Genomic DNA, 72,089 nt, shown 5'->3' with positions numbered 1-72,089 from the left:
AAGGTGAGTGCATTTTGAATGTGAGAAGGATGTGAACTGTGACCAGAGAGTGGACTGTATTACATTGTGTTTCCACAGTTAGACACAAAAATGTCTTCTTTCTCATCTGGTCTCTGCTTTGTGCCCATGTTTTTCCCTCATCAAAATGTGTCATCTATTTCCCTTCCACTTGAGTTGGTCTTAAGCTTTATGTTAACCAATGAAATACGGCATCTAGGTTAAGAGACATCTGAACCTTCTACTCTCACTATTTTGAATGTTCTTTTTCTGAAATTCAGCCAGGAGGTTTAAAACTGGAAAGAGTCAGCTGTAGAACTTAGGAAGGAAAAATTGGCCATCAGTTTGATAATTATTTTCTGAAGAAATTAATATAATTAACACATTAATCTTAGTTAACATTTAGGAATTCTATATATGACACCACAAGATATAAATTAAAGAAATATATGAGAAAATAAATAATCCTAAGAAGTTAGGCCAGTCAGAGAAATAAACAGGGCTTCCTAAATGCTAATAACTTTATTTTCTTGCTAGATTAAAGTTAATATAGTTTAAATTTTTTGTGAATTTATATTTTGCATAAAGCTTTTACTTAACAAAAGGAAGATGATGGAACTCTGTGACCTTGTATGTGTTGTACACTTTTTGTAGACTCAGTTTCTTGGTCTTAAAACAAAGAATGAGTTAGATAACTAGATAATATATCTATACTAAAAATTGCATTTCCAAATATGAGAAAGGAGACATGTTGCCCTTATTATTCTTTGATGTGATTGCTCAAACCAGCATTTTCTTAACTTCAAACGTCTTCATATTCGAAATCTTACAGATATTTCATTGCCTATCTCCTGTAGGTGTAAAAAAATTGAAATAATAATTTTTGCTTGTATTTTTATAATTAATGCCAAACACCATTTTTAATAAATTGAATAAATTTACTAGATTTTTCAGAGATAATTCTATTCATAAAGAATCCAAATAACTCTGACAATGCTCACTTAAGTTATCAAAAAACATTTTCCTTGATCATTGTTACCCAAAGAACCATTGTAAACATACAAGAAAATATATTATCAATAAAACAATTGAGGCAGATACTACTAATAATTCATTTTTATGTTCATGTCAATACCAATGTTTTCCTTTTCTAAACCAGTAGAAAAATCACATATTAGACAATACTTTGCATGAATCAGTTCCATCAAAGTATAAGTAGGCAATTAATAAAATTTATATTAAAATAAAAAATAATGAAGTGACATCAAGAACTGGGTAATACTAAACTTTTGAATCTCAGCAAGTATCAATACTTTACTGGTAATTTAACATAATTTCCTCCTTTTCTAATCCCAGTTATCTAATTTAATAATGTACTTATTTTAGCTAAAATTTGTTTAAATGAAACAAAAAAACCCTGTGTACTGAGCACTTTATTTTACATGGATTTCTATATTTTGGTTTTTGGCTTTTTAAAAGATATTGGTTCTCGGGGCCAGCCTAGTGGCAAATTGGTGAAGTTTGTGTGCTCTGCTTAGGCAGCCCGGGCTTCCCAGGCGTGGATCTAGCCACTGCTCATCAAGCCATGCTGTGGTGGCATCCCATATACAAGATAGAGGAAGATGAGCATGGATGTTAGCTCAGGGCTAGTCTTCCTCAGCAAAAAGAGGAGAATTGGCAACAGATGTTAGCTCAGGGCTGATCTTCCTCACACACACACAAAAAAAGATATTGGTTCTTATTTGTTTTCAGCACAATAACAGTGAGGTTCCACCTGTGAATAAGTCATTTTCTCCTTTTTATTTCAGGGAATTGAGAAGTGAAACAGCAGCGATTCTATTCTATGTCATTAATAGGTATCACAGCACATTGTTCTCTGTGAAAAATAAATTTATGTTGATAAAGATTATGTAGTCTCTTCTTCTCATTTTTAATATTCCATAGAATACTGAGAATATTAGACAAGATTGTTTGCTTCAAATTAATGTTGAACCTTTGTTCAATTTTTATAAAAATTTTGACCAAGGTAACTCAGGTTACAAAATGCATTTTCATTACCAGCAACCATTGACAATCTTCTTTTACTGAAGCAAAGGTGCAAAACCCATGGTTTTATGTTCACTTTTACTTAATTTTCCAGGACATTAAAGCAGGTACAAAATCTTGGAGGCAGTAATGAATTCCTTTTACTTAAATGCTTACTGAAATCACATTTCATCTGGATTGAAATACCCTGATTGAAATATCCCTTTGTTGCTGCCAAATGAAAGAAAAAAAAAAAATCTAAGGAGAATTTGGTCCCTGTCTAGCACTTATTATTTTAGTTGCAGAATAACAGAAATAGTTTCCAGTATATCTAGAGAAGATTTTACTCAAGGCTACACATTCATCTCCTCTTCTTTTACTTCTTCAGTTTTGACCAGAGAGTAGCATTATAGTAACAGGCATCCTATCCACCACTGAGTCCTCCATTATTTCTCTATATCTTCCATTATATAGTCCTCTTAAATGTTTAAGAAAGATTAAATATTGCATTATTGTGAGATTCTTATCAATTGTTATAATACCATTCTATGCCCCTGCCTGTTCCTTCACAGTATTTCCCCAGTGCCTCAGAAAGTATATACATCACGTTGAGGTCTTCATTTATTTTTTTTATTCTTGTTTAACACACATTTAAATATTAAAAATATTAACTCACTGTCTACGATGTAGCTTGTAGATATATGTTTCAGTTTATCTAGTTTTTTCTTTTTCAAAAATTAGTGATTTTTTCCAGAATTTAGTTTTAAACTATCACAAACTTCCTAAAAATTTTACTTTAATTTTTGCTTTAAAAAGATCTTCACATTTTCAATTCAGCTATTATATTTTCATCACCTTGTTTTCCATCTATATTTCTCATTCCGTTTTCATCTTTTTAATATATTTTAGTATATAGTCTTAGGGGAATATGGAATCTATAATTTTCCAAATTTTACATCCAATTATCATGAAATAAACTGTCCTTTCTTAGATTATTTGAATGATCACCTGAGTGAGAACTACCATATTCATATTTTTATAAATTTATGTTTGATTTTAAAACCTAACAGTAAAAGATCTTAACTCAATCAGATAAAGTTTCACTAATTATTATTAATAGAAAAAATTTTTTTGACCAATTCACTGTCATCCAAAGGGAGTTTAAACTAAACTCCTAATTTCTTATAATTAAATTGATATTTAAGTCATGAAAGCCAAGTATTGGGGTTTGGATATGTAAAATCCTTATCTTTTCCTAAACTTTTGGACAGTATGTTAAAATAAATCTTGTAATGGTTCTCTAACAACATAATTAAGATGGGTTAGCTGAATCAGCAAGAGACTATACTATATTAGGATGTAAAATGACATTATTCAATGCATTTTTTTAAATGAAGCTCCACAGCGTGCTATGGCTATACATAAACAACAAGCAGAAAACATATTGACTGATAAGAAATGTGTCAAGCATTTGATGTGTTTCCAGTGTTTGATGCGGTGTATTAATAGTTAGGAATAAGGTAAACATCCTCAGGCCTCATTAAACTAAAACTTATTAAAATTATTTTACAGCCCCCACATGAGTGTTAATCTATGAATAATAACCTGCAACACTGGCTCCCTAACTTTGATTTTTAGTTCTCTCTTTATTTACCTTCATTAATTTAATCTCCTTTATGTCCCTTCTTTAATTGAAAGCTCAAATAGGAATTTAAGAAAACATTTCTTACATCTTAAACATTCATTTGTAGAGGGACAATTTTAAATTATTCAATCTACAATATTTCCAGAACCATAAATTCTAGAACTTTTTTGTCCATTAGCACAGAATATTATGAATGTTTCAGAGTTTAGAATAAGAAATAGATGATAATAAAAGAAGTGTAAAAATTTAGCATTATTGAAACGTTTTCAATTTGTTCAAAATGGATGAAATTATCTAGGTGCAAATATTCTCTTTTGTCACCATATGGGATTAAATTATTAAGTATAACTATTATACTTACAGCTATTGTAAGTATTAAGTATAAGGAATACAGTAGGAAAAGGATAATGATATATGATATAATAAATATAACTTTAATCACATTTACTTAGGATTTAAGGGCAAACATCTTCTAAAGCCTTAAATGATGATAATGATAGATAGATGATAGATGATAGGGAGACAGATAGATAGATGATAGATAGATAGATAGATAGATAGATAGATATAGATAGATAGATACATACATAGATAGATAGATACATAGATAAATAATAGACAAAATGAATAGAATCAACTTTCCCTGGCAAATCCCAAGCTAAAAAATAAGACTTTCACTGTTCCACAGAGAACACTTGGTATGATTTTTAACTTCAGTTTCTCACTGAAGTTGGCCATGTTTGGAAAATTGTGTGTGTTCTATGTCCATTAAAAGTTATTTTATTTCAAGTGTGTGTCTACTCCTCATAGCACTAAGCTTTTTTCCATTTCTATTTTTTTTTTTGACCAACAGTTCTCAACCAGTATTTTTGTGAAAGCAACTAAAAAGATCCTTGAAGCTTCCTTACTTGTTGAGTGACAATCAGCTAGTCCAGTCTGATAGCCTCAGTTTCTTGTCACTATCCTCCATATATCTCTGTGAAACAAAAGTAACAGAATGGAAGTGGAGAGGATACAATCATCGGCTTGGGTCCTCTTTTAGAAATTATATTTTTCTAGTTTCCATAAGTTTACCTTCCACATAACTGAAAGTATATAGAGAAGAGGAGACTATTACTAATTTAGATATACTCACACATGCTTAAAAGCAATGACTAAAATATAGCATGGGATTATAAAGTTCATGTTATGAATGGCGTGAGTCTCAGCAGATGGCACATGTTGCATCAGCCAAGGAAGATCTCAGCAACTGGCAGGGCTCTCAGAGGCCAGTTTGGCTCCACAGGATTAGGAGAACGTACACAATCCTGAGACTTCCCCTCCAAGAGAGAATGAGAGAAGTGGAACTCACACCCAACACCAGGCATCTCAGTGTAACGCCCTCAGGAAAAGGGGAAGGCAAATTTCAATATCTGGCACAGCTTAGAGGAATTGGGAGAAGGAACACAATCTTGAGCTTTTTCCTTCAGGAAAAAGGGAGGGAAGTGGAGATTACACCCAATGTCCCCACGTTTCTGCACACTGTCTAGGGAAAATGGGCAGCAAGTTCTCAGCACCCAGCACCAAATGGAGACGCTGGAGCTGAAGAATACAATAGAGTGAAATTTTCAATGGAGAGTTTTCATAACAGATTTAATCAAACAAAAGGAAGAATCAGTGAACTTGGAGACAAGTCATTTGAAATTATCCAATTACATGAACAAAAAGCAATAGAATGAAAAAGAATGAAGAAAGCCTAAAGGACTTATGGGACACCATGTGAAAATCAATACATGCATTATGAGAGTCACAAATGAAAGGAGAAAATAAGGGGCAGAAAGCTTTGTTAAAGAAATAATGCTATTCTATTATAATCTTTTGTATTTCCGAGGTGTGTGTTGTAACCTCTCCTCTTTCATTTCTGATTTTACTTATTTGTGCCTTCTCTCTTTTTTTCTTGGTGAGTCTAGCTAAAGATTTGTCAATTTTGTTGATCTTTTCAAAGAACCAGCTCTTGGTTTTATTAATTTTTTCTATTGTTTTTTTGGTCTCTATTTCATTTATTTCTGCTCTGATTTTTATTATTGCCCTTCTTCTACTGATTTTGGCTTGGTACATAGGGACAGAGATTGGATTGGTGGTTACCAGAGGGGAAGGGGGGAGGGAGGAGGGTGAAAGGGATAATTCGGTGCATGTGTGTGGTGATGGGTTGTAATTAGTATTTTGGTGGTGAACATGATGTAATCTATGCAGAAATAGAAGTACAATGATGTACACCTGAAATTTTTACAATGTCATAAATTAATGTTACTGCAATAAACAAAAAATTAAAAAAAAAAAAGAAAGATAAAAAAGAAATAATGCTAAAAAACTTCCCAAATCTGGGAAGGAAAAAGGGCATCAGATCCATAAAGATGAAAATCCTCCAAATAGGATAAAACCAAAGAAGTCTAAACCAAGACACATTATAATCAAATTGTCAAAAGTGAAAAAAAAGAGTTTAAAGCAGCAAGAGAAACATGACATTGTTTCAAAACCTCACGGACATTCTTTAGCATTACCATATTTATCATTCCATTAGTCTTGAAATAATGTTTTCCACTGGTTTCTGAGACATCGATTTCCCACTTTTATTTCCTTTTTACTGGAATATAACAATAGATTCTTCTCAATTTCCTTTTCTCCTTACCCATAACTTCAGTATTGAAGCAGCTTGAATTTGGTGCTACATTTCCTCAAACCACACACTGTCCTGGTCAGTCTTCTCTACTAATAAAGGGAAATAGCCACTTATATTTTGCTGACTTTATATTGTATTGCATGTGAGTTGTGTTATACTTTCACACCAGGTCAACTTAGTTGCAACAACAGTCATACAGGTCTGTGCTTTACACTTTGTCATAGAAAAATAAAAGAAAAATAAAAAAAAAATAAAAATAAAATATTGTAGCCTCAGTACCTTTTTTGGGGAGGAGGGTGTGTTCCAACTGATTACCACAAGATTGTTTTTCACTCCTTTCTTCCAAAAATGTTCAAACTATGTAAATAATACAAGCCAAATTATGTCTATATGCTCACAAATAGTTTGGGTCTGTTTTCGTCTACTTCCTACTATTTCCTGTTTTCAGTAAAACTGTCATCTAGTGTGTTTTTTAAGGTGATATGGGGTTTAGATTATGATTTGCCTCAACAAAAAGCTTAACATAATTCTGGCTGGTACTGAGGAAACTGAAATATAGAAGAGAAGATTTATTTTGATTTAATGTTACCAGCTTGTCAATTAATGTAAGCCCCTGAGATTTTCCTGACTTTTCATTTTATACCTTTTCTACAGACATTTCTGGAACAATGAAATGCCTTGGCAGGGCACAGGAGTAATTGCTCCACTGTGTGTTCTCTCACTTCCTGTGTTATTAGTTGTTTCTGAGTTTGCTTTTCTCTCTGATCCATTCACAGGCTGGGAGAGGTTAAGGGCAACGCGATTCTGAATGTGTAAGAAGAGAGGACTTTTCAAAAGTGTTTTTATTCATTTGTTTCTGTTTCGTTTGAGAGTAATAAAGAGAGACTTTCTTTACTAGGAAAAATATAATATAATTGCAAAACTAATTTTATTTGTGAAAATTTTTATACTAGCTACACATGTTCTATGTTGATTATATACGTGAGTTGAAAAACAGAAGTTTATAAAATAGAAGAGTTTGAGCATTTTATTTTTATTAAGCCAACTAAGCTTTGTTTTCAGAGTATATATAGACATAAATCTTATTAAGCCTAAAACTTACTGTTTTTGACATCCAGACAACTGTTCTTTCTCCTGTAACTCCCTCACCCCTGAACAGGGCCATCAGCCAACTAGCTGTCTAACCACACCACTTCACATCAATTAATGGACTTAATTTATTATTCTAAACCTCTCATTCAAATAGATAAAAAAAAAAGAGCACTTATTTATTCTACCTCTTTTCATTCAGGACTTGAATAGTTATTTAGTATGCCTTTCTACGAAACAGGCAGTGTCTAGATCCTCTAGAATAGATCTGGACTCTTCCCAATTCACTTTATACTAGTCCTCTATTTGCTACCATGTAACCAACATCTCTCTTTTTGATCGCTGTAATAAGGTCTTTCCTGGTCTCCCTCCCCCCAACATTTATCCCAGTTCATTCATTGACCATATCAGAGCAATTGATTGTGTCGATTAATCAAGTATCATCCTAAATCACAGGAATGTTCCTTAATGAAATCTTCCAGCTGAAAAATATTAGGGGTTAGTTAAAGAAAAATGCATACAGGAGACTAAAACTACCAGACTAGAGTGATAGGAAGAAAACCAGAGAGCAAAACTGATAAAAGTAAAATAATACTGAGTGTCAAGAACAATGAAATAATCCAATAAAATGCTATTGAAAGATTGAATAACGTAAGTATTGAAATAAATTGGATTACAAAATAAACATACTGCCTAAAACAGAGCCAGAGACATAAAAAGCACTCAAACTGAATGAATGAATGAAAGAATGAATGAATAACAAATAATCACTAGTGTCTTTAACAAAAACAGTCTCAATAAAGAGGAGAAAAGGGAAGCCAAGTAACAATGTTTGACGAGAAACTGATAGTGGGACGATTAGAAAGGGACATGCGTCTAAGGGGAGGGAATAAACCCACAGGAATCCTCATGCCTTGAAGGTAGTGCGTTTTAAATGGAAGTGGTTGGACGTCTGTGACAGGGGTTAATTAGTGGAATGAACTTAAAACAGTGGAGGGAGAACACAGGATGGATCTAGAGCTCAATCAAAAGCAGCCTTTAAGAGGAAAGATCCTTTTTTCACAAGAGAAGAAGCAAAAATATAAGAATGTAAGTGAACTTGACATATTTAAAATTTGCTAGGAAGACTTCTGCAAGCAACCTGGAAAATACATGCCTTCAGGAATTTGTTTTAATTAGATTTTATTTTTTTATATTTTGCTTTCCGCTACTTATTATTTCCTTGTATTTTCAGCATCTTTTGTATGTCATGTGTTAAATTATTTTTTACTTACACTTCTCATTATATTTGTTCTGAAAGTTTGTTTCCATAGAGTCACAATTCTAAATAGATTTTGAAATATAAAAAAGACCCCAAAAGACTAAGTATTCATGACAAATGATGTTTATTAGTTCGTTTACATAATTCTCACAAAATCCAGGAGGTACTGAATTTCTAAGTTTTCTGAGCTGTCCTGGTATTTCTGCTGTAACTCTACACCCTGACTTCTTCTGCCATAAACTCATTTATCAGTGTCTGCCGTGAAAAAAGTAGAGTTACAAACAACATGAGATAACAATAGCAATGAAGGCAGGCAGATCATAAATTAGGAATATTAGTGAGATGTGATATTAGTGACGTCTTTTCTCTTAACCTTCTTCTGATTTTTTAGCACAGACAGCGTTCTGACACATGCACATGCAGTTATTATACCAAAACAGTGTGCACGTTTACATACACACGGTTCCCCTGGAAATCCAGACTTCGCTCTGGTAAATCCCAAAGAAATTTAGAAAACACAAGCTATTGGCCATACATTTAATTGTATTCAAATTAAATTACCTAAGAACTTACTATATGAAATTCATTATACCAGGTGCTTGAGTGTAGAATATGTGTTCTATGGGCCTGACACTGTACAAAGTTTGAGGTTTGGAAGAACTTTCAAATTACAAAATTCCAGTAATCAAAATGAACTAATTTGAAAATGAGAATAGACTCACAATTTGATGGAATAGTATAGGTGAGTCCAGGAAAATATCCAAGTATATTTACACAAAAAATATTTACACAAATTATGAAATATTTAAGTAACATTTAAAAATTATTTCAATATTAAATTTTAACTTATGGCAAACACAGCATTAAAATCAATGATGAAGAATAATGAATCATTTAAATGTGCTCTGACAATTGACTACCTAATTGAAATATACACAAATAGAGAGATATAATTATATTTGTATGGTGTGTACATACACATACATGCTTCAGCTTTCTCCCTCACATCCCAAAATAAATTTCAAATGAATAAAGACAATTTTAGTGTGCTTTAATGTTAGACTTTTTTTCACATATTAAAATCATAAACTTAAGATAAAAAACTAAAGGAAAAAATTGATGAGACATGCCTGAAAGAGAGATTACAAGCTTAATATATAAGGATAGATACTAAGAAATAAAAGGTAAATATGATAAAATGGGAAAAAGACAGAGCCTCAGTAAACATCAGAAGAATATAACTTAAAAGAATAGAATAAAAATAATCAGGCATCAAATTGTCAAAAATTTGAAATATTATCTTACATTGGTGCAGAGTGATGAAATAGCTTGCTATTATGTTTTTTGCTATAGTTGTCTAGTGAAATGTTTCTGGAGCTCAATTTAACAATATGTGCTTAAAATCATAGAAAAGGCCCAAATCCTTAGGCATAGGAATAACAATTCTGTACTTCTTCCCAATAAAAATAGCAGAAATGTCCCCAAATTTATGTATAATGATGTTCTTCTCAGTATTCCCTTTATTATCAAAAATCACAATCAATCCAATCATCTAATAATACAAGCATATTTAAACAAACGATGAAATATTTAAGTAACTTTCTTATTTATACAATTAGTCACAGTCCAATATAAATTAACAAAGCAAGAAACAAACCATCTAAATTCAGTCCCCAGGAATCTTCTCTATTTCCTCCAGCTCTTTAAGCAAAAGACATTGAGACCCCGAGAAAGGAGTAAGGAATTGGATTATGTACTAGAAACTTACAGTCTGGGAGAAGGAGAGGAGCCATCCTCCCAGCTAAATTTGTTGTCTTCTTTTTGATGAGACAAGACAAGCCATGATACCTTCGTGATATTCTGCAAAGAACTAAATACACAATGGTGATTCCCTAATACTAAAAGCCATTAGAGATTAGAAATATGGAACTTGTGTCAAGTGAGAAGCAAAGAATCATATAGCAAATAATGCAGTCTACATACGCTCACTAAAAATGAAACACGAGGAAAACATTTCAGTAGGCACTCCAATCTCTGTGCATTTCTTGAACCAGAGGAAGAATAAAGAGCTAGGAAATAGATTATTTTATATTCAAGAGGACACTACACCACAATATGAATTACTTTTCTTAAATCATTTAATCATGTACTCAATGCTGTGCCTGTTCTTCATGCTTAAGATATATCATTGAACAAAAATGACAAAAATCTCTGCTTAGGGAAGATTTGGGACAGATAAAAATAAATATACATGTAAATTATATGGTATCTAAGATTGTGACAAGTGCTATAAAAATTAGAGCAGAGTAAGAGGGACTGAGAGTACAGAGGAAAGTTTCTAGGGGACACGGATACACAGGTTGCAATTTTAAATAGTGTTGTCAGGGCAGGTGTCTTTAAGAAGGTGATAAGTGAATAAACATCTTGAACTTGAAGAAGCTGAAGAAGTTAGCCGTGGCTGTATCTGAGAGAAGAACATTGCATGCTGAGGGAGAAGCAAATGCAAAGGTCCTACAGTGAGGGCATGACTGGTGTGTTGGGAGAAGAAAGGTGTGCTGAGGAGGAGCAACCTGGGAAAGATGAGTGAAAAATAAAGCAAAAGAGAGTCCCTTTCCCTGATTTTAGAGCTATAGGTGAGCCCTCCCTTTCACCGGTACCTACGATAATGTTTGTATCCCGGAAGTATAGAAGAAATACAATCTTACCATCAACCTGATCTTTTCTGTCTCTAAAAAAGTAGCATTCAAAAAAACCCACAAAATTAGAAGTTTAAGCAAGAGACCACTTCCATGGTTTGGTGGTAGCAGTGGTCTCTGTATTTTACCCAGTGATTCGGAGGCGGTCCATGCCTGTCTTCCAGGAAAGAAAATATTTATAACTCAGAAGCCACAGAACTTCACAAACAAGACCTTATGGCTTAACACTTCATTCTCTTAAAAGAATGAAGCTGTTATTAAGAATTGTTATAAACTCAGAATTTTCTAACTCCCAGATTACTGTGTTTGGCATTTAGTTCTTACAGAGTCTCAACGAAATACAAATGCAGTTGCACAGTCACTTTAGGATTTCCATATGAGACAACAGGACTTAACGTTAGATGAGAGTACACATTGCATCTGCTTTTTGTACGATCTCAAAAGTTATGGTAATGATAATGATCAAGTGGCAAAATGTACAAATAATTTTAGTCCAGTCCCCTTCTCTGCTGAATTAGTTTTATCTCTGGTTGAAACATTCGATTACTTAGAAACCAGCCTTTTAACATGAGCAGCCACTGAAAGATTCTCAAATGGTTGACTTAATTGTTCAGTAATGGCTAGATGCCTCATAAGCAAAAAAACAAACAAACAAACAAACAAAAACCTAACCTAACATTTTAATGCAAGGCCTTTGTAAAATTTACAAATTTACAAAATTTTGTATGAATTTACAAAATTTATTTATGATCAATATAGACTATTTTTATACTACAATTTAATGAACACAATAGAAGCTTTATGCTTACTCTAGTATTTTAAACTCCTCTTCTTACGGAGACATTTAGAAACTATAAAAACACTATTGCGTTTCAGATATTCCAGTTCTATTTCTTTACTCCCTGAACATCTTGTACATACCTCCACTGCACACCTTGATGCTTCGGTTTATTTTTGGTTTATATGTTTTATCTAAGCCTCCCAAGGGTTGGCTCATAGTGTATTCACCGTTGATCGCTAGCCCAGTGTCTGGCATGTAGTGTGCATTGAATAAATATGAATGGATAAATGAATGGATGAGCCAATTAATTAATATAGAAGGCTATCTTTGATAAATGTGAAATTCACTCAGTTTCAGAAAATGACATGAAGAACTAAAAGAGGCAAGAAACCAGCAAAACTTCCATGCTGCTGTATTGGAGAGCTCTTACTGCATTATGCAACCAAGCATTTTAGAACTGCAACAAGAAAAACAATCTAGCTTTCTGTAAAGTTATTTTGTTCTAGCTCTAATGTCACCTTTATTTTAGTTAAGAAATTTTGGACCCGAAGACATTTTTCTGTGTTTTAGAAAGACTCAATGCATTGATTAAGGCTCTTCACTTTGCTTTCAGGTGCCTGAACACTTTGAAAGTCTAGGAGAGAGAATTCAATACATATATAAAACACATAATCATAAAACAGTAGCATCTTTAGATTATGAGGTTTGAATTTCATAGTTTTTTTCCTTAATAATGTTCCCCATAAATGTTTTCAAAAACTGTAAAAAGATATTTGGTTTAGTAGGTTTTCATTTATCCTCTATTATTTCTAAAGTCTATGCCTAATCTAAAATAGCATCTCAATTCCTTACAAGATTGAATGTGTGTAAATATTAATAGGACAAAGGTTCAACTCAATTCAAATTGACAACTACTATAACAAAAACCTGCATCATGAATGATTGATTTAATATGTAAATGTCACTTCCTAATCAAAATTTCAGAATTTTTAGATTCCAATTAATGTTATCAATAAGAAATACTGTTTTTAAATAACCAGTTGCAAATAACTTTAATAATAATAAACAGATTATATTGATCTAATAATCAATTGTGACTCTCAAGATCTTCTGCAGAAATAGCAATCATACAACCTCCCTTGAAAAATATGGAGTTATCAAGAGCTCACAAGGTCAAGTTCATTCATATAGTAAAAAGTTGTAATACTTTCATGTCATTTTTTCCTGTTCTCTGTTCAGAGTGGTAATAAAATATTTACTAAAAACAGTTATCTGAAATGTTTAAAGAAATATGATAATCTGACAAAGAGTTGGTTGCTTTTCTCCCTCAATTAATCAGACTTACACTGATAACCAAAGAGTCCACACAGAATCAAAAGCAGCAGGCTGAAGCTCCCCAGGATCATAGGGATTATTCCATACAGAGAAAAGGGAAAAGGAGAAGGTAAGAAGCAGAAATGAGAGATAATCAGAGAAAATGTGAGCTCCTGTTATGTGAAAGATTAATATCATTATTTTCCATTTATTATGGTTCTTAAAATGTTCTAAATTTTCTGAAAAATAAGGTCCAATATGTGAATTACTATGAACTACTAGACTGGAGAGAGAAAAAACTATTTAAGAGGATGTGAAGAAAATAACATAGCAGACCTCATTGCTATCCTTGAAAGGCCTGCTTACAATGTTGGCCTTGGCTGGTGTCTGGAAATTTAGATTTCAGGAGGGTTCCTACCACCATTAACTGATAAGACTGGCTCACTATGCCTAAACTGTTTGTGCAAACAATATAATTGATGTTGAACACCTGCTTTCCTTCTGGAAGTCTGGAATTTTGTTACATACCAGGCAGGGGCTGCTTATGGGATCAACCCCCAATAAAGACCCTGAACACTGATTCTCTAATGAGTTTCCCTGGTGGGCAGCATTTGACCTGTTGTCACAACTTGTTGCTGGGGGAATTCACATAACCTGTGTGACTCTCCTGGGAGAGGACCCTTGGAAGCTTGAGCCTGGTCTCCCCCACACTTCACCCTATGTGCCTTTCCCTTTGCTGATTATGCTTGTTATCCTTTCACTGTCATAAATCTGAGTTCTAAGCACAACCGTAGACAGAGTCCTGTGAGTTCTCCTACTAATTCATCAAACCTGAGAGTGATCTTGGGGACCTCTAGCACAGATAATAATTTTACATGCAAGGTATTATTAAATATATTTAAATACTAGGCATAAAATTCAGTTCCGATTACATTATCCCTATTAATATGATCAAATGTGAAAATGCTTGATTATTTTAAGTCTATGTTATTATTAAGATGGAAATCTTTATTTAAACTTGATGTATAGTGGCATATTTCTCTCATAAAGAACTACTGTAAATCTCAGGGAATGTTTAAACCAGATGATGTTTGCTTTAGGCCCAAACCATTTATAATTTTATGAAATTGCATGAAAATACTATGCTATATCCCCATACTCTAGAAGCTAAACTTTCAGACATCATTGTTTAGAATCATATTATTGATATGTTTATTTCTTTCAAAAATAAATTTATATACTCCAGTGTAAGAAAAAAATATTTTCTTATATTACAGAAGGATAGCACTTTTGAAACAATGTAAAAAACTGCATCAAAAAGAATGGTTATATTCAGAATCGATGTCCAAAATATTAATTTTCTGAAAAATATAACTCTGTAGCTATCAACCAGGAGCAATTTTGCCCCCGGGGGGCAAAATTGAACACCTGCTTTTGTGTAATTGTGGGGGACATTTGTAAATATCTTGAGACATTTTTGGTGACATAACTGTGGGGTCAGTGATACTGGCATCTAGTGGGTAGAAGCCAGGGATGTTCTTTAACATCCTACAATCCTACACCCCCTACAGCAAAGGGCTATCCTGCCCAGTGTGTCAGCACTGCTGAAGTTGAGAAACCCTGCTCTAACTAAATGATGTTAAGCTTAATTATGATCAAAAGGAGGCAATCATGTACTAGTGTTCTACTTCTTTTTGTTTTTTTTACCTATTTCCTGAATTTTAGACTTTGATCATCTTGGTTAAGTCTCTTAGTTTCATATGGGGAAACAAGAGTAAATTTGGATGAACAGCTTCTTTTTTATCTTGAAACATGTTCCTTAATACATGAGAATTTCAAAGTGAGCAAATATGCGTTTTTTTTTACTTCTATATATATTTTGAAAACATTTTAATCTCTATATTTTGTCTAAATAGAAAAATTCCCAAATAGTAACAACTAGAGAGTAGTAAAATAAGGGGAAAATATACCTTAAGATAACAAAAAAAGAACGTAAATGAATAAAATCTGGTATCTGTACTTTACCATCCATGTTGGTGCACTCAGGAATCGCGCCCCCTTCATCCTCTGGAGGAGGAGGAGGAGGAGGAGGAAGGGCAAGAGGTGGTTCCAAGTCCGAAATAAGGATTGTCTCTGTCTGCTCGATGGTTTCTTTTAGCATAGAAAACATGTAATTAATTTATAACCTTGTAAAGCAAATGAGATTAGAACTTGATTTAAGAGATTCATTACTATTTTCAAAGATCACTAGAAATACAAATACAATAGTAGTAAAATCAAAGACCTTCAAATTACATTTCCACCCAACAGCTCATCCAACTCTCCTAAAAGTAAATTAATTGATTACACTTTGGATCCAGCCAGGAAACACATTATTCTTCCTTTAATCACATTTAAAAGCACTCTTTCAAGTATGCCTGGGAATATTAAGGAAAATATGAAACGTTTAGACTCCTATTATAATCATAACCAGCAGTGATGATAGAAAAAAATAACTAAAATTTTATTTTCTTTGAAATGGCATAGGACATTTAGATTAAAAAAAACACCTGGAGGTTGTTCAGAGTCTGAATAATTTGACATTATGGAACATTTTGGATGATTTCTTTGCCTCAATGGTGAAGAAGAGCCCACAAAGATGTTGGTAGATGAACGAAGAGATATTTCTGTCACTACCCTCCTAGAGTTGGTGAGAAGTCCAGACCTAGCCCAAGGTGGGGCTGCTACTTAGAGCTGTACGATACTAACTTACTTTGGTAAAAACCACTGAGAAAATGTGAGTTGATAACTGGAATGTATTTCTAATATGTTTGCAAAAACAAAAATTGTCTCTATTTAATTAAATTATGTACAATAAACCTTTTAATAGCATCTGGTTTGTAGAGGTAATACTCAGTCACTCTGGAAATAAATTACAAAAAGCCACTGTCATCAAAATAATTGTAATCTAGTAGTCTAAAGTAAAAATTCTCATGAGAGTTGAGTACGTAGTGAAGGAAGATATAGGTATATGGAAACTGAGTCTAGACTACCAGAGGAATAAAAAAAGGAATAATACTGGAAATAACAGATATTTGTTAATCAAAGGTAGATTTAAATGATAGCCTAAAAGAAATGATATTTGAAGGTCAAAAACACATATTAAAATCTATATATCCAGATATTGACAGTTTGGCTTAAGCTTACTTTGTACCACCTCCTCCCCCGACTTTTTTCAAGTAAGACAAGTTCTATTCATAGAATCTATCTTTTGCTATTTATTGGACTCACGTAAACAAAGCTGAATATTTGTAGTGGTTAGAGGGAGATACTGTGCACAACAAAAATAGACATACAGACTCTCTCATGAGGTTATAACCTCAAAAACTAATGTATTTTTAAGCCAGTCTGGTTGAAACCACACAGGATGCTTCAGACACAGGCCGTTGTTATTAATTTTCCATCCTTCCATGTCCAGTTCAGATGAAATGATCTTACAAATGTTCTTAAAAAGTATCATATTTTATCTTTTAGTGTATGAAAGACAAGGCGGATTGACTAAAAAGATGTTATAACTTTATATTCACTCAAATATCTCACTAAAGTCCAGGATGGGGAGAGCAAAGGCTTATTAAGGTATTAAATATATCTTAATTTTTTAAAAAAATTCTTAATATCACTTATTTTCTGCATATGCTGTAATGTATTTTTGATTTTTTTTACTTTCTTACTCTAAATTATAATTTTATTTCATTGCATTTAAATTGCATTGGATCAGAATTCGGATAACTATAAGGGGGAAGATGGAAAAAGTATTAATCATAAAGTTTGAATATTATTTATACTAAGCCAATATAAAAAATATCATATGGAAATATTCATTATCCCAATCATGGATATATCCATTCTATTAGAATGAAATAATCTCATTATCCTGTGGCCTTTGATACGATTAACCACCTCTTCACTTGGATAGGTATAGATGACCATGAATTTTAAAGAAAAAATCCTTTAAAGAATGACCAGAAGTAAGATTCTATATGTTTTGTTGTTTAGGGGCAAAAAGCAAGCTGCAGAGTCATGGGCACTTATAATACCATATAAAAAAGGAACAGAGGAGGGAAGATGAAGAGGAAGAAGAGGAGGAGAAGATGAAGAAAAACAGCATGAAGAAATGACATGCAAATTGCTTGTTTAATTTATATGAGCAAGAAAGTTATTTACATCGGTTATCACAGGCAAGTGAGCCTACAGAGGAGATGAAAAGATTACCAATGTTTGCTACATTGTTAGTTCTCAAATTATATACGTGTATTATATTTACCATATTTTTAAAGTAGGAAATTGGGAATATCATTTCTTCATCATCCTTCACTCATATCAGTACAGGCATCAATTTGCCATTTTTCTTCTGTTAATAAATTTTCCCTTTTCATTTAGAAATCAAAGCTGCATAAGAAATTCATTCTTGTTCCTCATTTATTCTCTAATATTTAATAATTGCTACCTTATTCAGTTATAAACGACATCTCTTAGAATCCCTTTGTTCTAATTATACATATTCCTAAAGTCCTAGAGTGGAAACCCTTTACTTTCTGATTGAGACTCTAAGGTCTTCCTGACTAAATTGAAGTGAAGAATGCATAATATAATGAAAAAACCACTGTGTAGAGTTTCGGTAATCCTTTGTTGGAGTCAACATACCTGGATACCAAGCTTTGTAGCTTTGATAGATCAGTTTTTGTAAGTAAATTGCCTTCTGCTAAGCCTCCCCATCTGAAATATGGCAAAGTGGGACTAAATGACCCATAATATACTCTTGAATTTAAGTAAATGCTGTCCTTCTCTAGCAACTTAAATTTAACTAAATTAATTTCTCTATTCCAACGAGACCTACAATGAACTCTAAATTTGAATAATTCTGAATTTTCTTTTGAAACGTTCCCAGATGACTAGAAGTTTCAGTTTCTTCTGTGATGCCTTTCTTGGCTAATTTAATAATCATGACAAGCTCGTTCAACAAAACTTGTCTTGACATTCAAATTATGCCATCTCATTACTTTTCACACAAAAAAACATTGATAACATGCAATTAAAGAAACATTTATTTTATTTCAATACTTACTTTAAAGTATGAATGGAATTTTCTATATGTAATATTTAAAAATGTTTTTCATCAGTAAATGTTTTGAATTATAAACCATGCAAGGATAAAGATGATAATTTCCCACATATCTCTATAGTCTTATCATATGTGACTATGATGTAAATATACCTCTTAAAGGCAACGATTGTAATATTTCACATTAATCTCTATAGTGACTAGCATAGCATCAGTATAGGGTTGACAAATTAAGCAAATAAAAATACAAGACAGTTAAATTTGAATTTTAGATAAATAACAAAAATTTTCATAGGAATACTTAACACTAATAAAAAGTATTCATTGTTTATCTGAAATACAAATTTAACTGGGCATCCTGTATTTCATCTGACATCTCTACACTAATCCCAATTGGATGCATAAAAGTTATTATTTAATGCTGATGAAAATGAATCAAATGAATTGAAATTACTGCTTCTTTCTAACAAGTTGTATCCCCTCTTTATGCAAGACTTTTTTACCAGGGTTCTGCAATTGCTTAGGGTATAGGTAAGGGGAAATTATCATACGACTAAATAAAAATGGGAAGAATTAACAGCTTTATTCTCACCTTAAGATAAAAAATGCCATCACACTTATCTGAAATCTGCATCATTGTGTTTAAACGTGTGCCCTCTTTTAAGCATGCTTGAGTTAATCTGGAAAGCCCCTGTGAGATGAAAACAATACTTTTAAATTTGATGAAAATACAAAAAAATTCCACCATATTATCTATTAGTGATTTCCAAAATTCCAATGGGGCATCAAATTTATAATTAGCTAACTTTCTTCCGATTTACATTTCCTTTCTATTGTTCAATAAAATATAGCAGATGCTTTATAAATAGCTTGGCAATGTATAAATGACTAGGAATAGATTAAAAATACAAAAGATGAGAAAGTAAACACAAAAGGAATTTTGAGTTGCTTTCTTTAATAAAATCTGATCCTCTTAAACACCTAAATTGTATGATTTATGTTTTATGAAAGGTGTCATTTTGGAATAAATATTGAGTTGTTTCTCTGGCCCACCTCCCAATCTCCATCCACATGTATCACTGCTTACTTCTCTGTCTGAATCGGAAACCCAGGGAAGATTCTGTGCTTTTTTTTTTTCAGACTTCAGTTAAGAACACAAGTATAGGCGGCTCAACTATTTCATGTGATAATCCAGTTCAATGATAATAATCCATAAAAGATAAAATTCTGAAGGAAATTCAGACCACATTAAGTGAATATAATCCTTTACATGAGAATAATAATATATCTACATGAAATATAGATAAATATAGGCATAGACATATATACAGTGAATCTCATCACATTACATGTAATTAATTATCTGTTTCCTAGTTGTTTTTTTCTATAGATTTTCAGGTCCTTGGGAAAAACAGCTTTTTTCACCTCCATCATTTAACCATAAAACTTAGCAAAATGTCTACGTACTAAGTGTTCATTAAATGGTAACAGAAGGAATATGCTTGCTGCTTGCCACAGATTTTGTACTGCACTATCTGGCCCTCCTCAGGACTGAAGAAGTGATTCACTGAGCTGCAGGGAAGGTAATCCAATAGGTGGATTCAAGTAGATGTCAGCCCTATCTGGAAATGGCCTCCTCTGAGGAGAACCACCTCACCCACAGTCATGCTCCCTTCCTGGGGGCAATGTCAATGCCAGTGTTTTGTTGTTGTTCTACCTGCCCATCTCCCTTTATTCATTTATTCATGTTTTACCATAGAGGACCCAGGCTTATGAAAAAGAATTGGGGTTAATTCTAAAAGAGAAAATTTGCATTCAAGAAAAAAAAATACATGGGAAAGAGGTAAAAGCATACTCATGTTTCAGAGCACACTTTATTAGAAGCACGTTACATATTGACGATAACAAAAGGACATTTGACGATTAGGCTTCATTTTGATATCATTATTAAGAAAAATAAGGTGCAATTTTCCATTGTTTGTTTATGAAGTAATCTAGAAGCCAGTTAAATTCTCCTATAAATACATCAGAGAATTTTTTTTAAAAAAGGCCTTAATAGTAAAAGTTAATACTAAGGATAGTTTATCTGAAATTATAAAAGGAATTACTAATGAATATTTATCACATTAATGGTACTTTTCCTTCTGGAAATACAGAACAAATACTTTTTTAAATTTTTGTAGTCTTTTATTACTGATATTATCCTAGCTTTTTAAACAAATCACTAAGGTAATTTTACTATTTATTTGAAAGCTAATACCACAAAACCCTATAACTTTCACCACTTTACAAAATAGACAAGGGGGAAATAGCTTCAAAATTGGTCTGTCTTAGATGTTATTATAGTTAAGAGTGGTTCTTTATTAAGATCTTCTCATGATCAACCAGTGTGTCTTAGTTTGCCATTTACATCTTGATTGTACCATGAAAAATTTGTAAATTAGTTAATTGGCATGCATATTTTTGCACAGGTCCATAAAACAAAAAACAAAAGCAGGGGGAAGGGGCAGAATTATAGCCAATTCACAGAACATATCCTTGGAGAAGGAAAACCAAGTTTTATAGTGGTGGATATGGAGAGAGGATGAAAGAAAAGAGAAGAAATCACAATACCCAGATTCTTAGCCCCACCAATATATAGATAATTTAACTGCATTCAAAAGGTTCCTAGCTCCCATGTATGACAAGTTTTCAAAGTGGAAAGGTAGTTATTAGAAAGAATAATTCAGACCATCAGTAAAAATAGCCACTTTTATATTGTCGATTCAACTTAATCTCCTTCAATTATTTAAAATTTTAAAATAGAATGCATTCCAAAATAATACTTCATTTCAAATCTATTTTAATAAATTACAAATGCACTATTAATTTTCATGTGTATGCTGTGCGTAACTTTAAAGGATTTTAGGCGTATTTAGTAATGTAAAGTAGGATAAACATTTTGAACTTAATATATTTAGACCATTGTCACTGATTTTAATGTACAATTGACCAGGAAAGGCAGCTCAAACCTTCAATTTTGAATGAGCTAGATAAAAATATGTCAGGGGTATATTTGAGAAATCTGTCTTTATAGTACTATAAAAATAGTTAAAACGTTTTAACAAATATCTAAGGCCAATTTTTTTTCCTTTATAAGCAAAAAATTTAAACATCTAATTTGATATTTTGACTATCATATTTTAGTTTTTCTCTGTTGGGGTGAAGTATGAGATGAATGATTAAGCTTTTCAAGATTAAGAGATTTTTACCTAACCACCTTTCTATTTTCTCCAGTGAAAACTAAGAAAACATTACTCTTACTAAAAGTGGTATACCCAGTCCTTTGAAGTGAAAGATGGTAAAGTATTGAAGAGGGGGAAGACTACCCTCTACCCACTCTGGGTCCTTTCTGGCTGGGCTACAAATTAAATTGACATGAGACCGAATAGCAGGAGAAAATCAAACAAAGCTTTAAAACATGTATACATGGGAGAAATCAGGGAAACTGAGTTTCTTCACAAATGGCGGAGGTTTTCACCTTAAATAGCATATTCAGGTAGACAAAGGAGGATGTTAGGGGTGGGGGAGTTAGCTATGGGAGATTATCAGAAAGCACAGTAAACAAGAGTATACAGATTTAAGTCCTGGAATTCTGCACTGATAAGAGTTTCTAGAGATAAGGTCATCCCCTCTTCTTCCTGGTACAGAGAGGGAGATACCTTTACAAATGGAGATTTCCCTTATAAATGTAATTGTCTCTTACAAAGGGTAACTTCTATTTTTCAGAGCTTCTTTCCCTTCTGCAGTTTCTTAAAAGTAACCAGCCCAAAATAATCCTCATGCCAAAGAGACACATTTCGGGTAGCCAGTTCTGATCTCCCACAGTATCAAGTCACTTTTGTAAAGGAACATACATGAACGTTCAACCTCAGAATTATATAATTGCTGGAATGAAGGCTAGATGTGTTGGTAAAATTAATCCTAATTTTTGTTAAAAGTACTGACTAATGAGCCAGTCCCAATGGCCTAGTTGTTAAAGTTCAATTCACTCTGCTTAGGGGGCCTGGGTTGTCTGTCAGTGGCAATGCTGTGGTGGCGGCTCACATAAAAAAAAAAAGAAAGAAGAAGATTGGCAACAGGGCGAATCTTCCTGAGCACAAAAAAAAAAAAAATCATTACCTTATTTAAAAAATTTTAAAAAGTACTGACTAAAAATTTAGATGGGGAGAAAAGCCTCCAAATAATATAATATAACTAATAATATTTCTGGTGAGAACATATTCATAATACAATGCCTGGTATTCCTCTTTCTGGAAAGAATAAATTAATTTGGTAACTCATTCTCTGAAATATCCTGCAAAGTTTTAATTCACAAAACATACACAAAATATGATAAATAATGAAGAGGTGTATGTATATTAAATATACAATAATTCTGATTATTGTTAACTCTACAAGGTATGGTAGATACATTAGAGCAATATGATACAAATGACACAAACTCTGAGGACACTTTCCACATTTTACTTATATTTTAACAGTAACTTCAATCTCAAAATTATACAGACACATACTTATTTCCTTTTTGTTGGTCTCACTAGAACTTAAAAGTTATGGTTTGTTAAACCAAGACTGCAAACAAATATACATCATTAATGTTACATGTAACACACTGGAGTTGCTTTTAACATGAATTCCTTCCTGCTACACATATACAGATAGACACACACATATCAAGACAATCCTGCACATATTGTTGATGTTACTATTAGTCAAGGATTATTGCTTAGAAAAATATTCTCAAACAATTAAATGATAGACTAGACTGATCAGCTATTGTTCTTCCCTCATATTTTATTCTTAGGGGACTTAAATATGATATAGTCTAAAATTATATAATTTATTATTAGAATTCAGATATTGTGAAATTCTGACTTGAAAAACAAAACTATAACTCCAGAGGCTAGAATTATTCATATCCTTCCTTTGTAATTTCTACCACTACAAACATCAACTCAATGTAATATTGACTAGATCTAAAACATGATATGTAATGTAAAATCCGCATACGCTACTTATTTTTAACTAAATTTAATGTTTTAGATTCTAGACTATGCCACTGAGTAGATTTTCTCCAGGTGTCGGCATGAAAGCACAATATGAATCTGGAGAGGAAAGAAACAGGAAGGAAACTAGAAAAAATAGAGGAAATATTGACCCTTCAATTTTTCTATAACAAATGTGGAGCTTACAATAATTATGCCATACATGATTTTTACTATGTATTTTAAGAAATGAGAAAGAAATCGAAGAGATATACACTGCTCAAATACAATTTTAAGTAAATGATCATGAATTAGAAGACTCAACATAGTTAAGATGTCAATTCTCCTTAATTTAATCTGTAATTTGACACAATCTCAATGAAAATCTCAGCAAGATTTTTGTAGGCATTGACAAGCTGATTCTGAAATTGATATGGAAATGCAAAGGAACTGGAAGAGTCAAAATAATTCTGAAAAAGAACAAAGATGGAGAGTGCACATTACCTAATTTCCAAACTTATTATAAAGCTATATTAATCAAGAGAGTGTGGTGTTGACAACAGATTTGATGCATAGTTCCATGGGACACCTAGAGAGCATGGAAATAGACCCACAAAACACAATTAACTGATACTCAACAAAGGTGCAAGGTAATTCAATGGAGACATAATGGTGTTTTCAACAAATGTTGCCAGAACAAATAGATGTCCATAGGGAAGAAAAAATGCTAGACACATACCTCATACCTTAAATTTACAAAATAACTCAAAAAGGATCATGAACCCAACTGTAAAATGTAAAACTATAAAACTTTTAGGAGAAAGGACAGAAAAATACCCTCTGTGAGTTTGTTTGGCAGTGAATTTCTAGATATAGCACCAGAAGCACAAGCCATTAAAAAACATGATAAATAGGACTTTATCAAAACTTAAAGCTTTAGCTCTGTAAAGGACACCATAAGAGAATGAAAAAGCAAGCCAAAGAATATAAGAAAATATTTTTGAAAGTCACGTATCTGAAAAAAAGACATATCCAGATTATATAAGGAACTCTTGAAAATTAATGATAAAATAGACATTTTGAATAGGGCTATCTATTAAAGAAATTGAATCAATAATTAACAACTTTCCAAAACAGAAAGCACCAGACTCAGATGGGTTCACTGGTGAATAATGTCCAACATTTAAGGAAGAAATTATACCAATTCTTTACAATTTCTTTCAGAAGATAGAAGCAGAGAAGATACTTCCCACCTCATTCTATGAGGCTAATATAACCCTAATACTAAAACCAGACGAAGATATTACAAGAAAAGAAAACTACAGACCAATAGCTCTCATGAACATAGGTGCAAAAATCCTCAACAAAATATTAGAAAATCAATTCCAACAATGAATAAAAAGAATTATACACTGTGACCAAGTGGAATTTATTCCTGGTATGCAAAGCTGATTCAACACTCAAAAGCCACTTAATTTAACTTATCATATCAATAGGCAAAATAAGAAAAGTCACATGATCATATCAAATGATGCAGAAAAAGTATTTGACAAAAATCTAACACTCATTCAGTATAAAAACTCTCAATAAACTAGGAATAGGGGAAACTTCTTCGGCTTACAGACTATCAACACAAAACCTACAGCTAATAACATACATAATGGTGAGAAGCTTGAAACTTTCCCACTAAGATCAGGAACAAGGCAAGGGTGTCCCCTCTAACCACTCCTTTTCAACATTGTGTTGGAAAGTCCTAACTAATGTAATAAGGTAAGAAAAGGAAATAAAAGATATACAGGTTCAGAATAAAAAAAAAAAAAACTGTTTTTGTTTGCAGATGACATGATCATCTGTGTAGAAAATCTGAAACAGTCAACAAAAAACTCCTGGAACTAATAAGTGATTATAGCAAGGTGGTAGGATACAAGGTTAATTTACAAAAGTCAGTCACTTTCTTATATGCTTGGAATGACCACGTAGAATTTGAAATAAAAAACACAAAACCATTTATGTTAGCATCCAAAATAAGAATACTTAGATATAAATCTAACAAAATATGTATAAGATCTATATGAAGAAAACTACAAAATTCTGTTGAAAAAAATCAAAGAACTAAATAAATGGAGAGATGCTCCATGCTCCTGGGTAGGAAAACTTAATATTGTCTAGATGTCAATTCTTCCCAACTTGATCTATAGATCAATGCAATCTCAACCAAAATCCCAGCAAGTCATTTTGTCACTGTTGTCAAACTGATTCCAAAATGTATATGGAGAGGGAGAAGAGACAGAATAGCCAACACTATACAGAAGAAGAACAAAGTTGGAGGACTGACACTACCTGACTTCAAGGCTTAATATAAAGCCACAGTAAAGACAGTGTGGTATTGGCAAAGGAATAGACAAATAGATCAATAGGACAGAATAGAGAACCCAGAAATAGACCCACATAAATATCATCAACTGATCTTTGACAAAGGAACAAAGGCAATACAATAAAGCAAAGCTAGCCTTTTCTACAAATGGTGCTGGAACAACTGAACATCCACATGCAAAGAAAAATAATCTAGACACAGAACTCACATGGTTCACAAAAGTTAACTCAAAATGGATCATCGACTTGAGTGTAAAATTCAAAACTATAAAACTCCTAGAAGATATCATAGGAGAAAATCTCAATGGCCTTGGGTTGGGCAATGACTTTTTAGATACAACGACAAAAGCATGATCCATGAAAGAAAGATTGATAAGCTGGACTTAATTAAAATAAAAAATTTCTGCTCTGCAAAAAACACCATCAAGAGAATGAAAAGACAGGCTACAGATTGGGAAAAATTAGTTGCAAAAGACATCTGATAAAGGACTGTTATCCAAATATACAAATAACTCTTAAAACTCAACAATAAGAAAACAATCCATTTTTTTTTTGTGTGTGAGGAAGATCAGCCCTGAGCTAACATCCATGCCAATCCTCCTCTTTTTGCTGAGGAAGACTGGCCCTGAGCTAACATCTGTGCCTATCTTCCTCCACTTTATATGGGACGCCGCCATAGCATGGCCTAACAAGCGGTGCCTCAGTGCATGCCCGGGATCTGAACCCAGGCTGCCAGCAGTGGAGTGCACACTTAACCACTATGCCACGTGGCCGGTCCCAACAATCCAATTTTAAAATGGGCCAAAGACCTTAACAGACACCTCATCAAAGACAATATACACTTGGCAAATAAGCATATGAAAACGAGCTCCACGTCATATGTCATCAGGGAAAAGCAAGTTAAAACAACGATAAGATACTACTACACAACCATTAGAATGGTCAAGATCCAGAACACTGCACCAAATGCTGGTGAGGATGTGGAGAAACAGGAACTTGCGTTTATTGCTTGTACAAATGAAAATTGGTAAAGTCACTTTGGAGGAGAGTTTGGCAGTGTCTTATAAAACTAAACAATCTTTTACCATAGGATCCAGCATCATGCTCTTCAATATTTACCCGAAGGAGTTGAAAACATGTCCACACAAAAACCTGTCCACGGGTATTTAGAGCAGCTTTATTCCTAATTGTCAAAACCTGGAAGTAACCAAGATATACTTCAGTATGTGCGTGGGTAAATAAACTGTGGTATATTCAAGCAATGGAATTTTATTCAGCACTAACGAGAAATGAGCTATCAAACCATGAAAAGAGATGAAAGAAACTTAATGTATATTGCTAAGTGAAATAAGCCACTCTAAGGAGGCTACTTATGTTGTGATTCCAACTATATGACATTATGGAAAAGGTAAAAGTATAGAGACAGTAAAAAGATCAGTGGTTGCCAGGGAGTGAGGTGAAGAGAGGGATGAATAGGTGGAGCACAGAGGATATTTAGGGCAGTGAAAATACTCTGTATCATCCATAATGGTGCATACATGGCACTATACATTCATACTATAATGATGCATACATGTCATTGTACATTTGTCCAAACCCACAGAATGTACAACACCTAGAATAAACCCTAATGTAAATATGGACTTTGAGCGATTATGATGTGTCAAAGTATGTTTACAAATTGTAACAAATGTACTACTCTGGGGGAGTCTATGCATGTGTGGGAACAGGGAATATATGGGAAATATCTATATTTTCTCCTCAATTTTGCTGCAAACCTAAAACTCTTCTAAAGTAAAAGGTTACTTTTTTAAACAAATGATAAGAAAGCACACAACCCAATTATAAAAAGATCGGAACTGACACTACCAAAGCAGATATGCAGATGACAAACAAATACATGAAACAATGCTCAACATCATTGGTCATAGGGAAATACAAGTTAAAACCAAAAGAGATAGCACTACACACCTATTAAATGGCCAAATCCATGCAAAATGATACAGCCATTGTGGAAGACATGTGGCAGTTTCTACTACAGTTCAACAAAGACATACTAAATGACCCAGCAATAGCACTAATAGATATTTACTCAAGTGAATTGAAAACTTACGTCTTCACAAAATCCTGTATGCAAGTTTTTATAGGACCTATTTTTATAATCACTAAAAACTGGAAGCTGGGGCCGGCCCTGTGTCTTAGCGGTTGGGTGCGCGTGCTCAGCTACTGGCGGCCCAGGTTTGGATCCAGGGTGCGCATTGATGCACTGCTTCTCTGGCCATGCTGCAGCCGCGTCCCACATACGGCAACTAGAAGGATGTGCAACTATGACATACACCTATCTACTGGGGCTTTGGGGAAAAAAAAAAGGGAGGAGGATTGGCAATAGATGTTAGCTCAGAGCCACTCTTCTTCAGCAAAAAGAGGAGGATTAGCATGGATGTTAGCTCAGGGCTGATCTTCCTCACAAAAACAAACAAAAACAAAAAACAAAAAACTGGAAGCAACCAAGATGGTTTTCCCAGAGGAATAGATGGACAAACGATGAGACATTCACCCAATGGAATACTACTCAGTATTGAAAAGTGATGAGCTGCAGTGACATCACCAAAGTGGTGGACTAGGAAGTTCCACGCTCTCATTCTCCAACAGAAACAATAAAAAAACAAACAAATCCAATTTTATTGGAGCTCTGGAAAACAGTCAACATTTTCCAGCAACCAAGCAAATGTCTGATCAAGAAAAAGTCACTTTCAAAGTCAAAGGAAAGTTTCTGGCATTTTTACTTGCCCAGATTCCATGTTTCCCTGGTGAAGCTGTGGTCTTGGTCTTGAAGTGGAGGCAGCCCTGTTACTAGTTCCATCCCTCAAACCAGAGAGAGCAGAATACAACTTATTTGCAAATTATTGTGTACATTTGTTATAACCTGTCTGGAGAATTTCTGAAGGACTGACCAAGGCACTCATCTCTGTTTCATCTAACTCAGAACTCAGGCAGGAAATGCAGTGGTTACTGCTTATAAAAGATGCGAGGTTGACTAACACCCACAGACACTTGGGGCAATTTTTATAGGTCAAGACATATGATGGAACGCCTCAGGCCTGGAGGAGAAGCTGGGGTAAGATTCTTTGGAAAATTATAATATTGAAAAGCATCCATGTATAGAGGAATTTAGAACACCATGTGCATTCCCAGACTAAGATATATACTCAGAAGAGACTGGAGAAGACCTTAAGCTTTCACCTCATGCTGACCCCTAGCTGATAGCAAGCCTTGCTAAGTATTGCAGGAGTTCTCCATCATGGAACCAATCTACAAAGACTGAGAGAGGTCATTGGTTTTGTTTTTTTGTTTTTATGTTTCTCTTGAGTGTCTGTATGTAGGAGGATGCATGTGTGTGTGTCTTGTCATTTTTTTAGCTCCTGGCATTGGAGGAAATCTCTGTCAAAACATAAATTGACCACAAGCTAAAGGAACAGAGACTTCAGTAACCACATGTGACAAGGAATATTCTTTGCAAAAATAGTTTGCAAGGGCATTAAACAAATTGAATATTTCAGCCTTCAATAATCAAAGGATAAAAAAGAAAAACCTGCATGTCCTGAGGAAGAGACAGAATCTTATTTCCAAAGTTGTCACATTGTTATAGTCAAATGTCCAGTTTTCAATAAAAAGAAAAATCACAAGGCATACAAAGAAACAGAAATATATGACCCATTAATAGGAACTGAATAAATTGACAGAAACAGTCCCTGAGGAACCTTGGACATCAGACTTAACAGATAGAGACTTTAAAACAACTGTCTTAATTATGCTCAAGAAACAAAGGAAAACAGTGATGAAAAACCAAAGGAAATCAGTAAAATGAAGTATAACAAAATGAAAATATGAATGAAGAAATAAAAATTATAAAATGGAACCAAACAAAAATTCTGGAACTAAAAGTAGAATAACTGAAGTGGGAAATTCACTTGAGAGGTTCCATAGCAGAGAGGAACAGATAGAAGAAAGAATCAGTGAACTTAAAAACAGAATTATTGAAATTATAAAGTCTGAGGAGCAGAAAGAAAAAAGAATGAAGAAAAGTGAACAGAGCTTATACGACTTGTGGAAGACCATCAAATTGATGAAAATATGTATTATGGAAGTCCTAGAAGGAGAAAGGAGAAAAGGTAAAAAAAGAGCAGAAAGCTTATTTGAAGAAATAATGACTTAAATCTTCCCAGATTTGATAAAAATATTAATCTACAAATCCTAGAAGTTCAATGATTTCTAAGTAGGATAAACTCAAAGAAAGCAACACCAAGACACATTGAAATGAAACTTGAAAGAAAAAGAGAGAATCTTGAAAGCAGCAAGAGAGAAGAGACTCATCAAACACAAAGGAGTCTCAATAAGATTGTCAGCCAGTTTCTCATTAGAAACTTTGGAGGCCAGAAAGTATTGGATGATATATTTAAAGGGCTGAAAGAAAGCTGTCAACCTATAATAATATATCTGGCTTTATTGAACTTCAAAAAAGAGGGAGAAATTTACCCATTCCCAGATAAACAAAAGCTGAGGGAATTTGTTAACATAAGCCCTGCACTACAGGAAATGCTAAAGAGAGTCTTCAGGATAAAATGAAATGATGATAGATAGTAACTCAAAACCATATGAAGAAAGAAAGATCTCCAGTAAAGGTAAATACATATGTGAATATAAAAGCCAGTATTATTGTAATGTTGGTGTATAACTCCACCTTTTATTTTCTAATGATGCAAAAGACAAATTTTTAAAAAAAGGATATTAATGGAAAACGTGAGGAAATCCTAATAAAATCTGGAGCGATGAAATCCTAATAAAGTTTACTAATAAGTTCATTATTAGCAATGTATCAATGTTCAGTACTTTAGGTTTTGACTATGGTAGTGTAAGTGACGTTACATTAGGGGAAACTTGGTGAGGACTATAACGAAACTCTCTGTCCTATCTTTGCAACTTTTCTATAAATCTAAAATTACTCTAAAATAAAGAATTTATTTTTTAAATTACATTTAAGGAAAACTCTTGTACAACGATATGTAACACTTAGCTCTATTAGTTATTTGAAAAAAATAAAAGATATAAAGTCTTTCAACAACTTTGCAACAGGTCATAACAAAGCCCTTTCTGTTTGCCTAATATTTAAATGTTTTATTGAGAGATTGTTGTCTTGTTAAAATTTTAACTCTGCTTACATAGTAAAAATATTTCTTTTTAAAAGAACAAAATACTGACTATTAATATTGTAACCTATTAGCTTATATTATTAAAACACTAAATAGGGCAGAAAGTAAAATAAACTTGCAATGTATTTAGTATATAACAGAAGTCAGAAAATACAAAGAATTTTTATAATCTGAGAAATAGAACACGGAAAATATTTTGAAAAAAGTAATACCACCAAGATTGTTTTAAAGAAGAAATATACTTTATAGATGACAAATTTTCTGCTCTCAATGCTACTATTTTCTTAACATTCTCCTCTTTTCAAATTTTGAATTTTGAGGTCTTTAAGCTTGTTTTTTGGCTCTTGGTGTTAACTAATGACTAACTGAGGCTTACATGAAATAACAGGTCCTTCAATGTACTGTGAATTTTGGATATTTTTGTATTTATTTACATGTGTGTTTTCTTGAAACTGTAATCAAAAGAAAAGCCAACAAAAAGTTGACAAAGCTGTTAGGTTGTGTTATAACCTAATAATAAAAAATGTGATATTTAATTTTTATAAATTTCAAACATTTTATAAATTTCATAAACATTTTATAAATTTCAAAAATTTTATAAATTTCAAATTTTCAAACCATTTAAGGATTGAATGAAATAATATCTGCAAAGTGTTTAGTACAGTGCTGACATCTTGAGAAGTCTTCAGTGATCTGGATGAATCAATATTTAAAAATTGGAAAAGGTAATTTGTAAGGTAAAGCACAATCATAGTGAAGACTAAGAGAACTATTGAACATGAAAGATCAAAGAATTAGTCAAATATTTAGAAGTAATGGGGCATATGTGTTTCATGATGAAAATAATTATTACAGTACATCATTGGTTAAAAAGGTAAATTGCTATAAAAAGGTATAACAGTGAAAAGAAAAATGATCAAGAAGTGGGTCAGAGAATCACCTTTTTGATTAAATGAAGAAAGTAGTGACTAGGAAAAAGTGGAAACATTTGATGGACTTGCAAATGTGAGAAGTTAAGGCTTAAGCAAATAATTTCAGAGTTTAATATTCCAATTACATTGGTGTTGAGTGTTGAGTTTGCTGGATGGCTGTTTTGGATGAAGTCTATAGCAGTTGGAGAGGGCAGGACAAAAATGAGAAATGCCTATTACAAAACCAAAAAAGAGCATATAGCCAGAATATAAATAAGCATTCCTCTTTCACAGACTACCTAAGGTTATCCTTTGATCACACTCATTCTGTTTGAAAATTTCTGTAAAAAATTGCTTTTATATCAAAATAAATTTTCCTTTAGACAGCATTTCTCCAAACTAGAACTCAATGGAAAATTTTTACAAATGTGCCCATCCCAAATGTTTTTCTGTCTAAATGAAATCCATCATTTAAATACATTCCTTTACTAATTATGTTTTTTATTACTATTGAATGGTGAAAGCAGATAAAGCTACTTCAGTCTTTTCCTAGTGAATTGAAATTCATACATTTTAACTGCATTGTCATTGTTTACCCACTATTCCATGGGAAATGCTACATCAGACAGCTGAGGAGGAAGCTAACATATTTCTGTTCTTTATAATTACAGTATAGACTGCGGGGGAAGGAAACCAAAAATCATCAAGCCTGAAGCTTAGTTCAAGTATACGCTATGTTTATGGTGGCATGAACTGAAAAACAGACTGTAAAAAGATTATGTTATAGAAAAAAATGTTTCAAATAATAAAGCAATTGAATTTAGATGTATTTTAAAGAGATTGGTCATCCCTCAATCTAATAAAACTTAAAACTTTATTATTCAAAATCTCTCTCAGATAAATGTAGCAGTGACGGACCATTAGTGTTCGTGTATTTTCACTTAGCTCGCAATAGTGTAGTTTAGAAGATGGATTTAAATATCTCCTTAAATATAATTTCTATTAGAACCCAAAACGTCAGTGTCTTGTTATAGGGATTATATTTAGAATGTTAGTATTTAGTTATAGTGGTCATAGCGGTGATCGTGGTCTTTTTTTTTTTTTTTTTTAATTTGCAATGTTTGCATTCTGTGCGAAATGGGCATGGCCCTTTAAATTATTTTGTCCATTCATCTCTTCTGTTAAAAAACTGCCTATCTCTACAGCTAAAGATACAAATGGCAAAGCCCAAAGCTCAAATATGAACTGCTTTCTCACATCTTCACCAATAGCTGACAAATACTGAAGCCTCTTGGGTAACAAGAACAGGTGAGATATCGAGCCCAGAAGAATCACCTTGTGTTCCAGCTCACACACATCTCTTCCATCTGCCCGCTGGGGCTTACTTCTATTTGGACCGGATTCCATTGCCGGCAGAAACTCGACCGCACTGACTCAGGCATCACCAACTATATCTATAGCTTATGCTTTTAGCACATCTCGTAGTTATTACTTGATTGTGGATACAGAGCACAAAGAATAAAGATTTTTAAAAACAGTCTGGTAAATTTAATCGTGCAGGCAAATGAGCTGACCAATTCAGGTTTAAAAATTACTTTACAAGGTTTAATTACCTCCTATAATTTTTAATGGTTTACCATTGAATTTAATTGATAGTTTTGCTAGCAAATATTTCAATACATCTCTTGGATTAATCAAGTGAGTTAATAAAGCAAATGGTCATATCAATGAGGGTAGAATATGAGTAGTTAATTAATTATTTAATCAATGATTACTTTTTCTTGTCTGTATAATAATGTTTCTCTACTTCACATCCACATCTAGACTTCGCTTATTTATGTAATATTTCCGATGTTCCACATTCCTGATATATTCTAGACTTGGGAAAGGAATTTTAAAGGCATTCTAATACATTTCGTATTTACTTATGAGAAGTTATCTTTTTTAAATGTTATAAATGAATGTTAACACAGAGGCCCATATATTTTTAATCATATTGTAAAAGAGAACAATGAGAATAATTCTCTGAGGAAATAAAAATATCTAAAAAGTGTTTAATTTAATGATACACTGGCAAACTATTGATGTTAAGAATATTTTTAATTTTTGTGTAATCAGAATTCTATTTCATATAAATTTATTTGATTATAAAAATATTTAAAATACCTGAAACAAATTAACTTTTCAAAAATTTTCAAGTAAAATTGGTTGCTTTTAACTTATGCTTTCGAATATTATGGGCATAACATAACACACCCCACAAGAGTACAACGAAATCGGTTTGAATCCTAATTGCAGGGCATTTATTTTAAACACCATGTTGGAAGAGGCAGCAACAATCCTTTAGGAGATCATGAGAAGCAAATTGTCTTTAGCCAAAAAAAAAAAAAAAAAAAAAAAAAAGTAAAGATAAATAGAAAAAAATATCAGGAGAGCTTATGAAAGGGAAATTTTAGAATAGCTCATTATGTAACACTATTTATCTTTCCAGTAAAAATGACTCATAAAAATTTTCTTGTATTTTTCCTGATAGGGAAAATTTTTAAGTGTAGTATAAATATTTCATAGATCATAGCATTGTTACCCTTTTAAAATTAAATACCACATTTGGAGAACTCCAAATAGTAGGTGAAATGCTAATACACAAGCATCTAAAGAGAAAGTTAATAGCTGATAATTTTAAGAATGGGAAAGAAAATAATTTGAGGCAAAAATCTTTCTTGGAAGAAAATTTCAAAGTAAAATCACATATCAACAGTTAAATGGCATGAAATACTCATTTCAATGATATATAGAGAAACCAGAAAGGACAGAACTTGAAAACTTAGTTTTTAAAAAAAATTTGTCAATTTGTGTGTCTTTTAGAATTATAACTCAAAATTTTTCAGAGATGAGTGAAAAACCTATAACATATGCAAAAGTGAAACGTTTTCCTATCAAGAAGCAGATGCAAAAAGAGAGTGAGTGTTTTTTTTTTTTCCCAGTCCCTACTGAATCCTGATATTATTTCCCACTCCTTGGCAAATAATTTCAATAAAGAATTTCATTATAATTAGCATGTGAAACATTATAACTTATTTTCAAGATTTTGTCATTTAAAAGATTTACTTGATGGATTTTACATAATAAGAAGAAAACAATTACATAGATCTCCTTTATTTGGAAAAAATCCTATTCTGTCAACTCTCTGCACGCATATTCATAACCTACATGCTTTCTGAGAAACAGTATGAATATGAAGTGGTAACCGCATCTCTGTTTTAATCTCCAGAGATAAAAGAGCGGCTAACTTACTCAGAAGTGAAAACGTATACTTCGAACTCCAGTCAAACAAAGATAACGAGAACCAAATCATCTAAAGAAAAATGTAAAGCTTATGTAGATGACCCAGCTTACCTATTCTCCAATTGCTTAGACTATGTGTATGTGATTCAAATAAAGTAAGATAGAAACGAAAAGCAGTGTTGAAAATGAAATATCCATGTTAGTATATTCCAGAGAACTAATGTAGTTTGGGTGCTATATACATGCATTCATAACTGAGCAAATCAAGCAGGAAAATTATTTCTTTTCAATTTGTTTTTCAACAATTGTGAATCTCCTGATGTCACTATTTACCCATTCTATGAAGTTTCAAGAAACAATATTTGATTAACATTATTTGATACATATTTGTGATTATAATTTCTTTTGTGCAATAGCTGTGGTTATTCCTAATGTCGAAGAACAGTAGTGAGGCTCCAATGAGGAACTTGTGGATGTTTATAGATGTATGCAAGCATATGATATTTACAAAACAATATCTTCTGACTGTGGGTCAATAAAAGTGATTTATACAGATATATTTTAGAAGTATATTTAAATTTTTAAAACCATATACCTAATATTACAGTTTGTATTTATAAATCACTGAGATGAATCAGGGAGTTATTTTGATAAATTAAAATAAGTGATTTCCTTAAGAGATACATGGTAACAGAGCAGAGAGCAGGACCTAGGTATCTAACTCCCGGTTCACTATTGTTTCAAACTGATCGGTATCCCTTTCAATTAATAAGTTTAAGTTTGAAGACACTCAAGAGTTAGGGTCTTGAATTTATGGGAATGTCCTTCTAAATCCTGCTCTTTAATTCAGCCTTTTCTCTGCTGATCTCATTCTCTCTTTTTCTCTCGGGGCAGGCTCTTCTGTTCCATTTGCCTGGCGTCTCACTGTAGTGATTCTTGGAATCTTCTGTTTCATTCTTCTTTTAGCAACTGTTGTCTTGGGATTCAAGGGTAAGTTCAACAAGATCTGTGGCCTGAACCAGATATCTTCTCCCTTAGGAATTACTATTTTTACTAGTCCTCCTTTCCTACTACTTCCATAGCTTCCAATTCTACCCAGGAAACACTTGTACCTTCATCACTAATGTAATCACTTCGCCATTTACAAAGTTCCTCAAAAGTTTCTGAGTTCTCCTATATTTATAAAGCTTGGATCATAGTTAGGATATTTCCAGGAAAGGCTATATTTGAGGTTTTGTTGATGGTAGATAATGCTGTGTGCTCATTTTCTCTCTCCTCCCTGACACCATCTTTCAATAAGCTGTCAAGTCCTCTTGGAACTACCTCCAATTTCCATTCTGCAGCTCAAATTTACTTTTTTAATTGTTTATTCTCATAAACGCCTAATATAAGCCAACGATACTTTTCTCCTCTACTATTACAATTGCCTCCTAATTTATCCTACAGTCAACAGACTTTAAAAATTCTATTGAAATTGCCAAATAAACTTCTCTAAATATATCTCTGATTATGTCATCAAAATGCTGAGAAACCATTAATGATTTTTCATTCTTTACGGAATTATGTTAAAATTCCCCTACTTTTATATTGAATTCGTGAATCGTAATCTTATTTCAACCAAATAATTTTAAGCTTTACTCCCTATGTCCAAATTGGCTTCAAATAATTCTGGATCATTTGCTGTTCTCTGAATGTTCTCTGAGTTTCTCTGTTCCAGCATATTTGTTTATGCTGTTCTCTTCATCTGGACAGCCTTTCTCATGTAGCCTGTCTCTGCCTATGGAAATCATACCTATCCCTCCAGATCCATCTTATAGGATATGGATGATTTTTCTAAATCTTTCATGAAGTATTTAATTCCCTAACCAGATGTTAGTTCTCTCTTTCTAAAACCCATTTTATGACCTTTTATTATTTTCATCTTGCAATTATTTCCCCTAGATCAGGGTTTCTAAACCTCAGCACTACTGACATTTCAGTGAGATAATTCTTTATTAGGGATGCTGTCCTGTGTGCTTTATAGGGTGTCTAGCAGCATCCCCTGCCCTCTGCTCACTAGATGATTGTAGTCACATCCAAAATGTCTCCAAATATTGCCAATGTCCCCTGGAGGGTAAAATCGCCCCCAGTTGAGAACCACTGCTCTAGATCATTTTCCTTTCATGTCAAACACTGCAGGTGATTCAAAAATAAATTAGTAACCAACAAGTCTTGCATCAAAGGAAGTCACAGTCAATGGCAGTCGGTTGAGCGTTTAAAATTCTCTGTGTGTATATATATTTTTTCATTTTTCTTTATTTATTTTTCCCCCAAAGCCCCAGTAGATAGTTGTATGTCATAGCTGCACATCCTTCTAGTTGCTGTATGTGGGACGCGGCCTCAGCATGGCCGGAGAAGCAGTGCGTTGGTGTGCGCCCGGGATCCGAACCAGGGCCGCCAGTAGCGGAGCGCACACACTTAACTGCTAAGCCACGGGGCCGGCCCTCTATGTATTTTTTTAAAGAACACCATCTTGTTTAATGACATAGCTGAACCTTGGCTCCAAGCTTCCTGGTTTGCAAAACCAGCTCTTTGAATTGTGTGTATGTGTATGTGTGTGTGTGTGTATATATATATATATATATATATATATATAATCACCTTTATTGAGATATAATTCTCCTACCATACAATTCACCCATTTACAATGTAAAATTCAAAGGCTTTTAGTATATTCAGAGTTGTACAACCATAACTATAATCAATAATAGAACATTTTCATCATTTCAAAAAGAAACCCCATACCCATTAGCAGTTGCTTCCCATTTCTCTTCAAATTTGCCAGCCTGAAGCAGCCATTATTTTCTGTCTATTTCTATTTTCTGTCTCTATAGCTTTTCCTATTCTGAACATTTCATAAAAATGGAATTATATAATATATAGTGTTTTGTGACTGGCTTCTTTCACTTAATGTTTCCAAGGTTCAGTCATGATGGGATGTACCAGCACAGCATTCCTTTTTAATTGCTGAAAATTATTTCATTATATGGATATAATTAATCTATATATTAATCCCTTATGAGATAAACAATTTGTAAATATTTTCTCCCATCCTGTGGGTTATCTTTTCCCTCTCTTGATAGTAACCTTTGATACATAAAAGTTTTTAATTTTAATGAAGTCCAATTTATCTATTTTTGCTTTGGTTGCTTGTGCTTTAGGTTTCATTTCGAAGAAACCATTGCCTAATCTGGGATCACAAGAATTTACACCTGTGTTATCGTCTAAGAATTTTATAGTTTTAGCTCTTACATTTGCATGCTTGATCCATTTTGAGTTAATTTTCGTATGAGATGTAAGGTCAATGCAGGATATCTTTTCATTTATAGTCATGCATTGCTTAACAACAGGGATACGTTCTAAGAAATGCGTCATTAAGCGATTTCATCGTTGTGTGAACATCATACAGTGTACTTACACAAACCTAGATGGTATAGCCTGCTGTACACCTAGGCTATATGGTAATAATCTTATGGGACTACCATTGCGTGTGCAGTCCATTGTTGACCAAAACGTCATTATGCTGTGCATAACTGTATTTAGGTCTTTAATTTTTCAGCAATTTTTTTTAGTTTTTAGAGTATATGTCTTACACTTCTTTTGTCAAATTTATTCCTGAGTATTTTATTCTTTTTGATACTATTATAAATGAAATTGTTTTTAATTCTACTTTCAGATTGTTCATTGCTAGTGTATAGAAATACAGTTGATTTTTGCATATTGCTTTTATGCAGCCTTGCAGAATTTGTTCATTAGTTTGAATGGGTTTTCAGTGGACTCCTTCGGATTTTCTACATACATTATCATGTCATCTATAAATATAGCTTTACTTCTTTTCCAATTTGGATAATTTTATGTCATATTCTTGAATAATTTAATTAACCAGAACCTCAAGTACAATGTTGAGTAGAAGAGGTGAAAGTGTACATCCTCATTTTATTCCTGATCTTAGGTGAAAGCATTCAGTCTTTCACCAGAAGATGCATCCTTGGGCATGTGCACAGTCACCCAGAGATGACAATGATTTTAGCATGGTTTTCTTTGGCTGTCTCTTTCCCTGATCTCTCTTAAGATATCTGTCTCTGTTAGTATCACATCCATCTGTTAGACTCTGCTAATTGCTGGCTGATTGCTCATTTTTGACAATGTCCTGGGGAATAAACTGCTCCACGGTCTAATCCAATGTGATTTGGGTCCTTTTACAGGGGTAGTATTTGAGCCAGTCTTTGACATTTGTACTAACCCCCAAGGCTTTTCTTAGCGATCTCTTTCCTTTGTTCTCTCTGGTAAACTGACTGGTCTATGTTTGAGATTATCACTTTCTGGTCAGCCCTGGTGGCCTAGTGGTTAGGTTTGGCACGCTCTGCTTCAGCAGCCCGGGTTCTGTTCCAGGACCCAAACCTCCACCACTCATCTGTCAGTGGCCGTGCTGTGGCTCACATATTACAAAAAGAGGAAGATTGGGCCGGCCCCGTGTCTTAGCAGTTAAGTGCACGTGTTCCACTGCTGGCGGCTCGGGTTCGGATCCCGGGCATGCACCGCTTCTCCGGCCATGCTGAGGCCGTGTCCCACATACAGCAACTAGAAGGATGTGCAGCTCTGACATACAACTATCTACTGGGGCTTTGGGGGGAAAACAAATAAATAAATAAAATTAAAAAAAAAAAGTCAGTTTCTCAACACGATTTCTCTGACGGGCCAACTTAAAGATGGAAAGCCCACACTGGCACCCCCAATGCTCTTCCCTCCTTTATTAAAAAAAAAAAAAAAAAAAAATAGGAAGATTGGCAACAGGTGTTAGCTCATGATGAATCTTCCTCAGCAAAACAAACAAAAAAGACATGATCACTTTCATGGAGCTGCAAGCCTCCTCTTATCTGCTCACCCCTCCCTCAATCTCCATTGTTTTCAAGAGCATCCTTAGGCTTGATCTTCCCTGATCAAATCAAGTTAGTTCCTTTGGGGAAAGAGTTGGAGCTCTCTATTCTTATGGCTTTCCTTTTTCCCTGGACATAATCTCTGAGATACTCTCTGGAGCCCACTAGCCCAGTAGCCCACTTCTCCAAGTAACACCCTTGCTTTATGAGCCAGGTCCTGGGAGGAGGGGATAGAAACCTCTAGTCTTCTTGGCTTGCCTCTTCTGGGCAGGCAACTTCTCCCCACTAGTGAACCGGGATGAGAGCAATCAGTGTTCCAATATTCTTGGCTTGCTTCAGCTGGGGGGTATCTCTACTCGGTAAGTATGGATTGGGTGGAGGAGAGGAGCCCCAATCTCATAGTCACAATTGCCTGGAATTTAGTCTGTGCAATATGGAGTTGGGAGGCATAAGAAATATTGGTGGCCTGCCCCTCCTAGAGAGATAACACAGCCTTAGACAATGATATCTATGTAGAGATACCGCAGACTAGGAGCTGGGGAGAGAAGGAGCCTATTCTTCCTGGCCACACCCACTTATAGTAGATCATCCACAATGCTGAGCTCAGGTGGGGAGAGGCATAAAGGCCATAGCTCAAGTGCCACAGACTCGCACTGTTCTTATCAAGATTTAGTAGATTTTCATGAATAAATATTTCTTCCTTTAACATTTGCCCTAAGACAAGTTCCAAAGACTTTAAATGATTGATTTATTTACAATGGTTGTTTTTATCAGTTATGGTTATTTTTCTGAGGAGCAGTTCCACTGAGCTTATCATGCCACCATTCTGGATGGAACACTCTTCTAGGTGTATTTTTGTTTATTGCAGTAACATTGGTTTATAACATTGTAAAAATTTCAAGTGTACATCATTGTACTTCTATTTCTGCATGGACTACATCATGTTCACCACCAAAATACTAATTACAACCCATCACCACACACATGTACCGAATTATCCCTTTCACCCTCCTCCCTCCCCCCTTCCCCTCTGGTAACCACCAATCCAATCTCTGTCCCTATGTGTTTGTTTATTGTTGTTATTATCTACTACTTAATGAAGGAAATCATACGGTATTTGACCTTCTCCCTCTGACTTATTTCACTTTGCATTATACCCTCAATGTCCATCCATGTTGTCACAAATGGCTGGATTTCGTCGTTTCTTACGGCTGAGTAGTATTCCATTGTGTAGATATACCACAGCTTCTTTATCCATTCGTCCCTTGATGGGCACTTAGGTTGCTTCCAAGTCTTGGCTATCGTGAATAAGGCTGCAATGAACACAGGGGTGCATGTACCTTTGCAAATTGGTGTTTTCAAGTTCTTTGGATAAATACCCAACAGTGGAATAGCTGGATCATATGGTAGTTCTATTGTTTTTTGAGGAATCTCCATACTGTTTTCCATAGTGGCTGCACCAGTTTGCACTCCCACCAGCAGTGTATGAGAGTTCCCTTCTCTCCACATCCTCTCCAACACTCCTTGTTTCCTGTCTTGTTAATTATAGCCATTCTGACGGGCGTGAGGTGATATTTCATTGTAGTTTTGATTTGCATTTCCCTGATAGTTAATGATTTTGAACATCTTTTCATGTGTCTGTTGGCCATCTGTATATCTTCTATGGAGAAATGTCTGTTCAGGTCTTTTGCCCATTTTTTAATTGGGTTGGTAGCTTTTTCGTTGTTGAGATGCATGAGTTCTTTATGTATTTTGGAGATTAAGCCCTTATCAGATGTATGGTTTGCAAATATCTTCTCCCAATTGTTAGGTTGTCTTTTCGTTTTGTTGATGGTTTCCTTTGCTGTGCAGAAGATTTTAGTTTGATGTAGTCCCATTTGTTTATTTTTTCTATTGTTTCTCTTGCCCGGTCAGATGTGGTGTTTGAAAAGATGTTGCTAAGACCGATGTCGAAGAGCGTACTGCCTATGTTTTCTTCTAGAACTTTCACAGTTTCAGGTCTTACATTCAAGTCTTTAATCCATTTGGAGTTAATTTTTGTGTATGGTGTAAGGTAAGGGTCTACTTTCATTTTTTTGCATATGGCTATCCAGTTTTCCCAACACCATTTGTTGAAGAGACTTTCTTTTCCCCATTGTATGTTCTTGGCTCCTTTGTCAAAGATTAGCTGTCCATAGATGTGTCGGTTTATTTCTGCGCTTTTGATTCTATTCCATTGATCTGTGTGTCTGTTTTTGTGCCAGTACCATGCTGTTTTGGTTACTATAGCTTTGTAGTATATTTTGAAATCAGGGAGTGTGATACCTCCAGCTTTGTTCTTTTTTTCTCAGGATTCCTTTAGCTATTCGGGGTCTTTTGTTGTTCCATATAAATTTTAGGATTCTTTGTTCTATTTCTGTGAAAAATGTTGTTGGAACTTTGATAGGGATTGCATTGAATCTATAGATGGCTTTAGGAAGTATGGACATCTTAGCTATGTTAATTCTTCCAATCCAAGAGCACGGAATATCTTTCCATTTCTTTGTGTCTTCTTCAATTTCTTTCAGCAATGTTTTATAGTTTTCGGTGTACAGATCTTTCACCTCTTTGGTTAAGTTTATTCCTAGGTATTTAATTCTTTTTGTTGCAATTGTAAATGGGATGCTATTCTTAATTTCTCTTTCTGCTACTTCGTTGTTAGTGTACAGAAATGCAACTGATTTTTGTATGTTGATTTTGTATCCTGCAACTTTACCATACTCGTTTATTACTTCTAAAAGTTTTCTGGTGGATTCTTTAGGGTTTTCTATATATAAAATCATGTCATCTGCAAATAGTGACAGTTTCACTTCTTCCTTTCCAATTTGGATCCCTTTTATTTCTTTCTCTTGCCTGATTGCTCTGGCTAGGACTTCCAATACTATGTTAAATAGGAGTGGTGACAGTGGGCATCCTTGTGTGGTTCCTGTTCTTAGAGGGATAGCTTTCAGTTTTTCACCATTGAGGATGATATTAGCTGTGGGTTTCTCATATATGGTCTTTATTATGTTGAGGTACTTTCCTTCTATACCCATTTTATTCAGAGTTTTTATCATAAATGGATGCTGTATCTTGTCAAATGCTTTCTCTGCATCTATTGAGATGATCATGTGATTTTTGTTCTTCATTTTATTAATGTGGTGTATTACGTTGATTGATTTGCGAATGTTAAACCATCCCTGCATCCCTGGAATAAATCCCACTTGATCATGGTGTATAATCTTTTTAACGTATTGTTGTATGCGATTTGCTAGTATTTTGTTGAGGATTTTCGCATCGATGTTCATCAGTGATATTGGCCTGTAATTTTCTATTTTTGTGTTGTCCTTGTCTGGTTTTGGTATCAGGGTAATGTCAGCTTCGTAGAGTTAGGGAGCTTCCTCCCCTCCTCAATTTTTTGGAAGAGTTTGAGAAGGATAGGTATTAAGTCTTCTTTGAATGTTTGGTAGAATTCACCAGGGAAGCCGTCTGGTCCTGGACTTTTATTTTTGGGGAGGTTTTTGATTACTGTTTCAATCTCCTTACTGGTTATTGGTCTATTCAAATTCTCTGCTTCTTCTTGATCCAGTTTTGGAAGGTTGTATGATTCTAAGAATTTATCCATTTCTTCCAGATTGTCGAATTGGTTGGCATATAGCTTTTCATAGTATTCTCTTATAATCTTTTGTATTTCTGAGGTGTCTGTTGTAACCTCTCCTCTTTCATTTCTGATTTTACTTATTTGTGCCTTCTCTCTTTTTTTCTTGGTGAGTCTAGCTAAAGGTTTGTCAATTTTGTTGAACTTTGCAAAGAACCAGCTCTTGGTTTTATTAATTTTTTCTATTGTTTTTTTGGTCTCTATTTCATTTATTTCTGCTTTGATTTTTATTATTTCCCTTCTTCTACTGATTTTGGACTTTGTTTGTTCTTCTTTTTCCAGTTCCTTTAGGTGCATTGTTAGATTGTTTATTTGATATTTTTCTTGTTTGTTGAGATAGGCCTGTATTGCTATAAACTTCCCTCTTAGAACCGCTTTTGTTGTATCCCATAAATTCTGGCATGTCGTATTTTCATTTTCATTTGTCTCCAGGTATTTTTTGATTTCTTCTTTGATTTCTTCGGTAACCCAATCGTTGTTCAGTAGCATTTTGTTTAATCTCCATGTATTTGTGGCTTTTATGATTTTCTTCCTATAGTTGATTTCTAGTTTCATACCGTTGTGGTCAGAAAAGATGCTTGGTATTATTTCAATCTTCTTAAATTTATGGAGACTTGTTTTGTGGCCTAATATGTGATCAATCCTGGAGAATGTTCCATGTACATTTGAAAAGAACGTGTATTCTTCGGTTTTTGGATGGACTGCTCTGTATATATCTACTAGGTCCATCTGTTCTAGTGTGTCGTTTAAGGCCAATGTTTCCTTATTGATCTTCTGTTTGGATGATCTATCCGTTGGTGTAAGTGGAGTGTTAAAGTCCCCTACTATTATTGTGTTACTGTCTATTTCTCTTTTTATGTCTGTTAATAATTGCTTTATATATTTAGGTGCACCTACATTGGGTGCGTAGATATTTACAAGTGTTATATCCTCTTGTTGGATTGTTCCCTTGATCACTATGTAATGCCCTTCTTTGTCTTGTTTTACAGTTTTTGTTTTAAAGTCTATTTTGTCTGATATGAGTACTGCTACCCCAGCTTTCTTTTCATTGCCATTTGCATGGAGTATCTTTTTCCATCCCTTCACTTTCAGTTTGTGAGTGTCTTTAGGTCTGAAGTGTGTCTCTTGTATGCAGCATATATATGGGTCTTGTTTTTTTATCCAGTCAGCCACCCTATGCCTTTTAATTGGAGCATTTACGCCCTTGACGTTTAAAGTAGCTATTGATAAGTATGTAGTTACTGCCATTTTTAACTTTTTTTTTTCCCTCAGTGTTTTAGTAGCCCTTCTCTGTTCCTTACTTCTTCTATACAGAATTGATGGTCACTTTAGTTTGACCTCTGTCTGAAAGCTGTACTCTTTAACTACCCTCCTCCCTCCTTTTATGTTTTTGATATCATATCCAACTTCTTTTTTGTGCATTTGTATCCATTATGTTCTAATCGTGGAAATAGATAATTTTTCCTATTTGTGGTCTTCTCTTTTCCCCTTAAATCAGTCCCTTTAACATTTCTTGTAACACTGGTTTCTTGGTGACAAACTCCTTTAATTTTTGCTTATCTGGGAAAATTTTGATCTCTCCTTCCATTTTGAACGATAACCTTGCTGGGTAGAGTATTCTTGGCTGTAAGTTTTTTCCTTTTAGCACTTTAAATATATCATGCCATTCTCTTCTAGCCTGTCAGGTTTCTGCTGAGAAGTCAGCTGATAGCCTTATGGGGTTTCCTTTGTATGTAACTTGACATTCTCTTGCGGCTTTTAGGATTCTCTCTTTATCTTTAATTCTGGACATTTTGATTATGATGTGTCTTGGTGTGGGCCTCTTTGGGTTTATCTTGTTTGGGGCTCTCTGTGCCTCCTGTACCTGGATGTCTGTTTCCTTCCTTAGGTTAGGGAAGTTTTCATCTATTATTTCTTGAAATAGATTCTCTGCCCCCTTGTCTCGCTCTTCTCCTTCCGGGACACCTATAACACGGATGTTAGTGCGCTTGATGTTGTCCCAGAGGTCCCTTAGACTGTCCTCACTCTTTTTAATTCTTTTCTCTTTTACCTGTTCACCTTGGGTAATTTCTTCTAGTCTTTCTTCCAGCTCACAGATCCGTTCTTCTGTATCCTCTACTCTGCTTTTGAGTCCCTCTAATGAATTTTTCATTTCCAGTATTGTATTCTTCATTTCTGATTGGTTCTTTTTTATATCTTCCATTTCTTTGTTGACATTCTCACTGAGTTCATCTATTCTTCTCCCCACATCAGTGAGCATCCTTAACACTCTTAGTTTGAACTCTCTGTCGGGTAGGTTGCTCATTTCTGTTTCACTTAGTTCCTTTTCTGGGGTTTTGTCCTGTTCCCTTACTTGGAATGTATTCTTTTGCCTCCTCATTTTGCCTCTGTCCCTGTGCTTGTGTCTATGTATTAGGTAGGTCAGCTACGTCTCCTGCTCTTGGATAGGTGACCTTATGTAAGTGATGGCTTAGGAGGCTTCCAGTGTGCTTCCCTCAGTTCTCAATGTTCCAGGGGTAGCCCCTATGTGGGCTACGTGTGTCCTTCTATTGTGACCTGTTAGCTCTCCCTATAGGTGCCCAGGGAGGCTGAGTTATGCTCCTGGCCAGCTGTTGTAATGCTCAGCTGCTTGTAGTTGTTGTGGGCCCTTCAGTCTCTTTATCATGTGTGGGGAGCCCCAGCACAGTTGGCTGCAAGTTCTAATACCACATCTGTGTTGCAGTATTTCTTTTAAGTGAGTAGGCCCCCAGTGTGGCAGGTTGTTAGGCTCAGGGCCTTACAATTGCTGTAAACCTCTAGCCTATTAGGTCTCTTGTCAGCTCTCTGAGGATTGCAGCTGGGTGGGGCTGCCCTTAGGCACAGGAGCACCCAATTGTTTCAGGCTTTGGAAGGTGGGGCAAACCTCCTATGTGGGTCTTTGAGAAGCACAAGTCTTCTGCAGCTGACAAGCCCTGTTGCCCACAGGTCCACACACACAGTCAACACAGTCCTGCCCCGTGTGAGCGCCCCGACCTCCCCAAGTGGACCCAGTCTCTCCACGGCGGGAGCCCCACACACTCCGCCACCACCCCACACTCTCCACCTGCTCCTTGTGCACACCCTGCCCTGCTCAAGTCAGCTCAGTTGCCAGGCTGCAGAGAATCCAGTCACCAATCTATGCAGGCCCACACGTTGCCTGAGGGCTTGTTGTTGGGTGGGGCCAGTCTCTAGGGCGGGCTGCCTGCCCAAGCTGAGCTGGATTAAATCGGTGCTCTAGCGGGTGGAGCAGACCCTGGGCTAGCAGGTCTCAGGGAGAACTCCAATGGCGTCTGTGTCAGCACGCTCACACCAGGCCACAACAATGGCCGCCGCCAATGTCCCAGTCCCCGGAGAGGTCTCACCCCTCACCGAGATGCACTCAGGGCCTATTAGGTGAGTCTCTTGTCACCGAAGCACTGTGCACCTTTCTTTCTGGTGATTTTAGGATGCTTTCTGGAACGGGTGAGTTTGTGTGGGGGCCCTTTAAGAGCCAGTTTCAGTTTCTTTGTGAACCGGGTTTTCTGTGGGTGCTCCCCAATGCTTTAGTAGCAGGCAAAGTCAGATATTATGCCGCTGGTCTCGATTGTGCTGGGTCCACAAAATGCCCACAGCGGGGGCGCTCCCCGGCTCAGGGCCCCGCGCCTCCAGGGAGGGCTGCGTACCTGTGAGCTGCTCCCCGCGGCCGTGAAGCTGGCGGCTTGTGAAGGCGGCGTTTTTCCTCTCTAGAAGGGAGTCTCTGCCTCTTCTACCCCAGTTAAGATTGTCCGTTGTTGCAGGAGTTCCTCTTATCCAGTTTTCAGTTCTGTCTCAGGGGTGATTTTTGCACGAGTAGTTGTAAATCGGCTGTGTCCACGGGAGGAAGTGAGTTCAGAGTCTGCCTACGCCGCCATCTTGACTTCTCTCGAGGTGTATTTTTAATATGTTCTTTTGGGCCGGCCCTGTGGCTTAGCGCTTAAGTGCAGGCGCTCCACTACTGGCGGCCTGGGTTCTGATCCCCAGCGCACACCGGTGCACCGCTTCTCCAGCCATGCTGAGCCCGCGTCCCACGTATAGCAACTAGAAGGCTGTGCAACTATGACATACAACTACCTCCTGGGGCTTTGGGGAAACAAAAAAAAAGGAGGAGGATTGGCAATAGATGTTAGCTCAGAGCCGGTCTTCCTCAACAAAAAGAGGAGGATTAGCATGGATGTTAGCTCAGCGCTGATCTCCCTCACAAAAAAATAAATAAATAAAATAATTAAATAAATAAATATGCTCTCTAGAAGTCAAAAACTCTGTATTCCCTAGCCACACACTTTTCATGATATCTTACACATAATGGATGCTTATTTAATATTTTATGGATTTAAATATATTTTACATCTCTCAGTCCTGCATCTAACATAGTACAGCAACATTGAGAGAAGTAATTCTGCAATATTTGTATGAAGTTCATTTTGATCTTACCTCAAAGAGAGAGGAAGGTGAGGAGTAACCTTAGGATGATTCAAGTTATAATAATTAGAGTGCCTCAAGACAATGTCACAATTCCATTATTCCCTATTAATTAATACATATGTAAAATAATTTCCAAGTAATATATTTTTGCGTTTTTTTTCCTCTTCAGGCTCTAATAGAATGAGCATCATACCAAGTTTTGTTTTTATTTAAATTTTTTTTACCAGTGCAATTTAATAAATAAATTATAGTTCTAGACTTTTAAAAAGTGCGGTATATTCATCCTTAACTTGAAGAATTTTGCAGATAGATGGATGTAATTTATTTTTTAATAGTTACAAGCCACTTATAATTCATTATAGCAAAAAAAATATAGAGCTCCATTTATGGCGATGGTATAAATTTTCCCTTTAAAATAAATTTATTTAAGTTGAAAAATAGTGGATGTAAAATATTGCACAAATAATTATATGAATTGAGGGCAAATATAGCAAAAATTGTCATATGGTATATGACTTACCGGAATTTAAAAAGCAGTGCTTAATAAGAGTTTAAGTTTTAAAAAGGGCATTTTTCAATTTAAAAAATTATTTAGATACTTATTCAAATATATTTATTTCTCCTTTAAAAAAAGTAATATTTTACATATAAGCCATCAACTATTCTCTTTAAAGGACACATTCTTATAAATGTGATATTAATTTAAAGATATAGGCATTCATCATCAATATTTTAAGAGACTCTAATAGAAAATTATTTTTTTAGTTTTTGGAAAGTGGGAGATACTGAGCTAAACACAAGAAAAAAATCATTAAACAAAATTAATAAACTAAGATATTTTTATCATGTATCTTGGACCAACATTCTATGTTGTTACAAATAAATTATGAATTCATATTAAAGGTGTATTAAGAACAATTTGTGTCACATTGTAAACACTCAAATATTGCTTTTACCATTTTATAATGAAAACAAGAAAGAAAATAAAAACTAAACCTACTAACCATTTAGGGAAGTTTTTATCATAGGCTTTCCAAAGAAGTGAGGTATCAATTAAGAAATGAATGGTTCAGAAAATGTTTATCATGGAAAAAGTAAGACTATTATTTACCTAAGGAAGAATTGTAAATGGATAAATGGGAAGAAATGTGGATATTTATGGAGGAATAAATATCCAGACTAGATGATTTTATGCCTGATTAGTTGTGGAAGGTAAAGGAGAAGAATAAATCAAATTTTAAATCCAAATTTTGGGGTCCTCTTATGTGGATAGTGGTGGCTTAAATGAAAAGATAAAAAAGTTCAATGGGTATTATACTGTTTTGTAAAAAGACAGTGAGCTGTATAAGATCTTCTGAGTTTGAAGTGACTGCTAATAGCCGAGTGTAGCCAGTAAAGTTATAGCTGTAGGATTGCAGCATAGACAAGATGTCAGGAAAGGAATTGTGCCCCTGAATTATTCTTCACGAATCCAGTATCTTTGCACTTCATGCTTTACATAACAATGAAGTGATATTTAGAATCTGGTCATTTGGCTTTACTGTTGAGTAGCTTTCAAAAGCTAAACAACCTCTATATCAATGATTCAGAAGGAATAATAAGTGCTGGGTAGTGAAGCAGACTTTATTATAATGATTAAGGCCATTAGAATCACTAGCAGAATGTTGAACATTATTGATATTTCTCAAGTGTACTGGTGTGGAAATTAAAAGTGTTGAGAGTGCAGGCCTTATGTTGAAATTCAAATACTTTAGCATCCGTGTAAGGTTTTCTTAATGACATGAATTTATTTTTTTTTTGATGAAGAAGATTTGCCCTGAGATAACTTCTGTGCCAATCTTCCTCCATTTTGTATGTGGGTAGCCGCCACAGCATGGCTGCCAATGAGGGGTGTAGGTCTGCACCTGGGAACCCAACCAGGCTGCTGATGCGGAGTGCACCGAACTTAACCACTAGGCTGTGGGCCAGCCCCTTAATGATGTAATTTTTGTTTTCATTTACAGTCTTATCTCCCTATGATCCCTTACACACAACCTATCTTCTGGATGTACTGACTAACTTTGGACTATCTTAATATGTCGTGGGCTGTCTATTTTACTACTTTGGAAAACTGATTGCACCAATCTAGAATTTTACTGTCTACTCTTTTCACTTTCCTACCTCTTTCTCATCCATAGACAAAAAGCAAATTTAAGATCAACACTAATATGTGAAGTTTTGCTGACCTGTCACACTATTCCAGAACCTGCATTTAATCAGTCTACCCTCCTCTGAGTTCTAATAGCAACTCTCGATTACCTTTGTTTTATCACTCATCGCATAGTACTCTAATTACATACCCTCCCAGTTACAATGAGTGAGTTCCTTGAGGACAGAAGCTTTGCATTTTTCATTGTTGTATCATCAAGGTCTAGTGAGATGTCTTGTCATTAATTAATGTATTTTCAACAAGTGAGATGTAAGTGTAGAAATCATATGCAGAGAAGAGATGCCTAAAAGCACCAGAATAAAAATGGTCCTTACTCCTGAACATTAACTGACACATTATAAGTTAATATTGTGCCTTTTATTCAGTTCCATGTTATATTTTCCTCAAGATAATGATAGAGTAAATTTTTCCAGGGTCATCAGACAGACCAACCACGGAAGCCTGCATTGGACAACATAACACAAGAAGACAATTCCACATCTAAAAACGTGGGATTCAAAGAGGAACCATGTAACAGAGGTATGCAGATGTGGATTGAAGACTGAGTGTGACAGGCCTCTTCTCTGTTTCCCTCTATTCCTTGATATCATGCTGAAATTGCATTTTCTTATAGACTAAACTAATTGTAGAGTCCTATCTTTATTCTTTATAATTGAAAAAAAAATCAGTCTTTCTCAGAGGTTAGATTTTTCTGTATGTATGATTATATCCTTTTATATCACCATTTCTCAAAATGATACATTTTCTTAAAAAAATAACCCTAGATCTCCTTTATCATGCTCTCTAATCATTATTGTACCCTTTAATATGACTATATAGATCAGGTACTCACTTAAGCTCTGCTCTATAACTATAGATTTTACTCAATCTAGAGAATATAAAGAAGCTGTTTCCCATTGTGAAGTCTTTTCAATAGAGGTTGTCAGGGAAAATACCAATCTTGTTAGAAATTTTTAATAATATTGTGCATAGATTTGGAGGGATGTAAGTAATGTGACCCTCTAACCAGATCAAGGCTCTTTTCAGAAAGCAGAAATGAAGCCCATCAGTCTCATAAAGTAAATGTTTTTGGAAGGACTGGAAAGGATTCATCAATCTCAGCCCCAAAGCATTGCTCTCAGGATGCACACTGAGTGGTCTCTGGGGAATGTCTTTTGTTTCCAAGGAAGTGAGAGCAGCGCCTGTAAAACTAAATAGTTATGTTGTGAAGAGAAATGTTATCATTTTTCACATGATTTGAAGAACTTCGAAGAGAGTAAGAAAGTCTGCAAGAAAATGAAGTCCACACTTCTTAAGAGAGAAGATGAAAAAGAACTGGTGATGTATATTTTCTGTTTTCCATCTCACACCATATTTGTCTGGTTGTTGGGTAAATCTTAACCTTTAATAATATTGGAGTGTCTTATCACAACTTATATATATATAGTTGTAAGTTGACTCAGATCCAGAGAGTGTTTATATTAAGTTAGAGATACTAGTATAAATGAAATTAGAATTTTACTTAATTCATCTAATCCAGTCGCAATTAAAATTTCCACAGCATAGAAAATGTAAGACAATTTAAAAAATTTATCATGAAAATATATCATGCTCTGTCAAGGAAAATTGGATATCTCACCTTGAGAATTTCATAGAAATTTAGCTTCAGCCTCGGAGTAAAGTCCTTATACCTCTAATAAAATCAAGAAATATAGCATTGCCACTGAGCTTGAAATAAAAGGAAAAACTCGCTATGAATTTAAAATTGAAGATCAATTAATTCCAACTTATATTTACTTTTAACTCATACTAGCTTCCAAAGAAAACTGAAGTAAATATTTCATAATCCTTATCATTATGTCATGCTTTGAATCTAGAAATAATTTACAGTTATTCCAGCAAAAAAAATTAGTACATCCTGACATTCCAGGTTAGAAGTAATCTTTTAATATCTTCTCAAAGATAGGTTAATAGACACTAAGAATCACTCAGTCTTCTGTACTAGTCCAATTATCCATATACTTGGCTATCAACAACTCAGAAATAGCGATAAAAAAAATATGAACTTGAAAACCATCAAGAAAACAAAGGAAAATTTAATTATTTATTTTTTTAAGGAATGTTTATTTGATTTTATTCTTCCATTTCTTTGAAAAATAAAGAAAATTCCCTGTAACTATAAGGTACTCACTAACTGTAAGATCCCTATTTATGCATTCAGATATATAATTTTTTTTTTATTGCAGTAACATTGGTTTATAACATTATATAAATTTCAGGTGTGCACCATTATATTTTGATTTCTGTATAGATTGCCTCATGATCACCACCCAAAGACTAATTACAATCCATCACCACACACATGTGCCTCATCATACCTCCCACCCTTCCCCTCTGGCAACCACCAATCCAATCTTTGTCTCTTTGTGTTTGATTGTTGTTGTTTTTCTCTTCTACTTATGAGTGAGATCATGCAGTATTTGACTTTCTCCTTCTGACTTATTTTGCTTACCATAATACTCTCAAGGTCCATCCATCTTGTCACAAATGGCTGGATTTCATCATTTCTTATGACTGAGTAGTATTCCATTGTGTATAGGCACCATATCTCCTTTACCCATTCGTCCCTTGATGGGCATCTAGGTTGCTTCCAAGTCTTGTCTATCGTGAATAACACTGCAAAGAATATTAGAGTGCATGTATCTTTATGCATTCATGTTTTCATGTTTTTTGGATAAACACCCAGCAGCAGAATAGCTAAATCATATGTTAGTTCTATTCTTAATTTTTTGAGGAATCTCCATACTGTTTTCCATAGTGGCTGCACCAGTTTGCACTCCCACCAGCAGTGTATGAGAGTTCCCTTCTCTCCACATCCTCTCCAACACTCCTTGTTTCCTGTCTTGTTAATTATAGCCATTCTGATGGACATGAGGTGAGATCTCATTGTAGTTTTGATTTGCATTTCCCTGATAGTTAATGATGTTGAACATCTTTTCATGTGCCTGTTGGCCATCTGTATACCTTCTTTGGAGAAATGTCTGTTCAGGTTTTGCCCAATTTTTAATTGGGTTGTTAGTTTTTTTGTTGTTGAGATGTATGAGTTCTTTACATATTTTCTATATTAACCTCTTATCAGATATATGGTTTGCAAATATCTTCTCCCAATTGTTAGGTTGCCTTTTTGTTTTGTTGATGGTTTCCTTTGCTGTGCAGAAGCTTTTTATTTTGATGTAGTCCCATTTGTTTATTTTTTCTATTGTTTTTCTTGCCCGGTCAGACATGGTGCTTGAAAATATGTTGCTAAGACCAATCTCAAAGAGCATACTGTCTCTGTTTTCTTCTAGAAGTTTCATGGTTTCAGGTATTACATTCAAATCTTTCATCCATTTTGAGTTAATTTTTGTGTATGGTGTAAAATAACAGTCTACTTTCATTCTTTTGCATGTGGCTGTCCAGTTTTCCCAACACTATGTATTGAATATAGAAGAATATATTCTTCTATATTCTTTCTCCGTTGTATGTTCTTGGCTCCTTTGTTGAAAATTACCTGTCCATAGATGTATGGTTTTATTTCTGAGCTCTTGATTCTGTTCCATTGATCTATGTGTCTGTTTTTGTGCCAGTACCATGCTGTTTTGGTTACTATACCTTTGTAGTATATTTTGACATCAGGGAGTGTGACACCTCCAGATTTGTTCTTTTGTTCTCAAGATTCCTTTGGCTACTTGGTGTCTTTTGCTGTTCCACATAAACCTTAGGATTCTTTGTTCTATTTCTGTGAAAAATGTTGTTGGGGCTTTGATAGGGATTACATTGAATCTATAGATTCCTTTAGGAAGTATGGACATTTTAACTATGTCTTCCAATCCAAGAACATGGAATATCTTTCCATTTCTTTGTGTCTTCTTCAATTTCTTTCAACATTATTTTATAGTTTTCAGTGTACATATCTATCACCTCTTTGGTTAAGTTTATTCCTAGGTATTTTTTTCTTTTTCTTGCAGTTGTAAATGGGATTGTATTCTTAACGTCTCTTTCTACTGCTTTGCTGTTAGTGTATAGAAGCACAACTGAATCTGTATATTGATTTTGTATACTGCAACTTTGCCATATTCATTTATTATTTCCAGAAGTTTTTTGGTGGATTCTTTAGGGTTGTCTATGTGTAAAATCATGTCATCTGCAAATAGTGAGAGTTTCACTTCTTCTTTTCCAATTTGCATCACTTTTATTTCTTTTTCTTGCCTGATTGCTCTGGCTAGGACTTCCAATACTATGTTAAATAGAAGTGGTGAAAATGGACATGCTTGTATGGTTCCTGTTCTTAGAGGGATGGCTTCCAGTTTTGCACCATTGAGAATGATATCAGCTGTGGGCTTGTCATATATTGCCTTTATTATGTTGAAGTACTTTCCTTCTATATCCATTTTATTCATAAATGTTTTTATCATAAATGGATGCTGTATCTTGTCAAATGCTTTCTCTGCATCGAGTGAGATGATCATGTGATTTTTATTCTTCATTTTGTTAATGTGGTGTATCATGTTGATAGATTTGCAGATGTTGAACCATCCCTGGAATAAATTCCACTTGATCATGGTGTATGATCTTTTTAATGTATTGTTGTATTTGATTTGCTAGTATTTTGTTGATGATTTTTGCATCAATGTTCATCAGTGATAGCAGTGTGTAACTTTCTTTTTTTGTGTTGTCCTTGTCTGGTTTTGGTATCAGGGTAATGTTGGCTTTATAGAATGAGTTACGAAGCTTCCCTTCCTCTTCAACTTTTTGGAAGAGTTTGAGAAGTACAGGCAGTAAGTGTTTTTTGATTGTTTGGTAGAATTCACCAGGGAAGCCACCTAGTCCTGGACTTTTATTTTGGGGGAGGTTTTTGGTTACTGTTTTGAGCTCCTTACTGGTGATTGATCTATTAAAATTCTTTCTTCTTGATTCAGTTTTGGATGGTGATATGATTCTAAGAATTTATCCCTTTCTTCTATATTCTCCAATTTGTTTGTATATAGCTTTTCATAGTATTCTCTCATAATCTTTTGTATTTCTGAGGTGTCGGTTCTAATTTCTCTTCTTTCATTTCTGGTGTTATCTATTTGAGTTTCTCTGTCTTTTACCTGGTGAGTATAGTTAAAGATTTGTAAATTTGGTTTGTCTTTTCAAAGAACCAGCTCTTGGTTTCATTGACTTTTTTATTGTTTTTTAGTCTCTATTTCATTTATTTCTGATCTGATTTTTGTTAGTTCCCTCCTTCTACTCATTTGGGGCTTTGTTGGTTCTTCTTTTTCCAGTTCCTTTAGGTGCACTGTTAGATTTTTTATTTGAGATTTTTCTTGTTTGTTGAAGTCAGTCTGTATTGCTATAAATTTCCATCTTAGAACTGTATCCCATAAATTCTGGCATGTGGTATTTTCATTTTCATTTGTCTCCAGGTATTTTTTCATTTCTTCTGTGGTGTCTTCATTGACTCAATCATTGTTCAGTAGCATTTTGTTTAATCTCCACATATTTGTGGCTTCTGATTTTCTTCCTGTAGCTGAATTCTAGTTTCATACGTTTGTGGTCAGAAAAGATGCTTGGTATTATTTCAATATTCTTATATGTACTGAGGCTTGTTTTGTGGCCTAATACATGATTAATCCTGGAGAATGTTCCATGTGCATTTGAAAAGAAAGTGTATTCTTTGGTTTTTGAATGGAATGTTCTGTATGTATCTACTAAGTCCATCTCTTCTAGTGTGTCATTTAAGGCCAACGTTTCCTTATTGATCTTCTGTTTGAAAAATCTATCCATTGGTGTAAGTGGAGTGTTAAAGTCCCCTACTATTATTATGTTACTATTTCTCATTTTATGTCTGTTAATAATTGCTTTATAAATTTAGGTGCTCCTACATTGAGTGCATTGATATTTACAAGTGTTATATCCTCTTGTTGGATTGTTCCCTTGATCCTTATGTAGTGCCCTTCTTTATCTTTTATTACAGTTTGTGTTTTACAGTCTAGTTGTCTGATATAAATATTGCTACCTCAGCTTTCTTTTCATTGCCATTTGCATGGAACATCTTTTTGCATCCCTTTACTTACAGTTTGTGAGTGTCTTTAGGTCTGAAGTGTGTCTCTTGTAAGCAGCATATATATGGGTCTCATATTTTTATGTAACCAACCACCCTATGCCTTTTGATTGGAGCACTTAGTCCATTGACATTTAAAGTAGCTATTGATAAGTATGTACTTACTGCCATTTTTTTACTTTTTTCTGGATGTTTTAGTAGTTCTCCTCTGTTCCTTTCTTCTTCTCTTGCTCTCTTTCCTTGTGGTTTGATAGCTTTCTTTAGTATTATGCTTGGGTTCCTTTCTCGTAGTTTTTTGTGTATTTATTATAGGTTTCTGGATTGTGATTACCATGAGGTTCATATAGAATAACTTATGTGTATAGCAATCTGTATTAAGTTGATGTTTTTTTTAGTTTGACCTCTTTCTAAAAACTCTCCTCTTTTATTCCCCTCCTCCTACATTTTGTGTTTTTGATATCATATCTAACCTCTTATTTGTGTGTTTGTATCCATTACCCTCTTATCATGGAATTAGATAATTTTTTCCTATTTGTGGTCTTCTCTTGCTCCCTTAAATAAGTCCCTTTAGCATTTCTTATAAGACTGGTTTCTTGGAGACCGAGTCATTTAATTTTTGCTTGTCTGGGAAACTCTTTCTCTCTCCTTCCATTCTGAATGATAACCCTGCCAAGTAGACTATTCTTGCTGTAGGTTTTTCCTTTCAGCACTTTAAATGTATTGTGCCATTCTCTTCTAGCCTGTAAGGTTTCTGCTGAAAAGTCAGCTGATAGCCTTAGGGGTTTACTTTGCATGTAACTTGTTGCCTTTCTCTTCCAGCTTTTAGGATTCTCTCTTTATCTTTAACTTTTGACATTTTAATTACAATATGTCTTGGTGTGGGCCTCTTTGGGTTTATCTTGTTTGGTGCTCTCTGTGCTTCCTGTGCCTGGATGTCTGTTTTCTTCTTTAGGTTAGGAAAGTTTTCAGTATTATTTCTTCAAATAGATTCTCTGTCCCTTTGTCTCTCCAGTCTCCTTCTGCGACACCTATAACACAGATGTTAGTGCACTTGATGTTGTCCCAGAGGTTCCTTAGACTGTCCTCGTTCTTTTTAATTCTTTTTTCTTTTAGCTGTTCAGCTTGGTTGACTTCCTCTAATTTTTTGTCCAGTTCACTGATCTGTTCTTCTGTATCATCTACTCTGCTTTTGAGTCTCTCTAGTGAATTTCTCATTTCCACTATTGTGCCAGTCATTTCTAATTGGTTCTTTTTCTATTTTCCAATTCTTTGTTGACATTCTCACTGAGTTCATGCATTCTTCTCCCAAGAGGGGTGAGCATCCTTATAACCTTTTGCTTGAACTCTTTGTCAGGTACATTGCTCATCTCTGTTTCACTTTGTTCTTTTTCTGGGGTTTCGTCCTTTTCCCTTACTTGGAACATATTCCTTTTCCTCCTCATTTTGCCTGTTTCTCTGTTTTTATATCTATGTATTAGGTAGGTCAGCTACATCTCCTGATCTTAGAGAAGTGGCTTTATATAAGTGATGCCTTCTGAGTCCCAGAAGTGTGTTCTTTCTTTTAACCAGTTCCAAATGTTCCAGGAGTGACCCCTGTGCGGGTTATGTGTGTCCTTTGTTGTGGCAGGATTGTTCTTGCTGCAGGTGGCCAGGGAGGCTGGAGTGTCCTCTTGGCTGGCTTGTTGTAATGCTCAGCCATGTGTGGCTTCTGTGGACCCTTCAGTCACTTTATCAGGTGTGGGTAGCTGTAGCACAGTTGGCTGCAAGGTCTAAAGGCATATTCCTGTTTCTGTTTTTCAGTTAAGTGAGTAGGCCCCCAGCATGGCTGTTTGCTATGCTCAGGGGCTTACAATTGCTGTAGGCCTCCTATATGGGTCTTGTCAGCTCTTTCAAGATTGCAGCTGAGTGGGGCTGGCCCCAGGCATGGGAGTACTCAATTGTTTCAGGCTTTGGAAAGCAGGGCAAATTCCCCTGTGTGGCTGTTTGAGAAGTACAAGTCTAAGGCAGCAGACAAGCTCCCTCACCCACCAGGCCACACACACCATCAACGCAGTCCTGCCCTGTGCACATGCCCTGACTCCTTGAAGTGAACCCAATAACCCCACTGCTAAAGGCCCCACACACTCCATCGATGCCCCACACACTCCACCGGGTCCTCACACACAACCTGCCCTGCAGAGGTGGACCCACTCACCAGGCTGCAGAGGACCCATGCACCCAGCCCATGCAGGCCCACAAGTTGCCTGAGGGCTTGCTTTTGGGTGGGGCCAGTTCCTAGTGTGGGCTGCCTGCCTTGGCTGAGCTAGATTAAATCAGTACTCTAGTGGCTGGGGCAGACCGTGGACTGAGAGGCCAGGGGGAGAACTCCAATGGTGTCTGCCAGTGTCTGTGTCAGCATGCCTACACCAGGTCACATCAATGGTTGCCGCCAATGTATCAGTCCCTGAAGAGGTCTCACCTCTCACTGAGATGCACCCAGAGCCTATCAGCTGAGTCTCTTTTCACCAAAGCGCTGTGCAACTTTCTTTCTGGTGATTTTATGTTGCTTTCCACAATGGTTGAATTTGTGCTTGGGCCCTTTAAGAGTCAACTTTTCTTTCCTTATGTCTGATAGCTTTTCAGACAGTATTCCCCGTTGTTGTTAATAGTCAGCAAGGCCAGATGTTTTGACACTCATCTCAGCTGCACTGGGTCCAAAAAATGCTTATAGTGGCCATGCTCCCCTGTTTAGGTCCCCTACTCCTCCAGGGAAGGCTGCATACCTTTGTATTGCTCCCAGGCAGCCGTAAAGCACATGGCTTGCAAAGGTGGCTTTTTTCTCTCCAGAATGGAATTTCTGCCTCTTCCAGCTCAGTCAGGACTGTAGCTTGTTGCAGAGGTTCCTCTTATCCAGTTTTCAGTTCTCTCTCAGGGGTAATTATCCCAAAAGTATTTGTAGATCTGTTGTGTCCATTGGAGGAGGTGAGTTCAGAGTCTGCCTACACCACCATCTTGACACCAACCTCTCGCTAAGCAAAATTTAAATCCAGAAAGAAGACATGTGTAGAGTCTGAATTAACCTCCTTTTTACTCCAATAGAAAATCGCATGTACTGTAATGGATGTTAAATAGACTTACTGTGGTGATCATTTTGCAATCTATACAAATACCAAATCATTATGTTATACACTTGAAACTAATATAATCTTATATGTCAATTATATGTCAATTAAAAAAAGAAAATTGCAATTGTTCTTGATGGGATAAATTTTTTCAAAATCCTACTTTGTTTACAGACAAGGTAAAGAGCTTATATGAAAATATAATATATTGAAAAGTAGCCAGATAAGAGAGAAAATGTGATCTGTCTCTGCTGAACATATATTAACAATCACATTTTAGTCAGAAAATCCTTTATAATCTTCTTAGATAAGAACTATAGGATTTATATGGATAGTTACGAGATTTTCAGGAACATTTATGTAACTGTACTCATACCAACCAGAATTATGATAGAAACATAAGAAAAGAGATGAGAGGTGTTAGCTCATAGGGCTTCTGGCTTTTCATGAGTGGCTGCATATTAATTTAATTGGTTTACCTCTAGCCTTTCATAGACTTATAGAATTTCAGAAGAACATTTTAAAAGATGTCATATTCAATAACCCTCTTATTAATTTATCCACTGATAATGCATATTTTGACATAAGAAATCTTAACTTGGGGTCCATGGATAGACAGAGGGTCCAGGAATAAGTTTCAGAGTCTAGAAGCCCTAATTTTTCTACAGAATATCTTCATTGAGAGATAAAGCCATCTGTAAAAACCCTGAATTTAATGCCAAATTTTATGTCTAGATGCATATATGTATTTTCTTCTGGGTAGATAATCTAAACTTTTATCATCTTCTCAAAGGAGTAGGAAATAAAAAGAAAATCAAAACTAAGGGTGAAAGTTAAAGCAGAATGAGAAAATAGAATCTATACTCAGAAAACCTCAATTTAACTCCCTTTCACACATTGTTTTGTGTGACTAAATTAACTAGACCATCAGTTTCCTCACTTGGAAAAGGTGGAGAGTAGGTAATAGAATGGGCTATATTTTCCTTGCAACATATTTAGGAAGATCAGGTGAGATAATATATGTGTATATGCTTTGTAAAAATTAAAGTACAAGATGAATATCAGTTACTTTTATACTTATCAAGTAATTTCTAGCCAGCTATTTAAACACCTCATCTGATGGACAAGGACTACTTCCTCAAGATGCCCGTTTCACAAGAAATAAACTTGTAGAACAAAAATATAAGCAACATTGGTAGAAATCTCATAGCTATCACACCGGTACCCCAAAGTACAAATCAGGCTTTGCTCAGAACTAATCTTTGAGCTACAGACATAGGTTTTGAAAGGAAATTAAGAGATTTCAGTCCTAAATCGAAATAGCTAATGTAAGAGAGTGTTCTTTTGCCTCATTTATGCCTCTATATTTAATAAAATATCAATAACTGTGATTCCATTATTTTATAATTTGACTAGGATCAGGATGGAGTTGATCTTTATAACTTTTTGCTATTCATAATAATAAAAATAATCTTAAGATTATTACTTCATTTCAGAAACACAAAAAGATATTTACTTGTAGAATATGTTCCTTTTATTACAGAATTTCATTCAAAGTCAGCTATCCTATTTTTCTTGGGTTGGATTGTCCTGTAAAGGCACCAGCAGTTCTTGGACATGGGAAGATAACTCACTGCCTTTGCTCAAAATGTAAGTCTCTAGAATAGATGCTAACTAATAAGTTCTATAATCAGAGATTCTGGTTTACATTCCTGAAAGCATATAGGAAAAAAAATGCACACATACATACATAGGCATATATATGTATGCACATACACACACACACACACACACGCACACATATCCAAAGGACTTAAGTTCAGAAAATGAGTACATGGAGAGAGGGAGATTTTTTGACTTCATGCCTATACTCATCATAAGGTACTCTTTAGGAAAGCCTAGGGCACCAAGGGATAGTTTCTATAAGGAAAGAAAAAATATACCACCTTGACTTTGCACCAATACCTCTTACTATATCTCCATTAGTAAATGTATATTTTACAGCATTTCTATGCTTTTATGTTGTGTTAAGTGATTGGAATGAGTCAAAGAATGGAAACTGTGGAAGTATAACAGCAACAAGGATAGCTGCTTCTGACTGTTCCAGATTCATGTACTACATTTGTGAGAAGAAAATTGTTCATCTTGGTACCTAACAAAAACAACAAAAGACAAGTACGATAGTTTTTCCTTATAAAAGACCACACCCTTGGAAGTTCTGGAGTCTCTCTTTCATTTCAGAATATGTTTGCATTTTTTATGGGCTATATGCATATTCTAGCCTCTGGTTGAGACGAGGCTGGGATATTGAGTGCATCAGAATGAGGTACATCGGACCAACCATTTTTGCCCCTTTCATATGCCTACTGCCAAATCACATTGCATATGAGCTCAGGTTGGTGGAGTAAGAGAGTATCAGTGCTTCCTATGAGGAGTAGGAAGCAGAGTTCTGTATATATTATTTCTGCAACCAACACAGATTTAGTAAGCAATCCTGCAAACTTCAGTCATTATTGGGCTGGGAATTAATGCCAACAGTAATTAAAATCATTATTATATATGAAACGTTTATATATTTATGTTTAATTCCTTACTTTTTAGGAGAAAGACAGTATGGTATACTGGAAGGAGAATAGCATCTTGAATTAGATTTTAGTTTAAAGGCCTGCACCACAGCTAATAGTTATGTGCTCTCTGGCAAGTCCAAACTTCTGAGTCTTAGTTTCCATATCAGTAGGTGAACTATCAAACTGCTTTTTAGTGGCTGTACCATTTTGCATTCCTATCAGCAGTGTATGAAAGTTTCTTCCAATATTTGGTATTGTCCATTTTTAAAATGATTTCAATAAGGATGTAGTATAATTTAACTGTGATTTTAATTTGTATTTCCTTAATGAATGAATAATGCTAACCATCTTTTCATGTGTTTTTTTGTTAACCATATATTTCCTATCATAAAGTATTGATTCAAATCTTTTGCTTATTTTTATTGGGTTGTTTACTTATTATTGAATTGTGAGAGTTCTTTGCATATTCTGGATATTAGTATTTAAGCAGACGTGTTTTGTAAATATTGTCTTCCAATCTTTCATTCTTGTCTTTCATTTTCTCAACATCTTTAGAAGTTTTCAGAAGTTTAGAAGACAGTTTCATAATTTGATAATGTGTAATTAATCAATTTTTTCATTCATGATTTATGTTTTTTGTGTCCTAAGAAATCTTTAATTAACCTGAGGTTGATATTTTTTCTCCTACACATTCTTCCAGAAGCTTTAAGTTTACATTGAATTCTATACTCTTTTTCAAGCTAATTTTTGTATATGTTGCAAAGTATCAGTTGAGTTCTTTTTCCTTTTTCATATAAATGTCTAATTATTCCAACTCCACCTTTTGGAAACACTATTCTTCTATTGAAATATTATGGCAATTTTGTTAAAAATCAATTGATCGCTTACTCGTGGACTTATTTGTAAACACTCTATCCTGTTCCATTGATCTGAGCATCTATCTTCTTTCATCAATATCTTGATTATTATGACTTTATAGTAACTATTGAATTAAAGTAATGTCAGTTTTCCTACTTTGTCTTTTCTCAAAATTGTTTTGACTTTTTTTTTCCAAAAAGAAAAAATTTTACTTAAGGCCATAATTTGATTATAATTCCATTCCCCAGTAAAAGGAACCAAGGCTCTTTGGAGAAATGGCTGATTCTAAGACAGGGGTGGGAAATATACAAGATGAACCTGGAGCATTTTGTAGTGCTAGAAAGCAGGGAAGTGCTTAAAAAGATCAGAGTATGTCAATGGGATACAGTAGCTGGGTAAAAGAATTCCCAGTGGCCAAAGTTGGAAAAATTTGAGCACAAAATAAATAAATAAGTAAAATTTGGTTATAACCCAAAGCACAAAATAAATATCCAGGAGTCCATAATAGTATAAAATAATTGAATAAATAAATCAATGAGTGATCTCCCATGCAGAAGAATTCCAAGTAATACTCCTGCCATAAGGCTGTTGGGGCACTAACTCCTCACTCTTTAAGTGTGTACTGCATATAATGATTTATTTGGAAATAAATAAATTTTCAAATAAATCATTATGGAATCACATGGAAGGGGGAAAAAGAGTAACTTTACAGTGGAAAAATCTGACTAACACTACCTCAGGGAGCAAAGTTAACATCAATAGTGATGTCATATTCATAGTATGTACTCTTGATATGATGTGACAAAAATGGTAGACTAGGGCCAGCCCGGTGGCATAGTGGTTAAGTTGGTGCACCTCTACTTCAGTGGCCGAGGGTTCATGGGTTCCAATCCGTGGTGTGGACCTAAGCACCACCCATCAACCTATGCTGTGACGGCGTCCCTTATACAAAATAGAAGAATACTGGCACAGATGTTAGCACAGGGCCAATCTTCCTACCAAAAACAAAAATGGTACTCTACGTCTGTGGTCTTCCTCCCAAAAACTTATAACCCTAGTCTACTCATGAGAAAAATATCACACAAATTGAAATTGAAGGAGGTTCTAAAAAATACCTAGCTAGTACTCCTCAGAACTATCAAGATCATCAAAAACAAGGAATGTCTGTAACAGCCAGGGGAGCCTAAGGAAACATGACAACTAAACGTAATGCGGTAACCTGGATGGGATCCTGGAATAGAAAAAGGATATAGGTAAAAAGTAAGGAAATATGAATAAATTATGGATTTAGTTAATAAAATATAACACTATTGGTTTATTAATTATAACAAATGTACAATACTAATATAACATGTTAATATAGGGGAAACTGATGGGCCGGCCCCGTGGCTTAGCAGTTAAGTGCGCCCGCTACGCTGCTGGCGGCCCGGGTTGGGATCTTGGGCGCGCACCGACGCACCACTTCTCCGGCCATGCTGGGGCTTCCTCCCACATACAGCAACTAGAAGGATGTGCAGCTATGACATACAACTGTCTGCTGGGGCTTTGGGGGGAAAAAATAAATAAATAAAATCTTATAAAAAACATTATAGGGGAAACTGAGTGCAGAGTGTATGAGAACTCTGTACTTATCTCTTCATTTTTTTTCTGTAAATTTAAAATTGTTCTAAAAAATAAAGTGTATTTGAAAAAATTAAAATCAGCGTGTAAATTTTTATGAAATAAAAGCTTCCTGCATTTCTGATTTGAATTGATTTACATTTACAGACAAATTTGGGGAGAAGAGAAATCTTAACCATATTGAGGCTTCCAATCCAGGAATGTGGCATATTTATCAATTTATTTGTTTTTAATTTTTCTTATTAGTATTTTATAGTTTTCAGCATACAAATGGTGCATATATTTTGGTAAATTTATACTTATTCATTTAATGTTTTTGATACTATTGTAAAGGATACTTTTAATTTCAATTTCTAGTAGCTTAATTTTAGCATACAGAAATGTAGTTGATTTTTACATACTGTACTTATATCTGAAACCATGCTAAACTAGCTTGCTTTTAGGAGGATTTTGAGACTTTGGAATTTTCCATGTAGACAATTATGTCACCTTGCAAATAGGCATAGTTTTATTTTTCCTTTCCAATCTGTATGCCTTGTTTTTTCTTGCCTTACTGCGCTGAAATGGCCTCCATTATGATGGTGAATAGCAGTGGTCAGAGCTGATATCTTTGCCTTGTAACTAATGTTAAGGAGAAAGCACTCAGTCTTTCACTCTTAAGTATATTGTTAGCTGTGTGTTTTTCTTAGATGTTCTTTACCATGTTGAGGGAGATCTCATTTAGTCCTAGTTTACTGAGAGTATTTATCATGAAATGATGTCGAATTGTGTAGTGATTTGTCTGCACTTATTAAAGCTGTTATATGGTCTTTCTTCTCAATAAGGCAAATTACATTGATAGATTAATCTTGCATATACAAAATAAACCCCACTGCATCATAATGTATAATCTTTTTCATAAATTTCTCAATTTCATGTGTTACTATTTGTTGAGGATTTTTGTGTCTATGTTTTGTGCATATGGCCTGTGGTTTCTTGCATTTATCTGGTTTTCATATCCGAGTAACACTGGCCTCACAAAATAAGTTGGAACATCTTCCATTCTTTTCTGTTTCCTGGAAGAGGTTATTTTTTTTGTTTGTTTCTAATTTCATTCTTTATTCTTTAAATATTTGGTAGAATTCAGTAGTGAAGCCATCTGGGATTTCCTCTGAAATGTGTTAACTACAAATTCAACCTTTTTTTAAGATATATAACTATTCAAATTATCAAATTCTTCTTGAGTGTGTTTTGAAAGATTCATTTTTTCAAGAAATTTATTGATGCCATCTAAGTTTTAGAATTTATTAGCAAAAAGTTCTGTATTATATTCCCTTCTAATCCTTTTAATTGAATATTATCTGTGAATATTATCTGTGATAATACTGCTCTTTCATTCCTCATATTGGTAATTTATGCCTATTCTTTTTCTTAATCAGTCTGGCTAGAGGTTTTCAAAATTTGTTACATTTGTTTTCTTTATTATTTTTTGGATTTCAAATTTCACTGATGTCTGCTCTTAATTTATTATTCCTCCCTTTGCTCAATTTGGGTTTTATTTCCTTTTCTTATTCTAGTTTCTCTAGTTGGAAGCTGAGAGTATTAATTTGAAAAGTTTTTCAAATATCAGCATTTAATGCTATATATTTCCTTTTATGTACTTAATTAACTGCATCCCACACATTTTGATCTCTTGTTTATTTGCTTTCATCAATTCAAAATATCTTTTAATTTCCTTCATGATTTCTCTGACCTATGCATTATTTCAAAGGGTAATTTAATTTTCAAATAATTGAAGATTTTAAAATATTTTTCTGTTATTTGTTTCTAGATTAAATCCACTGACAATAAAAGAGTATATTTTGTGTAATTTCAATTTTTTAAAATTTGCTGAGGACTAAATATGGTAAAATTTTTGAATGTTTACTGTGCATTTGATAAAATGTGCATTCTGTTATTGTTGACTGAGGAATTCCAGAAATATCATTTAGGTCAGAGTGGTATACAGTATTGTTCAGGTCTTCAATATCCTTACTGATTGTATAACTATGTATTTTATTGATTTCCAAGGGAGGGATGTTTAAGTCTCCATCTATAATTGCAGATTTGTCTTTTTCTCCTTTCAATTCTATAAAGGTTAATTTTTATTGTATTTTATAAATATTTTTAACATACAGAAAGTATAGAGAGCAATATAACAAATACAAGTACCAGCTTTAAAGATGTAATAAGTACTGATATTTTGTCTGTTTGCTTCAGATTCAGATATAGTTGGGGAGGCCTTTGCATGCTTTCCCAAGCCCATTCTCCTCTCTGTATGGACAATCCCTATCTTGAAGTTGATGTGTATACTTGTCCATGATTTTATGTTTGACTACATATTCACAACTTTTATATTTTATATGACTAAATACATACTGCTATATATTAATTTATATATGACATAATTATGAATGAACAATATACAGAATGGAAGTATACCTGAATGACATTAATTACTATGCATGATCTACACTGCTATTTTATTCAGCATTATATCTTCCAGCACCTACCCATATTGATATAAGCAGATCTAGAACTTCCTTTCAACCTAAGTCCAGAATTCCCTTGTATGAAATATAGTACACCTCATTCATTCATTTCCCTATTCTCAGACATCTCAAGTATTTTTTATCTTGCTCTACCAATAATGCCTCATTAAACATTTCTGTGTCAATAAGTGATGTTGATTATTCATATAAGTAGCCTTTATTTTTTTTGACATTCAGGTTGCCTGTTTCTTATTCCATTGAATGACATTTAAAATTATGAATACAATCCTTTTATTGTTGTTTTTGTTATATATAATGCAAATATCTTCTTCAAATCTTTTGGTTTTCTTTTTTTTTACTTTTTGTTTTGAAATAATCGTAGACTAACTGGAACTTGCAAAAATAGTACAGAGAGATCCCATGTATCCTACACCCAGATTTCCACATAGATAGCATCTTATATAACTTTTTACATAACAACTTTTATAAAAATATACTACAATATAAAGCCCAGGAAATTGACATTGTTACAATCAACAGATCATATTCATATTTTACCACTTCTGTTTATTTGTCTGTCTGATTTTTAATTGTGGTAAAAATACATATAACATAATATTCATTATCTTAATTACTTTTAAGTATATAGCTCAGTAATGTTAAGTATATTCACATTGTTGTACAATCAATCTCCAGAACTTTTATCTCGCAAAACCGAAACTCTATATCCAATCAACAACAATTCCCTGTTTCCCCCTCCCCACAGCTCCTGGCAACAACCATTCTACTTTCTTTCTCTCTGAATTTGACTACTCCAGATACCTCATGTAACTGGAATAATACAGTATTTGTTTGTGATTAGCTTACTTCACTTAGAATAATGTCCTCTAGTTTCATCCATGTTGTAGCATGCGTCATAATTTACTTCCTGTTTAAGGCTGGATAATATTCCATTGTATGTGTATACTACACTTTGCCCACCCATTCATCAGCAGATGAACACCTGTGTTGCCTCCACCTCTTGGCTAATGTGAACAATGCTGCTATGAACACGATGTACAAACATCTTTTCAAGACACTGCTTTTGATTCTTTTGGATACCTACCCAGAAGAGAATTGCTGGATTATATGGTTAGTTCTATTTTTATTATTTTGAGGAACCACCATACTGTTTTCCACAGCATCTGCACCACTCTACATTCCACAAACGGTGCACAATGGTTCTAATTTCTTCACATCCTTGTCAGCAATTATTATTTTCTGTTTTTTTGTTGTTAATTGAGATATAATTGACACACAACACTGTATAAGATAAAGGTATACAGAATAATGATTTGACTTACATATATTGTGAAATGATTACCACAAGTTTAGTTAACATCTATCATCTCATATAGATACCAAAGAAAAAGAAAAACAAGTTTTTTTTCCTTGTGATGAGAACTCTTAGGATCTACTTTCTTAACAACTTTCAAATATACCATACAGCAGAGTTAACTATAGTTATTATGTTGTACATTACATCCCTAATACATACTTATTTTATAAATGGAAGTTTGTGCCTTTTAACCATCTTCATCCAATTCCCCCTCTCTCCACCCCCACCACTGTTGTTTTGCTTTTTTTGTTTTTTGCTGTAGCCATCTTAAAGGGTATGAGGTGGTATCTTACTCTAGCTTTGACTTTCATTTCCTCGGTCGTTAGTGATGTTGAGCATCTTTTCATATACCTGTTGGCCATTTTCGTATACTCCCCTGAAAAATGTCTATTCAAATTATCTGTACATTTTGTAATCAGATTATTTGCTTTTGTTGTTGTTGTTGAGTTGTAGGGATTATCCATCTATTCTGGATATAACTCCCTGTCAGATATATGACCTTCCACCCTCTCCTTTTCATAGATGGCCTTTTCACTCTGCTGATTGTGTCTTTTGATGCAGAGAATTTTTAAATTTTGATGTAGTCTATTTAATTTATCTTTTGTTATCTGTGCTTTGGTGTCATTTCCAAAAAATTATTGCCAAATCCAATGTCATGATGATTTTCACCTATGTTTTCTCCTAAGATAACCTTCTGTGTTACATTTATATCTCTGACCCATTTTGAGTTAACTTTTGTGTATGGTAAAAGGTAAGAGTTAAACTTCATATTCTTTTGGGAATATCCAGTTTTCCCAGCACCACTTGTTGAAGAGACTGTCCTTTCCCCATTGAATGGTCTTGGCACCCTTGTTGAAAATCATTTGACCATGAATACAGGGGTTTATTTCTGGGCTCTCTATTCTATTCCATTGGCCTACATGTCTGTCTTTATGGCAGTACCACATGATTTTGGTTAATGTACCTTTCTAATAAGTTCCAAAATATGGGAGTATAAGACTTCCTATTTTGTTCTTCTTTTTCAAGATTGTTTTGACTATTTAGAGTCCCTTAAGAGTCTATGGTCTATGCTGGAGAAAGTTCCATGTGCACTTGAGAAAAATGTGTATTCTGCCGTTGTTGGGTAGAATGATCTTTACATGTCTGTTAGGTACAGATGGTCTATTTGTTGCTCAAATCTTCTATTTCCTTACTGATCTTCTGTCTGTCTGCTCTATCCATTATTGAAAGTGAAGTATTGAAATCTCCTAATATTATTGTGGATCTGTCTATTTCTCTCTTCAATTTCATAAATGTTTGCTTCATATATTAGAAGTTCTGATGTATTTATAATTGTTCCGTACTCATGGTGAATTGACCCTTTCATCATTATATAATGTTTTTCTTTTCCTTTTTTTTTTTTTTTTTGTGAGGAAGATCAGCCCTGAGCTAACATCCATGCTAATTGTCTTCTTTTATTGCTGAGGAAGACCGGCTCTGAGCTAACATCTATTGCCAATCCTGCCTTCTTTTGTTTTTTTCCCCAAAGCCCCAGTAGATAGTTGTATGTCATAGTTGCACATCCTTCTAGTTGCTGTATGTGGGACGCGGCCTCAGCGTTGCCGGAGAAGTAGTGCGTTGGTGCATGCCCGGGATCTGAATCCTGACCGCCAGTAGCAGAGCGCGTGCACTTAACTGCTAAGCCACAGGGCTGGCCCAATGTAATGTTTTTCTTTGTCTCTTGTATAGTATTTGACAAAGTCTATTTTGTCTGCTATTAGTATAAACATGTTTGATCTCTTTTGTTTACTGTTTGAATGGAATATTTTTTCGTCCTTTCACTTTAGATCTAAAGTGAGAGTCATAGATAGCATATAGTTGGATCTTACTTTTTTAATTCATTCAGGCAACCTATGTCATTTGATTGGGAGTTTAATTACTGATAAAGAAGGACAACACATTGTCATTTTATTATTTGGTTTTTGTACGTTACAGTTTTTTGTCCCTCATTTCCTCCCTTTCTAACATCCTGTGTGTTTAGTTGATTTTCTGTGGTAACATTCTTTGATTCTATTCTATAGTTCTTTTGTGTATATTCTACAGATTTTTTTTTTGTGGTTACCATGGAGATTACATAAAATATCTTAAAGTTATAACAGCCTATTTTAAACTAAGAACTTAATTTCAGTCATATACAAAAACTCTACTATTTTATAGCCTCACCTCTCCACTGTATGCTATTGATGTCACTAATTATATCTTTATATATTGTGTACCAATTAACATAGAGTTATAGTTATTTTTATGCTTTTATGTTTTAAATCCTATAAAATAATTAAAAGTGGAATTTAGGAACCAAATAATAATAAACAGGTTTTTACATTTGCCCATATATTTACCTTTACTAGAGAGCTGTATATTTTTGTATGGCTTCAGGTTACTTTCTAGCAGCCTTTCATTTTAACTTGAAGGACTCCCTTTAACATCTCTCATAAGGCAGGTCTTGTGGTAATGAACTCTCTCAGCTTTTGTTTACCTGGGAAAGTATTAAGTTCTCTATTTTTAAAGGACACTTTTGCAGATATAGTACTTCTGGTTGACAGGTTTTTCTTTCAATACATTAAATATATCATCCCATTGCCTTCTTGCATGTAAGGTTTCTGCTGAGAAATCTACTGATGACCTAATAGAGATTCCCTTCTATGTGATGAGTCACTTTTCACCTGTTGCTTTCAAGATTCTCTCTCTGTGTTTGACTTTAGAAAGATGGATTATAATAGCAGTGTGGGGGTTTGGGGATTATCTTACTTGGATTTAATGAGTTTTTTGTATTTTATATTTATTTCTTTCTTTAAAATTGGGTTTTTTTGGCTATTATTTCTTCAAATAAGCTTTCTATCCTTTTCTCTTTTCTCCATCTGGGACTTTCATAACGTGTATATTGGTCTGATTAATGATTTCATAAGTTCTTAGGTTCTATTCACTTTATTTTTATTCTCTTCAGACTCAAAAATTTCAAATGACTTCTCTTCAAGTTCATGGATACTTTCTTCTTCATGATCAACTCTATTGTTGAATCTTTCTAGTTCATTTTTAATTCACTTATTGTATTTTTCAGCTCCAGAATTTATTTTTTATGATTTCTATATCTTCACTGATAGTCTCATTTTTTCGTAAATCCTTTTCTTGATTTTGTTTAGTTTTAGATTTCTCTCTGTGTTCTCTTATAGCTCATTGAGCATCTTTTTTACAGTTGTTTTAAATTTGTTGCAAGTAACTTAGAGGCGTACATTTCTTTAGGGTCAGTTTCTGAGTTTGGGAGGTTCTTTTGAGTGGACCATGTTTCCTTGTTTCTTTCTGTGACTTGTGAATTATTGTTGAGATTGGAGCACATAGAAAA

The 72,089-nt window shown here is 34.4% G+C and overlaps 1 pseudogene; it reads left to right on the top strand.

Moving 5' to 3' along the window:
• Positions 1–34,979: 34,979 nt before the first annotated feature.
• On the top strand, positions 34,980–62,736 carry LOC147914808 (C-type lectin domain family 9 member A-like; annotated as a pseudogene).
• Positions 62,737–72,089: the final 9,353 nt, after the last annotated feature.

This window comes from Ceratotherium simum, chromosome 17 (genome assembly GCF_057802395.1).
Source record: "Ceratotherium simum simum isolate JZ-2026a chromosome 17, ASM5780239v1, whole genome shotgun sequence".
NCBI classification, from domain to species: domain Eukaryota; kingdom Metazoa; phylum Chordata; class Mammalia; order Perissodactyla; family Rhinocerotidae; genus Ceratotherium; species Ceratotherium simum.
Note: the sequence above shows the minus strand (reverse complement) of the source record. Positions and strands in the feature narration are given on the sequence as shown.